Source organism: Lachnellula hyalina, assembly GCF_007821495.1.
Source record: "Lachnellula hyalina strain CBS 185.66 chromosome Unknown contig00183, whole genome shotgun sequence".
NCBI classification, from domain to species: domain Eukaryota; kingdom Fungi; phylum Ascomycota; class Leotiomycetes; order Helotiales; family Lachnaceae; genus Lachnellula; species Lachnellula hyalina.
This window is the reverse complement of record NW_022157297.1, coordinates 1-59,428: the sequence shown is the minus strand read 5'-3', so window position 1 is coordinate 59,428 and position 59,428 is coordinate 1. Positions and strand designations below refer to the sequence as shown.

At 47.9% G+C, this 59,428-nt stretch overlaps 22 protein-coding genes across 22 annotated transcripts; 12 read left to right on the top strand and 10 right to left on the bottom strand.

The window, feature by feature from the left end:
- Nucleotides 1–1,035: 1,035 nt before the first annotated feature.
- Sp4 (Transcription factor) lies at nucleotides 1,036–2,292 on the top strand (the record flags this gene model as incomplete). Its single annotated transcript, XM_031152316.1, has 2 exons — nucleotides 1,036–1,955; nucleotides 2,010–2,292. 2 exons carry the CDS (start codon nucleotides 1,036–1,038, stop codon nucleotides 2,290–2,292), a joined length of 1,203 nt encoding a protein of 400 aa, XP_031002189.1.
- Nucleotides 2,293–7,290: 4,998 nt separating this feature from the next.
- LHYA1_G007386 (putative phospholipase) lies at nucleotides 7,291–10,513 on the bottom strand (the record flags this gene model as incomplete). The annotated part of the gene is made up of 2 exons (XM_031152315.1): nucleotides 7,291–8,160; nucleotides 8,303–10,513. The coding sequence occupies 2 exons, from the start codon at nucleotides 10,511–10,513 to the stop codon at nucleotides 7,291–7,293; spliced, it is 3,081 nt and encodes a 1,026-aa protein (XP_031002188.1).
- A 684-nt stretch (nucleotides 10,514–11,197) lies between these two features.
- On the bottom strand, nucleotides 11,198–13,055 carry LHYA1_G007385 (uncharacterized protein; the record flags this gene model as incomplete). The annotated part of the gene is made up of 3 exons (XM_031152314.1): nucleotides 11,198–11,998; nucleotides 12,048–12,873; nucleotides 12,922–13,055. 3 exons carry the CDS (start codon nucleotides 13,053–13,055, stop codon nucleotides 11,198–11,200), a joined length of 1,761 nt encoding a protein of 586 aa, XP_031002191.1.
- A 1,900-nt stretch (nucleotides 13,056–14,955) lies between these two features.
- PHHY_0 (Phenol hydroxylase) lies at nucleotides 14,956–17,008 on the top strand (the record flags this gene model as incomplete). Its single annotated transcript, XM_031152313.1, has 3 exons — nucleotides 14,956–15,642; nucleotides 15,700–15,993; nucleotides 16,040–17,008. 3 exons carry the CDS (start codon nucleotides 14,956–14,958, stop codon nucleotides 17,006–17,008), a joined length of 1,950 nt encoding a protein of 649 aa, XP_031002190.1.
- Nucleotides 17,009–17,638: 630 nt separating this feature from the next.
- ulp1 (Ubiquitin-like-specific protease) lies at nucleotides 17,639–19,205 on the top strand (the record flags this gene model as incomplete). The annotated part of the gene is made up of 2 exons (XM_031152312.1): nucleotides 17,639–17,729; nucleotides 17,770–19,205. 2 exons carry the CDS (start codon nucleotides 17,639–17,641, stop codon nucleotides 19,203–19,205), a joined length of 1,527 nt encoding a protein of 508 aa, XP_031002193.1.
- A 546-nt stretch (nucleotides 19,206–19,751) lies between these two features.
- Nucleotides 19,752–23,026, top strand: bun107 (UBP9-binding protein; the record flags this gene model as incomplete). Its single annotated transcript, XM_031152311.1, has 6 exons — nucleotides 19,752–19,864; nucleotides 19,935–21,264; nucleotides 21,314–21,524; nucleotides 21,600–22,525; nucleotides 22,577–22,810; nucleotides 22,859–23,026. 6 exons carry the CDS (start codon nucleotides 19,752–19,754, stop codon nucleotides 23,024–23,026), a joined length of 2,982 nt encoding a protein of 993 aa, XP_031002192.1.
- Nucleotides 23,027–23,364: 338 nt separating this feature from the next.
- On the bottom strand, nucleotides 23,365–24,261 carry PET8 (putative mitochondrial carrier protein; the record flags this gene model as incomplete). The annotated part of the gene is made up of 1 exon (XM_031152310.1): nucleotides 23,365–24,261. The coding sequence occupies one exon, from the start codon at nucleotides 24,259–24,261 to the stop codon at nucleotides 23,365–23,367; it is 897 nt and encodes a 298-aa protein (XP_031002195.1).
- Nucleotides 24,262–24,624: 363 nt separating this feature from the next.
- On the top strand, nucleotides 24,625–24,982 carry LHYA1_G007380 (uncharacterized protein; the record flags this gene model as incomplete). Its single annotated transcript, XM_031152309.1, has 2 exons — nucleotides 24,625–24,671; nucleotides 24,715–24,982. 2 exons carry the CDS (start codon nucleotides 24,625–24,627, stop codon nucleotides 24,980–24,982), a joined length of 315 nt encoding a protein of 104 aa, XP_031002194.1.
- A 58-nt stretch (nucleotides 24,983–25,040) lies between these two features.
- LHYA1_G007379 (putative tRNA(Ile)-lysidine synthase) lies at nucleotides 25,041–26,445 on the top strand (the record flags this gene model as incomplete). Its single annotated transcript, XM_031152308.1, has 2 exons — nucleotides 25,041–26,333; nucleotides 26,392–26,445. The coding sequence occupies 2 exons, from the start codon at nucleotides 25,041–25,043 to the stop codon at nucleotides 26,443–26,445; spliced, it is 1,347 nt and encodes a 448-aa protein (XP_031002187.1).
- Nucleotides 26,446–26,970: 525 nt separating this feature from the next.
- Nucleotides 26,971–29,780, bottom strand: SAL1 (Calcium-binding mitochondrial carrier; the record flags this gene model as incomplete). The annotated part of the gene is made up of 10 exons (XM_031152307.1): nucleotides 26,971–27,487; nucleotides 27,540–27,575; nucleotides 27,629–27,794; nucleotides 27,841–27,997; nucleotides 28,043–28,113; nucleotides 28,198–28,679; nucleotides 28,968–29,104; nucleotides 29,196–29,377; nucleotides 29,503–29,583; nucleotides 29,651–29,780. 10 exons carry the CDS (start codon nucleotides 29,778–29,780, stop codon nucleotides 26,971–26,973), a joined length of 1,959 nt encoding a protein of 652 aa, XP_031002200.1.
- Nucleotides 29,781–30,373: 593 nt separating this feature from the next.
- SSN8 (RNA polymerase II holoenzyme cyclin-like subunit) lies at nucleotides 30,374–31,406 on the top strand (the record flags this gene model as incomplete). Its single annotated transcript, XM_031152306.1, has 3 exons — nucleotides 30,374–30,533; nucleotides 30,593–30,802; nucleotides 30,853–31,406. The coding sequence occupies 3 exons, from the start codon at nucleotides 30,374–30,376 to the stop codon at nucleotides 31,404–31,406; spliced, it is 924 nt and encodes a 307-aa protein (XP_031002180.1).
- Nucleotides 31,407–34,634: 3,228 nt separating this feature from the next.
- On the top strand, nucleotides 34,635–35,180 carry LHYA1_G007376 (Uncharacterized protein; the record flags this gene model as incomplete). Its single annotated transcript, XM_031152305.1, has 1 exon — nucleotides 34,635–35,180. One exon carries the CDS (start codon nucleotides 34,635–34,637, stop codon nucleotides 35,178–35,180), a length of 546 nt encoding a protein of 181 aa, XP_031002181.1.
- A 1,398-nt stretch (nucleotides 35,181–36,578) lies between these two features.
- On the top strand, nucleotides 36,579–37,093 carry LHYA1_G007375 (uncharacterized protein; the record flags this gene model as incomplete). The annotated part of the gene is made up of 3 exons (XM_031152304.1): nucleotides 36,579–36,690; nucleotides 36,770–37,007; nucleotides 37,063–37,093. The coding sequence occupies 3 exons, from the start codon at nucleotides 36,579–36,581 to the stop codon at nucleotides 37,091–37,093; spliced, it is 381 nt and encodes a 126-aa protein (XP_031002182.1).
- Nucleotides 37,094–37,294: 201 nt separating this feature from the next.
- syn8A (Syntaxin-8A) lies at nucleotides 37,295–38,204 on the bottom strand (the record flags this gene model as incomplete). Its single annotated transcript, XM_031152303.1, has 2 exons — nucleotides 37,295–37,949; nucleotides 38,008–38,204. 2 exons carry the CDS (start codon nucleotides 38,202–38,204, stop codon nucleotides 37,295–37,297), a joined length of 852 nt encoding a protein of 283 aa, XP_031002199.1.
- A 682-nt stretch (nucleotides 38,205–38,886) lies between these two features.
- Nucleotides 38,887–40,257, top strand: traf6-b (TNF receptor-associated factor 6-B; the record flags this gene model as incomplete). The annotated part of the gene is made up of 1 exon (XM_031152302.1): nucleotides 38,887–40,257. One exon carries the CDS (start codon nucleotides 38,887–38,889, stop codon nucleotides 40,255–40,257), a length of 1,371 nt encoding a protein of 456 aa, XP_031002183.1.
- A 1,508-nt stretch (nucleotides 40,258–41,765) lies between these two features.
- gel2 (1,3-beta-glucanosyltransferase) lies at nucleotides 41,766–43,499 on the bottom strand (the record flags this gene model as incomplete). The annotated part of the gene is made up of 5 exons (XM_031152301.1): nucleotides 41,766–42,680; nucleotides 42,733–42,948; nucleotides 42,999–43,072; nucleotides 43,124–43,349; nucleotides 43,485–43,499. The coding sequence occupies 5 exons, from the start codon at nucleotides 43,497–43,499 to the stop codon at nucleotides 41,766–41,768; spliced, it is 1,446 nt and encodes a 481-aa protein (XP_031002184.1).
- A 645-nt stretch (nucleotides 43,500–44,144) lies between these two features.
- LHYA1_G007371 (putative ATP-citrate synthase subunit) lies at nucleotides 44,145–46,060 on the bottom strand (the record flags this gene model as incomplete). The annotated part of the gene is made up of 2 exons (XM_031152300.1): nucleotides 44,145–45,170; nucleotides 45,620–46,060. The coding sequence occupies 2 exons, from the start codon at nucleotides 46,058–46,060 to the stop codon at nucleotides 44,145–44,147; spliced, it is 1,467 nt and encodes a 488-aa protein (XP_031002185.1).
- A 1,030-nt stretch (nucleotides 46,061–47,090) lies between these two features.
- Nucleotides 47,091–49,149, top strand: B14D6.310 (putative ATP-citrate synthase subunit; the record flags this gene model as incomplete). The annotated part of the gene is made up of 2 exons (XM_031152299.1): nucleotides 47,091–47,564; nucleotides 47,617–49,149. Coding segments are annotated over 2 exons (2,007 nt in total), but the record flags the coding sequence as incomplete, so codon positions are not given.
- A 359-nt stretch (nucleotides 49,150–49,508) lies between these two features.
- cdm1 (DNA polymerase delta subunit) lies at nucleotides 49,509–50,199 on the bottom strand (the record flags this gene model as incomplete). The annotated part of the gene is made up of 2 exons (XM_031152298.1): nucleotides 49,509–49,685; nucleotides 49,756–50,199. The coding sequence occupies 2 exons, from the start codon at nucleotides 50,197–50,199 to the stop codon at nucleotides 49,509–49,511; spliced, it is 621 nt and encodes a 206-aa protein (XP_031002198.1).
- A 2,957-nt stretch (nucleotides 50,200–53,156) lies between these two features.
- Nucleotides 53,157–53,735, bottom strand: LHYA1_G007368 (uncharacterized protein; the record flags this gene model as incomplete). The annotated part of the gene is made up of 2 exons (XM_031152297.1): nucleotides 53,157–53,385; nucleotides 53,440–53,735. The coding sequence occupies 2 exons, from the start codon at nucleotides 53,733–53,735 to the stop codon at nucleotides 53,157–53,159; spliced, it is 525 nt and encodes a 174-aa protein (XP_031002197.1).
- A 941-nt stretch (nucleotides 53,736–54,676) lies between these two features.
- On the bottom strand, nucleotides 54,677–55,526 carry elc1 (Elongin-C; the record flags this gene model as incomplete). The annotated part of the gene is made up of 4 exons (XM_031152296.1): nucleotides 54,677–54,812; nucleotides 54,843–54,978; nucleotides 55,039–55,317; nucleotides 55,394–55,526. 4 exons carry the CDS (start codon nucleotides 55,524–55,526, stop codon nucleotides 54,677–54,679), a joined length of 684 nt encoding a protein of 227 aa, XP_031002179.1.
- Nucleotides 55,527–56,911: 1,385 nt separating this feature from the next.
- On the top strand, nucleotides 56,912–58,086 carry AUR1 (Inositol phosphorylceramide synthase; the record flags this gene model as incomplete). The annotated part of the gene is made up of 3 exons (XM_031152295.1): nucleotides 56,912–56,951; nucleotides 57,008–57,255; nucleotides 57,304–58,086. The coding sequence occupies 3 exons, from the start codon at nucleotides 56,912–56,914 to the stop codon at nucleotides 58,084–58,086; spliced, it is 1,071 nt and encodes a 356-aa protein (XP_031002196.1).
- Between the last annotated feature and the right edge of the window lie 1,342 nt (nucleotides 58,087–59,428).

Sequence of the window (59,428 nt, the reverse complement as noted above, 5' to 3'; positions counted from 1 at the left end):
GTCCCCGTCCCCCCGTTCCCTGTCTCTCTCTCTCTCTCTCTCTCCCTCTCTCTCAGACCATCTTCACCCCACCCCACCTCTCCGCCACTGTTTATAGTCCTATCGCTCCCTGTCATCTCCCCCCTGTAATTTACGTGTGTACGCCCCAGCGTCAGACCCTCTGGTAAGAAGCTCCGTACCTTTGCATCGGATTCCCACCAACTTGCACCCTCCTGCAGCCCACAGCGGTCACTTGAACCTGGTGGCCGGGGTGGCTGGCATTGTGTGCACTACCTAGTAAGAAACTACCACTTCCTCTCATCTTCCTTCATCTGGTTAGTATCGCAACTGGACCACTGCCGTCGACCCTTGGAAACAGCAGGATTGTCATTGCCTTTCTTATTATCATTAACCCTGGTAGGCGTGTTTTCATCTTGTTCAAGACCCAGCTTTCCCTCAAATCTGCCTTGTCATCCTGTTTGAGAGTGCGAGATTCTATTCCTAATATTCTTCCTGCAAACCTCCCATCTATTCATCCATCCGCTCTGGCACTCACTCAGTCCGCACTCCATCCCGAGTATTTGACTTGTTACTTCGTACTTCGTACTCCGTACCTATTTACTGCGTGTTGGATCGTTACCGGGATTACTTCCTCCTCGACCGCCTAGATCCAGGGGCTCTTTGACGTGCCCACTGTACCACTAACAGCTGCTCTGTTGTTCAACGTACCAATCAAGTAGTGTATTCGTACTTCCTTCCCAGGAGCAGATTCGCACATCCATCGTATCTCTCGGTTCAATCACTCGACTGGCCCAGTCTAGCCCCCCTCCCAACAGCTAGTCATCTCATCACCTCCTTCACGTAGGCTACATATTCTCCTCTGTTCCGTCCAGCCTCGAGATGGAGGTGACCCCGCAATCCAACCGCTCACCAAGCTCGCCTTTCCAATATAATTCAACACCACAACCACTCTACGAATACCCTTCCCCTGCTCAAAGTGACTCAACATACAAACCAACGGAGTCTCTCCAGGGTTTAGGACTATATTCATGTACAATGTCTGGAGCATCTGTTGTTGAAACTTCACCTGTGGTCCCGTCATCCACAGCCACCAACACCTGGCCAACAACCACATTACAACATCGTAATGAACCTAGATCCTCTCAACCGACCCCTAACGCCTTATCTGCAGAGTATGATCCTTTTGCTCCATTCCATCCTGCAGTATCAGCTGCGTACAGTCATGATATATATTCGACTCAGAACGTTGAACCAACAGCCCTTCCTGCTTCACCAGCACCTTCTGGTAACACATCCCAACGCTCATCTTTTTCTTCGACACCAGCTTCTGAAGTCTTCACTCAAGCTGGATCTATCCACTCTTACACCCCACGTATCAAAATGGAGGATCATTCAGATTACGTGAATGCCAGCGAGTCTATGATTATGAACTCGCCGCAAATTAGTCACCTTGTTACTTCTACTAGTCCATACCCGGGAAGTCTCGACGCAACTTTCTACCAAGACCAACATTCCCCTATGGGTTGGCCAAAAATCGAATACTCCGGGCCTCAGGATCTTCCATCTATCTCATCTTTGCCGATTCCACCATACGACAGGCGCTCTGAGAGCCGAGAACGTTCTGGCTCTGGATCTCAAGGCCCACGACGGGGTCCCAATACCATCGCAAGAACGAGACAGCCACGGAAACTCACAACCAAGGAAGATGCAAACTTTCAATGCCATGTGAAAGGTTGTGGGAAGTTATTTGGCCGAAGCTACAATTTCAAAGCTCATATGGAAACCCATGATGCGACTCGCGAGTACCCATTTCCATGTCCGTTGAAAGATTGCAACAAGAAGTTCGTCCGGAAGACAGACTTACAGAGACACCACCAAAGTGTTCACATGAAACAGCGAAATCATCGATGCGATTACTGCAGCAGGTATTTCGCAAGGAAAGATACGCTCAGAAGGTCCGTTAAAAATTCCCTACCTACACAGAAGAATGTTTACTGACATTTTCACAGACACATGGAGGATGGCTGTTCAAAGCGCTTCGACATTGAAACAGTTGATTTCAGGCCTCAAAGTTACAATGGGGACCAAGGGGCTGCGAGGATTACTTCTCGCGCTTCTGAAATGCCGTCAAGACAGGCGTCGTACAGCTCCTCGCATTACTCTTCCCCTCCAGGAAGCTCTACAAGTCTCGGTCCATATGACAGTTCCCTCACGTCAGCATCAGGCTCCTACCTAGAGAGGCATGAATATATGGGCGGTGGTGACAGTCAAGAAGCAGTTTGGTCAAATTGATTGGGAAAGCGAAGCTTGGCGCCTGCGGGGCGTTACTTCTACAGAGTCTGGCAGACTAGCAGTTTGCAGAATCTCAAGCAGTCAGCACTTGTTTGTTGATGCTTTGCAGGATATTTAATGGCGTTGGGGGCGGCTGATTGTCATCATATCTTCCAGGCATCTCGCAGAAGGGCCCCGAACATAGCAGATTTCTCGAGCATTTATTCCGGTACTAAACAAAGGGTTATGAGGTCAGGGCATGGCTTGGGTAGGAATTTGCATTGCTTTTGGTTGGGCACAGTAGAATACCCCTTTTTTATGACAGGACATGTATAGTAGGTAGGATATATTATCTTTGAGGCATGGAGTCTGGTTGCTTGAACCTTGAAAGGGAAGCATGACACAGGACAGGGAACAGCAATCCTCAGTGATTTAGCTATGAATAGGGATATACGCATGAATGGTCAAGAGATGACGAGAATATTGAGGGCAAAAATACCAACTTGTGCTACTCAGCAGAAACCGAAAGGAGTCTTCATGGAAAGTCAATTTTCATACTTGTCTTGTTACAAAGTTACAAAGCCCATTTCACGAACTCGCCAATGAGAAATTTGCCTTTGGCGTGTGTTGTCTGAAGGCTTGCATGGGTCTCAACAACGTTCACTGAAGCTAGTAATTTGCAGTGCGTGTGGGTAGCAGTGGCATTGGCAGTAGGTATGTAGTGGCATTTATGGAGAGCTCACTTTAGTCTTCAAATGTTGGCGGGTATGCTACGCTACACTACTGTTAAAATTTGCTACGGGAACAATCAAGTAGCAAAGTACGGTATTGATTCCGTACAGAACAAATCTCCAAATCAGTAGTTTGCGGGCGGGTGTGTGTTCTGAACTTCTGCTGCCCTGGGCTTCTCAGCTAGCCAGGATGCAGCCTGCCTGAAGAAGCTTGAAGCTTGGAAGCTCTCCCTGCTAGCGCAGTACTTGTTGATGCGAATTCTCGAGTGCTTCGTACTCATTGGTTCTTATACGCAGCAGGATCGTTATCCCTGCTGACCCCAATCAGGCGTCTTTGCCGGCGAACGAATGAACGGTGCTGTAGAACGCGCTTCTTGAGCGGTTAAATGGTCCCTGCCTCTTCTTCACGTACGGAGACAGGGCTGGCTGGGGTCCCTCATGGCAGGCAAGGATGCATGCACGTCCGCAGCGCAGCGCACGCAGTCTGTTCTCAGTGTTCTGTGAGTGGAGTTTGCTCGGCTCTTGGTCAAGCCGGACTGAGGAAGTGTCAGTCTGATCTAGGTAATTTTCCCCGTTAGACTCTACTGAGCGAGAAGGTTGGTAATGAGTGACAAATATCCGAGATCGGACTAGTAATGCAACAGCAGACAAGTAAAAGTGAAACATATATATAATAAGTAAATTTACCTTGCGTGGTAGTGTCAGATGACTAGCAGCAACAGTACAGTAGCGTCAATTACAAAGAATCTGAGTAAGGTGTTCCAAGAATAAAAAAACATGCACCTGCATTGTATTGCAATTTGGGAGATAAAAACATAGAGTCTCGCAAAATGGTCACAAGCAGCGATGGATGATTTCTCCTCACCGCAGCACTTTCTCTGGACTAAGAGGGTGGTCCGAAGGTTCACCACCATAACTTGCGATCTTGAGATGGTTATTAGCATTTCGTGATACCGGTACACAGCCGTAGAAGTAGAGCTTTTTGATAGTAACTGCTCGCCGTTCCGGAAGCGCCTCAACCAGTAAATATAGGCTTCAGCGCACCCGACGAGGTACGAAGTATCCTGGTCGTGATGATAATCCCCATCCATGCTAGGGATACCATCCGAGCTAACCCATAATCGATTCCCGATCTCAGTGAGGCTCAGATGATGTTCCAAACTCACTGCATCATCGAATTATATTTCATCGTTCCACCGCTGTCCGTCTGACTGTATTAATATTACATGTAAATATATTACCAACATTACCAATTCTCAGCCTCAATATTACGAAGATAGGTGCAGGCTGATTCAGGTCACGTAGGCCCTAGTTTAAACTAACATTATCTACCTTAGGTTAGGTAGGTATGTGTCTGGGAAGGCAATCGCGGTGAAGCATGAACAGAAGAAGGAGTGTTACAAACTACTATAATTATTAGCCCCAATACATTTTTTACCCTCCAAGCAAGTTTCCGCACTCAGCCGCCTCCCTACTCCTACACCTACACCTACTCCAATGCATACCATATCAAGTATCCAGTACGCACTTGACGCGGCAGGAGCAGAAGCCCACGGCGGTGCATTTCTATCCTTCGTGGGCTGAGGCTGTGGCCTTCGATGAGCATTCCATCCATCCTTCAATTCGAATTCTTTGAAGATGGATCGACCTTCGATCGCAATGATCAGCTGCTGTATCGTGTACGCGCCCTGAAACGGAGTATACATGACAGTATACGGCCTACTCTTCTGCCACGTTTAACTCAGCCCTATGCCCCACGTAAGATCCCTTGCGATAAAGTTTACACACAAAGCACAGTAGTACTGTAGGTCTAGAGCACAAAAACCTCATCCTACCACTCACAGCGGTGATAGAGCCGCCAGGTTCAGCCCTCCCGGGACTTCAAAAGCCACCAAAGAATCGCGGCAAGCCTCCTCTTTACTCGTTAGTCGCGAGCGCTTGATTCTCATTCCGGGCTCTACTCTTTCGCGCCGACAGAAGTCGAAGCTCCCCTGTGTGTTGTTATTCGTTCCCTCTTGAGAGCTCCAAGGTGGGTAGATACACACCATTTCTTCAATCTTGGCCACTCAAAATCCCTTGCTCTGTTGTCGCTGTCTTCAACCGGGCTCCCATACCGAGTCAATTCCCTACTGTACAGTGTAGTGTTTTGTCCTCGGTTCCTGCGCCGCTGGCTTGCAGCTTCATATGACGCGGGAGGGTGAGAACCCTACCAAAAGACCATGGCCATGTGTTCTGCAAGTCTGCGACTCTTACCATCCTTTATATTCTCCGGCTCGTCCGGTTAGGTCTAACGGTCGTCCTATTTCGACCACGGCGCGTAACGATCCTTGGGAATACACCAACATTCTGGCAGTGACGAAAGTCTCTTCATTTTTGGGTCTGAGGTCCTACGCCGACCGACTGATGGTTGTCTCTTGCCCCATTACTGCCACATGTCCTTCACACCAACAAGCTTTCACTCGCTTTCTAGTAATGGAGTTCTGATAAGACTTCTTCTCGAGCTTCCTGCCAGGATGACTGCTGGACGTTCGTTTCCGCCACCAACAACCATATCCAACCACGTCAAACTATTATCCATGCTCTCTGCTGGTGCTCTTTTCGAATCATATCTGTCCTCACAAACCTTGATATGCTTTTTCCCGTACTGCTCCCGGCACCACTTTCTGCAGATCGATTTTTCTTGTTCGCTTTGATCACCTCCCCCTGTTTGTTGCCCGCTGCAGGACTCGGCGAGCAAATTCTATTCTCAGCTTCTAGAATTTAACCGTGAAACAGTTGGTTATTCTCGCGCATGATGTGTGACCGTCGAGTCCGGGGGACCTCGGGGACCTCGTCGAAGGGTGACGATCATAGCGACTGTGCTGCGTGTTCGCCATGTGTCTTGCCTAGGATTCTGGCAGGGATCCTGAAGAACAACCCCTCACAATGGGCGATCAGAAGACCCTCGATTGCAAGGCCCAGTCATCGTCCTGAAATCTGGTACCTTTTACGTTACATCCCGTAGCAGGCGAATTGAATTGGGGGCAAAGCGAAGTCCCCAAAGCTTTTTCAAAGCCAAAGACCTTGACTGAGAGGCAGGCGAATATGAGGGAAACATAACGCATGTAAGCCTCTGAATACGAAAGAGCTACAACACTTGTGAAGAAAAAATAAGTCCATGTCACTACTATGATTCAACCTCAACTTTCGTTCCAACCACTATGTATCTGGTAGGATTACTCCGGGATCTCAAGTCTCCTGCATTGGAATAAGCAAGAGGCTAGCACTACTGATCGGCAGTTGGTAGACTATGTTGCTACACAAACAAGTATTAGCCTCCCGGTTTTTGGTTATCGGTGAAGCTGCAAGACCGGTTGTTGCCCGAAAAGCTGAGTTTGTTCCACACGTGGTATTCCGAACGGTGGAGCTAAGAGCTATGAGAACTCAACCAACTCAGCGATGGAGCAATGAGGATGTCAACAACAGTACCTGCGGCGAGCCCGGGTGACAATTCCTCCCGAAATTAGGAAGTCTTATTGCGTTCTGCTCTTGCACTTGGTATCTGCTCTCGGAACATCAGCCAAGTACCGTCAAATCTCTTGCTATTTTGAGGTTATTGTACCGCCACTTGGGTAGGTCCAATTAGGCAGACTCTAGCTTTGTTCCCGCAGAATATGAAAAGGCAAGGCTTTTCACGGTCCCGAGGAGTGCCAGATTTTAAGAGGTGATGTACCCATCTTTCTTTGGCTATTGTACTGTACATATATTTAACTTGAGTGTAATTAAGTGTAGGTAGAAATAGGTAGGGAAATACACGTACAGTAAGTAGTCTGACTGGCTGGTCGTGCTGCATTGCATGAATGCATCTCGGGGGTAGGAAGGAGGAGCGTGTTATACGTACTCTTTATATGAATAGGCGGCGTATTCCTACATGCTTTCATGACGCCTCCCAGGAACATAGGGATATACGTGACATCGCATCTGGCGAATACAGGATTATGCTACATTCACCATATAATCAGGTGGATCGAGAGGGGAAAGAAAGGTTACAGTATTGTACCACCCAAAGAACCAGGAAAAGGAAACTTTTCTTGTTCTTGTATGATATTGAATTATTAATCTGTTCATGTTTCCCTTCTTCATTCTTTAGGTACTGTATGGGTATCATAGATCTATCTATTCCCGAACCTTTACGCCCGCTTTAAACTGCTTGCACGAAGTACAATCTAACCATTTCGCCAATAAATACCATACATATATCTTTGTCCTGCACCATCTTTCAGCTTTCATCTAAGTCTATGATCCTTCATTATGCTTTATGGCCAACCTTCGTAGCCCTCATATTGGGAAGAGTCGAGCTTCTACCTGGCTCTCTTCCAACTTCCGTAACGATCATCCTCACAAAACCAGGACTGATCCAATAACTGCTATGCGCCCCAAGCATATTGATGTACTGAATCTCGAGAGGTCCGCCACCAGAGCTAAGACACCAATCCACTTGGCCATTGTCATTCAAGAGACAAAACTTCTTCTCTGCGATCTCCTCGCGTGTGAAATCATGGACCTCTAGCTCCAACTGAGACGGAAGACGAGCAATGTTTCCAGGCCTTGAGACTTCACCAACACAGGTGTCCGCCGATGCAGAAACACCAGGAATCATTGACCTCATAGCATGGCCAATGCTCTCGAAGAAGCCGGTTGTTGCACTCGGAACCTGGGCATTCCTTAGGCTGGAGGCGTACTGTGCGTCAACAGTGGCATTGAGGCGGTAGGCAATAGGATCATTGTAGTGCATGATATTGTAGACATTGTCGACTGCCATACAGCCAAAAGTGCCAGATTCCCCGGTAATTTTCTTATCCAGTTCGTCTCGGTGCTCAGCATCGGGTTTACCTTGACCTCTGCGTGGTAATAACTTGGCTTTCTCCAGGTAAAAGAAAAATCCGGCCGGACTCCCTGCACAGAACAGGTTTGTGGTATTGAAATCGAAATGCTTCACGTCGATTCTCCTGCTATGGACGTCAACCTTCGGGACTGAGGTTGGCTGCTTGCTTAGGATCTCGACTGCCATAACACTCCCGAGCGAATGAGCAATGATATGCACTCGGCCTCCCCGTTGGAAGTCTGGATTATTCTTGCACCATAATCGATAAACTCGATTGGCTTCAGATATGACAGCCTGTCCCAACGAATTAGTACCGCAAAAATTCAAGTGCTGGGGGAAAGCCAAGGTGCCTAGAAGCTGTCTCGAGAGCCGGCATATGGGCTCTAGAAACAGCTCCCATAGGTGGAAATGGCTTTTTGTATGAGAATAAGCCTACCTGTATCATCTTTGATTTGTGACGCGACAAGTAGTATGGGATATCTAGCATCACGTCGGATATAAGAGTTCGAACTGCTGGGATAGTAGGCTGTGTGATGTCGTTCAGAGAGAAATCAGATTGGTGGCGGTCTTCACCGTCATCTTTGACAGGATCTTCCCCTTCAAAAGAAAGGTTGGACCGCCAATTGACTGGCAGTACCATGATTCCACCTAGACTTTTGCGGAGTACGTTCTTGACAGCATCATTGCCACGCTCAGCTGTAACACTTCGGCGGAATGCATTCATAGCATGAGTGAAGTGAAAGCTCTCCATGCGTTCTGAAAGCTTCTGGCCTATTCCATGAACGACAAGACAGAGATCAGTGACTTTGGGTTGCTTCTCTTGTGATCGACATGCTGGGCAAAAGTTCGAACTCGCAGCATCTGCATCACCGGCAACTGGAGCATTTTCTTCTACCTTCGTCACTGCGTCTGTCTTCTTGGAAGGATGAATCTTCTCCCAGCTCTTCCAGTCGAATCCACGGACGACATGGATCCCGACGGTTGCCCCCTTCATTATCTTTTGCAATGGTTTTCGACCATAATAAGCAGAAGGCTGGAGATTTGGCTTGAGGATGAAAGCATTCTGTGCATCCTTGTATATGACTTGGGCATTACTGTACTTCTTGGCTAGCACTTTCGACTCTGACGACTTCTCGCCAGGGACAATTGAGCCTTCAGCAGCAGCTTCTCCATGAAAACATATCGCAGCACAGTAAGGATTAGTTGAAAGGTGAGGATACATGGATTTGCGCGAACTAGTTCTCGCATCGGTTTCTTTTGGCCATAAGCGATGAGCAATCTTTTCCTCCCCAGCGGCTCCAACTTCCATCGCGCTCCTAAGCTCATCGTTCCATGTTTCAGACCAGCACCCAAGCTCCCTATAACCCGACTCGAGCTGGTTGGCAACAGCCGGCTCAACTGGTAACATTGTGTTCTTATAGAACCATGTGCCACGAGTTACGCTTGCTTCGTCGTGGACAGGAGACCAATATATAGGCTGCATATGTAAAGCAGGCAGTTTGACGAGATGAAGACGAGATATGCCCACGGGAACATCTGCATGTTTTTTGGTGTTTTTGTGCGCTTTGCAATCGTGAACATGCATATCTTCCGTTTCTCCATAAGCAGGCCCATCAGTATCGAGTAAGTCGCTTGGATACTTGCCAGCGGACTCTGCAACTGGCATTTGACTCTCCGCATCGTCGTGGTTAGAAAATCGCAACGGCTGTCTTTGGGGGCTTGATCTACGGGAAGGCAACTTCACAAACGGTTTCCCTGATATACCGACATCATCTTCTCCATCGAGGGAGCCTGGAGGCAAATATAACTTCGGTGTCATGGAAGAAGATTCTGAGCCGTGAGGATCTGAATGGTCACGGCCATGCTCAATCTTCAGATGCTTCTCGAAATCTTCATGGCCTTTTAAAGGTTCATATTTGCGAAACGCTCGATGTCCAGATGTTTGTGACTCACTTGAAGCCTTCAGGTGCTCCTTGGGTAAGCGCTCATCTGCACCATCACCTTGGGATAGCCTTGCGTGCTTTTTATTCGCGCCATATTTATCTTTATTGACAATGTCACCTATAGACTTGTCGCTTTGCTCTCGGTCTTCATCAACTTCCGAATGCGGATTTGTCCCGTCCGGTGAACCCTTTACGGCATCAGAGTCTCCGAAGGCCCCCCTTGACAATACTGTTGACCCGTATGATTTGGTTATGCTCTGTGAACCTCGTACAGCTTTTGAGGCTGGCTCCTGCTCCGATCCCGTCGAGGCATGTGGATGTTTTCTGCTCTTTGGATCTTGTACAGACTGTGAAGCTTTCTGCGGCGTGGAACCCTTTGAGGATTGCGGATCTATAACGTATTGTGAAGCTTGTCCGGTAGATGTGTTTTCTCTTAATTTCAACAACTTGCCATCTGTTGAATCATTGAGCTTCTTCTGATGTTTATTGTCCTTCCCTGACGCAAAACCTCGCCATGCCTCTTCGAGAGAATCATTGTCGTATGCCGAGAAGGGCCGGAGAGGGTGCTTGACCGATTTGGATTCGGACCCATTTGGAGTCGGTACGACAGAGAGCGGATCGTCGATAGGAAGTGGCGAGCTGTAGAAAAACTGTGCCTCGAGCTCTGGACAATCATCATGGCCCTTGGAGCCGGAGGAGGACATCTTTCGAGAGAGGCGGCATGTCGGTCCGTAGGTATGAGCAGACTGAGACATGACCAACTGCAACGGTCAGGACGTGTTAGCTGCTTAGGTATCCCATGAACCTACTGTATGGCGGGTGAATTGACACGAAGATAGCGGAGTAGAATGCAGACAAACACAGCTCTGCCCAGCAGAGGCGGTTGCATGAACAGAAACAGAAGGATGGAGTAAGATCGGATGAAATCAGAAGGATGAGATGTAGATGTAGATGTGTGTATCTGATTTGTATTTTACACAAGGTCTGCTGACATGACAAGACAAAAGATACCGTGGGTAGGGTCCGGTACGGTACGTCGTACGCGAACAGAGAGAAAGTAATACGCGTAGTATCGGTATGCAGGTCAATAGGAAACGTTGCCTTTGCCTCTCAGAGGCCTTAAAGGCAACAGCGGCGGTGCAGAAATTACCAAATGACGTAGTTGCCTACTGTAAGGGCAATAAATAAATAGCACATGCCAGCCCCACCGGATCACCATACCATGGAAATTTAGCACGTGGGAGAAAGAAGGCAACTACCTCTACTTATTTTAGGGGGCTTTTACTTGGGAATATCGTCGCCTTTGTAATGCGGGTCTATCACTCCTCTCTCGTCTCACGAGTGTCAAGCTCTGAATTCTATTTTATTTTATTTCCCACATAAGTAGCCTAGGAGTCCTCGACGTAGTAATCAGGGACAAGCTTCATTCCGCCATAGGGGTCATCGAAGGACTTGTCTGTTGCAACTGATCGAGTGGTGGCGCTGAGAGCACTGGCGGTGGAAGAGCGATTGTCCTTCGCCTGCTCCTGAAATCCCCTGTACCTCTCGCTAGTCGAGTTGTCGGTTGACATCGATCCATCGATCGCTTTACTGCCCCCGTATTGTTGACTAGTAGTCTTGTCGTTTTCTTTTCGGTCGGTTTCTCTTCGGTGGGCAACACGCATAGACTGACTGGCTTGGGCTCGAACGTGCTGGAGTCTAAGCAAAATGGGCTCTGTCGCACCAAGGAGTTCGAGAATCTGCTCGATATCAAAAATGAGCTTCAGAATGACAGTATCTGCGTTGCAAAATGTGCGAATCGCCATTAGATTTGAGACCTGCTTCCAGTTGTAGAGCATCGCGTTGATCCGAATTTCGTCTCCGGCTCTTTCACCGTGAAAGCGGAAATTGTGCTGATTAGCTACAACTAGCTCTCGTTGTGTAGCTTGATCATACATGAACTCGATGACTCGATGACGGCCCTTGCTTCTCCATGCATCGCTGACTTTCTTGATAGATTCGACGGCCATACGACCTTGACGGAATTGACTCATCAGAAAATTGTTGGCCGTATGCACCAGACTGAGCTCAAGTTCCATGTCGACTCTTGCCTGTTCGGGTGGACCGAGAGATCTGGCTAGGATCGAGAGCTTTGGGTGCTTGTCATGACTGGAGCGAGGGTTCTTAGTAGATAGATCCGCTTTTTCGGCCTGTAGTTGCATCAGATAAAAACTCCATTGATGGATAGGCCTTACTTACGAATTCTTCAAGCTTGTGTTTAAGCTTCCCCATCATGCCGGTCTTCTTTTGGGGTGAGCCGGTGGACTCGTCCTTTCTTGATGAGCCTTTCTTGACCCTGAATTTCACATCCTCCAACTCTGCTGGGGACCGACCGAGCCACCCGTTTTCACCAAACATCTTCTTCATAGGAGATCGAGATCGTTTTGGGGGTGAGCTCTCAGGGCTTTCTGGGTAGGTTCCTTCTGCCTCACCTTTCTCGAACACCTCATCTAGGGTCTTCGTCGGCGAATTGGTTAGATAGCGACCATTCACAGAAGCGGAGACAACTTTGCAATGAGTTTGTACTTGCAGCCGAGATAGAGAGCGAGCTGGGCGTTCTGTATCGTAGTCCCGAGAAGTTTGGTACGACACAGCACTAGATCCATAGTCCTGGATATATGGATTGTTATTTTGCTCTGCGGTAGGAAGGCGGCGATTAGGGAAGGCGAAACCGTCGCCAACACCCTGGTAAGATTGGAAGGTTGGGCTTGAGCTGGGATCACGGTGCTCCGCGAACCGAAGTGGAGGAATATTCGGAGAAGACTCACTCCTATATCGAAGGGTATGTAGTATTGGCTTTTCGAACGGTGTATCAGGAGCCTCGGATGTTTGCGTAATCGGTACAGCATTTCCCTCTGAATACGACTTCTTTGCATGCCCAAGCCGGGAACTTGGAAGAGGTATCGGTGAGCTGCCGTGTTTTTGGACGAAGTCTGTGATTTTGGTTTGATGCTGGACGTTGATATACGGTGTGTCAGGTTCGAACTGGTAGGGGTTTATAGGGCGCGCGACACTTTCAAATTTGCTATTGATTGTCAGCTGGTTTGGCACCATCAACGATTTAAGTACTTACGCATCATTGGATGATATACCACTCATTACTACAAATTGAGCGTCCGGATTCACCGAATTCATAACCACAAACCCTTTTTTCGGAGGCTGTGCGGTCTTCAAATCAGCAACACTGATCGGCAAAAAGTCGCCCATGATCGCGGAAGAAGGATTAGAAAGATATCAGGCCCCGATGCTAGAGACAGTGGACCGTGTTGATGCTATGGAAGAGTCAACGGGGCTCAAAGTACCAGAAGGGCGTTTTTTCTTGTGCTCTGAAGATGTTGACAATGCAATGTCTTCAGCAAAGGCAAGAGGCTCGATGGCTTCGTGAGGATAAACGATGCCGAAAGTGTCAGGGTTGCCCATCAACGATTTTTGCAGAGGAAATGTTCGGACGTTCGGCTGAGCAATGCTTGCCTCTTTGTTGATGCTGTTGTCTGGCTAAGGCCGATATTGAGGATGACTTCGAATGGCTTGAATCTTGTTCGATTGTTTGTGGAGATACAACGGTCCGATGGGCAAAAGATGCGAAAGCTATGTAAAGCCCTCGTGGTGAACTATTGAAGGGGAGAGTTTGGGACACGCTAGGGTTCCTATTGTTATCAATACTATTGTTGAGCAAGATATTGTGCGATTGTCTGGTGGGCAACGGTGAAGCGCGGTCAAAACCCAAACGCCAAATATGTTTCGCCGTTATTGACAGCCTTCTATTTAAACACACTCTATGATTTAATTTGAAGATAATCTGGAGATAATTTCCTACACATCTCAACCCTCGCTACTTATTCCAGCCTTGCCGAAATTGTCATCTGGGGTGTATGTTGTTGTACGCATTTCCATAGCTTAATAAAGTGTAGACTAGACCATTCTTTGCTTTTGGATGTAATAGGTAGTTCTTAATCTTTTAGCAGTACTGAACACATAGAGTTCTCTTGCAAGTGTAGCCAAATAGTCTCTTTCAGACCGCCCAACAAGCTCGCGCCCACTCGGCTTGAGCGGTACCGTATAATAAATGCAAGATGAGATTCAATATGGAGACATCTTCTCATATCCCAGTAGAAAGATGCGAGGCTGCTTCCACTCGGAAGGATCTTTGTGACAAGCTGCGCCTATGCCTAATCTATGTACGAGCGCGGATTACACTACAGTGACTACACTAAGGGGTCAAAGACTTGTGAATAGCACAATGTCAAGAACAGCCCCAAAGAAAAACATAAAATAGAGGTACAGACTGCCGCTGAATAAGTAACCTATATCTGTGGAAGAAGTTTTCACAGGAGATATCATGTATCAGACTTTATATATATATATATTTTTTTTTTTTCACTAGAATAAGGCAGAGGAATGTATCAAACTCCAAATCAATCAGAGGGGCCGGTACCTCGAAGTACAGTTCGTAGGTACGTACTCTATGTATGTATGAGAAGGAAAACAAAGGGTGGCCATACTTGTATTGACGCCTAGAAAGTGTGATTCTGCAAAAATGCGGATGGTTTTCATGGCAGTTGACTTGTCCTTGCCTTGTCGTCGTCAATTGCAAAGTGAAAGTTGTGAATTACGAATTGGGTTAGTCTTCCCCGCCCCTGCTCCACAAAATGCGCAGGGTATGATCTTCATAGCTACCGCATTTCTTAGCCGGGTCTTCGAATGTGGAACTTTCCCCGCAAATATGTCAACGCCAGACGCACTTGACCGTCTCGACGACTCCCGTAAAGCTCATCCGTTCTTCAAACGAGATGATTTTGGACTACTCTGACCCTACAAGTGTGTGCACAGCACTGCCATTTATCCACATACACACGGGAGAGCCCAATAACTTAGGATAAAGTTTGACCCGGAGTAAAATGCCGTCGTCGTCGTGGGTCAGCTAGCCTTCCTTCATTATGTCAACCTTTTGCTCTTAAGTCCCTACAGCCCGGTATAATTTCTCATTTTCTCCTTATTATTGCTCTACTCTTGTTCGATAGATACCATAGTTCTTTCACATTTGTTAACTTTGGCAAATCCATTTTTTCTTTGCAAACCCCCACCTAGTGTTGTAGGTTTGACCATCATGGATCCGAACGTAACCCCTAACGAGACAGTCCATAACGACGTCTCTAACAAATACGACGTTGTAATCATCGGTGCTGGTCCAGTCGGGTTACTGCTCTCGACTTGTCTGGCACGATGGGGCTACAAAATCAAGCATATCGACAATCGCCCTGAGCCCACAAAAACTGGCCGTGCGGATGGAATCCAGCCGCGATCTTTAGATCTTCTGCGGAATATGGGTCTAAAACCAGCTATAATGGCCCACGAGCCAGCAAAAGTCTACGAGGTTGCCTTTTGGGACCCAAGCTCGACGGAATCAGGAATCCACAGAACAGGGACATGGGCTAGTTGCCCGAGCTTCATTGATGCTAGATATCCTTTCACAACCCTTTTACACCAAGGATTGATTGAGCGTGTATTCATATCAGACCTGGAGAAGAATGGCGTCAGTGTCCAAAGACCATGGACGATCAAAGGCTTCAAGACCGACGGGAATGCAGATCCCGAGTTTCCAGTGGAGGTAGATTTGGAGCACGTTGACGGGAAAGGGAAGGAAACCGTGAGAGCGCGATACCTGTTCAGTGGCGAAGGTGCACGATCATTCGTGCGCGACCAATTGAAGATCGGAATCAAGCATAAGGATCCAATCGCGCATGTCTGGGGTGTGATGGATGGCGTCGTCAAGACGGATTTTCCAGATATCAAAGTAGGTACTGCCTGAATCTTTGCACAGCAAGTAAGCCTAACCAATATCATTTTGCAGATGAAATGTACGATTCATTCAAAGCACGGCTCAATCATGGTTATTCCACGAGAGAACGATATGGTTCGTCTCTATATTCAGATCGCCTCGTCAACAGACAAAAACTGGGATCCACGGCAGACTAAAACCGAACAAGAGGTGCAGAACTCTGCCAAACGAATCCTTGAGCCATACAGCATTGAGTGGGAACGAGTTGAATGGTTTTCTGTGTACCCCATAGGACAGGGAATCGCCGAAAAATACACACTTGACCATCGCGTTTTTATGGGAGGAGATGCTTGCCATACACACAGCGTAAGTAGCTGTCCCAGAGCAGATGAGATCATGCTAATAGTTGCAGCCAAAAGCTGGTCAGGGCATGAATACCGCCTTCTTGGATGCACTGAATCTTGCTTGGAAAATCCATCATGTCCAAGCAGGCTTTGCTGATAGATCTCTTCTTGAATCCTACGAATCCGAAAGAAAACTCATTGCCGAGAATCTGCTAAATTTTGATGCCAAGTATGCGGCCCTGTTCTCGCAACGAGCCCCAGCCGCAAAGGATGTTGCAGCAGCATCTCAGCAGAGTGATAAGACCGAAGACAATGGAGGAGAAGAAAACCAGTTCATCAAGACTTTCAAAGAGTCTTGCGAGTTTACTAGCGGCTATGGCGTAGCATACGACCCAAACCTTCTGAACTGGTCCCCTTCTCATCCCGCACAGTCGAACCTCATCAACCCCAGGGGTCACAAACTCCGCACAGGGCGCATTCTCATAAACTCCAATGTTACCCGCGTTGTTGATGCCAACGTTGTGCACTTGGAACAAGAAATCCCCGTCAATGGCTCTTTCCGGATATACATATTTGCAGGAAGGCCCTTATCATCTGGGAAGGCACTTCAAGACTTTGTGGAAAATCTCAAGAAGAAGTCATCATTCTTCAGCTCGTATTTACGTCCTGACATTGACTCCGTGTCTCATCATGAGCGTCACAATCCCCACAGCTATTTCTTCACGTTCTGCACAATTTTCAATTCTAAAAGGAGCGATATTGAGATTTCAAGAGATGTGCCTCCTATCTTGGCTAGGTATAGGGACCACATCTACGCGGACGATATCTGGGATCAGAGAGTGCCTGATGCTACGGCCGCAGCGCACGTGAAGATGGGTCTAAATGAGGAAACAGGTGGTGTTATCGTTGTGAGACCGGACGGATATGTTGGCATTGTCACAAGTTTGGTTGAAGGGAGTGGGCCAGTGAACGCATTGAATGAGTATTTTGGATCATTTTGCACGAAGAAGCTAGGTGAGAGTACGGCACATTTATAAGTAGGCGTTGATTTGAGCTTTGTGGTGGCATATAGACATGAACGTATTATATCTCAAAACTGAAATGATAGTGAGGTATGACTTGCAGATTATGGAGTGATTGAGCAGTAGTGAGTGATTAAGTGAATGATTAAGTGAGTACGGAGTATAGTAAGTGAATACAGGATGTACGGACAAGCATAATGCATCAACATGCAGAAAAGGCGGGGGGCGAGGCAGGGATACCACTAGGCTCGATTGGAATAAGGGTTTCCCGGCCCCTTCCAAACCAAATATCTCAGCCTCCGTTCGTCGTGTCGGTCTTGAGACATGCATTCTTCCCTTTCGCAACCAGCAAATTCACCCTCGATACATTCCAGACACTTCCCAAGCACCAATGCCCGAATCAACCCGAACCTTCAATCGCTCCACCCATATCTCGAAATGAGTAGGCTCAAACGAAAAGCAACTGAGCAACTCATCCCGTGCTACTCTGTTGTCCACAAGGTAATTCATCGCCGTCGCATTGCATCGCGTTTGAGGCACTTGCAAGTAATGGCAGACTGACTTTTAGATTAGCCTCTACTTCCACGTTTACCTCCACCTGCTTTTCCACCGCCCCAGCCTGTCATGGGCGCAATATTCAGCACGATGGCCCAGGCCGTCACCGGCGTTATGAGGTGGTGCTCCGAGTTTTATCCTATAACTACATATACCGATATGACACAAACATCGGAAGACGGTAAGTTCTCAAAGCCGACGGCCTTCTTGTGCTTATGCAGTAGTAGTTGTCGCGAATACCCTCACACAAGCGGCAAGGCCAAGACCCGATGGATCGACTGCCCTTAAACGTTCAAAACACAGGCATCGACGAGAGGAGAGGGGACCGCGGTCCAAGTCGACTGATGCTATACTTAGAAATAATGGATGTGGGACCCTGGATATTTCCGGGTGCAACAGCGAGGGTGAGGCTACCCAAAGAATCAATGACTTTTGGGAGCCCCCCGATTTTGGCGCTTCTGGAGATCACAACACGACCAGCTCACGGAGCGCTCGCAAATCAGCAAAGAAGCGCGACGGCGATCGCAAGCCTACATATCAAAGGCAAGATAACGCCACGGACTCGCTCTTGACTCCAGAGCGATCATCATCGCCTCAGTCTGAACAATCTGCAGTCGCTGTTCGGAAACCGACAGTTTATCGAATGCCAACGACACCTGATTCTTTACCAAGGGACGATTCTCTCACGCCAAATGACATGAACGAGTCAGCGGAATTGACAGAGCGCCTGAGCAGGTTGCTTGACTTAGATGGAGATCAAAAAGAGGGCAACTTGTTGGTTCCTTCAGGGCTTGTGCGCGAGAAGCGGCTGAACATGGCTAAGGAGCGAAAGGTCAGGGAAAGGAAAGAAGTGCTCCGTGCTGCTAGAGAGCTTCGTTTACATCGTCGCCAGCCAAGAAAAGCCTTGGTACAACCTCTGGAGTTTGAGTGGGACGACGTGGTCAATCAAACCATATTTTCAACTGACCCGCAACGCATTATTACAACATCCATTGGTGGGACTGAGTTGAGACTGAAGGATTTCGCAACATTACTGGGCAAGCGTGCCTGGCTGAATGATGAGATCATAAACACGTATATTGAATGGGTGGTAGATGCGGCAAATAGGGCAGCCATTGCCCAGGCGAAGGAGTTCGAGGAGCCTACAAGCACGGTTCCGAAATTCATCGCACACAACAGCTTTTTTTATGAAAACCTCATCAAGAAAGGGCCCAGCAGCACTCAGGGTCTCATGAGACGAAAGAAAGCCCCGGGCACGTCCTTGCTGGAGGTTGACTCCGTTTTCGTTCCAATATGCAAGGGTTCTCATTGGACGGTCGGAGTTGTACGCCCAATTGCGAAGACGATTGAGTATCTTGACAGTATGGGCGGAAGTCCACACTCGTTCATCAAGCTCATGCGAGAGTGGCTCAAATTTCAGCTTGGGGAGAAATATGTTGAAGCTGAGTGGAACACGCCAAGGACGGCATGCGCACACCAGAGCAACGGTTATGACTGTGGGGTTTTTGTCTGTACGAATGCGTTCTGTGTTGCTCTCGGCTTAGACACGTCATGTTACGATGAGTGTGACATGCTACAACAGCGCAGAATTATTGCCGCGGTGTTGATCAACAGGGGGTTTCTTGGGGACTTTGAATGGAATGGCAAAGGCTTATAAAATGTTTCAATACTAGGCGTTCGGAATGGCAGCGAAAGATACCCAATCTGTTTATATACTTCAGGAGTCATGGTAGGTTACCTGGTCTGGCAGGGCGTCACACGGGGAGAAATACAATAGAGACGGAGGCTTAATAGTAGTAATGCAATTACTTGAAGTATGATCGCAACGTGGTAACCTTTTATAGCTGACTTTTCGTATATAAGAAACCATACAGTGAAGTACCTACCAAGCAAGATCCGGCCCCAGCATGAGTACCCATGCGATGTCAACCTCGGCTCGACCTGCCACTCGCATGTTGGTGTCCCGCCTGATGCAATGCGGCACGACTTACCTACCTTCCTTTGAACATGGAACCACACCCCACACCACAGTACCTACCTTGCTTAACTCGACTCCCCAACGTATTTCCAAGTCGCGCCGGTCTTACTATCACATACGTATTTGTGTACATACAGGCATTGGTCGTGCGACAACCATATGCTTGCAGCCAAACTGATGTGCATGTGCATACTTGCTCTATCTCGGCGATAAGTCGTCGTCGCCATGGTCAAGAAGGCAAAACAGAGGGTCTCCTATGTGCTTCCCCTCGCCAACTCGCCTGGCGGGCATCGTCTTGGGGTCAACGGCCTTGCCGTAGACAGTCACCAGTCCATTCTGTAAGTGGACTTCGATGATGCTCGATCATCATTTATAGCTTAAAGGCCTCCGAAGCTGACCAATTTGCAGCTATTCTGGTGGCCGGGATGGAGCAATATGCGCATGGAACCTCAACCTCAACCTCAACCTCGAGAGCTCGCCTGATGCGGAGAATCCATTTGAGTCCGCGGAAGATCCGCCAGAGCCGACGTCAAACTCCAAGGCATCTACGACCTTTCGCGCCCAAACACAGGCGCATACACACTGGGTGAATGACATAGTGCTTGCGCAAAACAATACGGCTTTGGTATCGGCGTCGTCGGACTTGACTGTGAAAGTCTGGCATCCCTTTTCGGACGACTTGGAGGCACCACAAACTATTGGGCAGCATGCGGACTACGTGAAGTGTCTGGCGACACCCAATTCCCAGGCAGACTGGGTCGCATCTGGCGGACTCGATCGCAAAATATGCCTCTGGGATCTTAGTGGAGCAGGGAAGAAACTCGAGATAGAGGTTGGAGATGAGGAGAAGAGTGAGAAGGGCTCTGTCTACGCGTTGAGTGCTAGCCGAAGCATACTTGCAAGTGGGGGCCCTGAATCTATTGTACGATTATGGGATCCAAGGTCCGGGAAGAGGGTCACCAAATTCGTCGGCCATACGGACAACATCAGGGATATTCTAATCAATGAAACTGGCGACACAATCATGACTGCCAGCTCAGACCAGACAGTGAAAGTCTGGAGCGTTACCGCTGGTCGGTGCATGCATACTCTGACAATGCATAATGATAGTGTTTGGTCTCTCTATTCAGATGACCCACAGCTTGGTATTTTTTATAGTGGCGACAGGTCAGGGCTTGTTGTGAAGACTGATGTTCGTGGGACGCTCGGTGAGATGGATGACGGTCTTTCTTTGGCTGTTGCTCAAGAGCACGATGGTGTCAACAAAGTAATTGCTCACGGGGACTATATATGGACTGCAACTTCTAGCTCTTCCATAAATCGATGGTCAAACGTGGATACGGGCGCGGATATTCAGTTACCAGAAGCTTACAGGCGCCAGCGTGCCTCAAGTGTAGCGTCACGTCCAAAGCAGCTCTCACCACCTACAACTAATGGCCATCCAAAAAAGGAGATACCAGCGCAGTCAGTCTTGAAGATTTCACATACTGCAAGTTTTCCTTCAGCTGCAGCAAGGGATCCGGATACGGCGACCACAATTTCCGCGCTGAGCGCAGCTCGGAAAGGGTCCGAGATAATTGTTGACCCAGATATAGGATTTGTTGTGCCAATTCTTTCTCTGCCTGAAGAGACAATCGAAGGTCAACATGGCTTGGTCAAACATAAGTTACTTAATGATAGGCGGAGGGCCTTGACATTGGATACCGCTGGAGATGTGCTGTTATGGGATTTGTTACGAGTAGGTCATAGTTTGGAAAAATTTCAGACCTGATGCTAATGCGAAGAAGTGCATTCCTATTCAGTCTTTTGGAAAAAGACATCTCGAAGATGTGGAGCCTGAGGTAAACACTATGGAAGCAGTTGCGCCTTGGTGCTCAATAGATACTCGAACGGGCCGTCTGGCTGTGGTCTTGGAGGAATACAACTGCTTCGATGCGGAAATGTACGCTGATGAGCTCGAGCTGGAAGAGCCGGTTGAATTTCGAGACGACCAAAGAAGTAGGTCAAAGACGCCGAGAATGTTTAGAAATGTAGCTTGATTTGAACAAGGGGCACTCGCTAACCATTGCATAGTCAACCTTGGGAAATGGGTCCTAAGATACATATTCGCAAATCTCATTGATGAAGCAATCAAAAGAGACGAGGATTATCGTAAGGAGCTTAACGAGAACGTAAAGAAAGGTGTTCAACGTGCAAATGCACCAACATCCATTCAACTACCTCCGTCCACCCAAGAAGCTTGGGTGGAAGGCACGCCGCCTACACTGACACCTCGAGCAAATGGCAATTCCTATCCTATGACCCCGGGTATGGGGATTGGTGTTGCAACACCCTCAGCTATGAATCATTTGCCTGGCGTTCCTGAGGATGGTGCTCCCCTTGATAAACGAGCTTCTCACGCAAGCCGTGTCTCTGGTGACAAGGATGGCGATTATTTCTCAAGTACACTGATTGCGTCCGAGACGGCTGCAAAGTCAGCAGCTACACCGGGTGAAGGACAAGATGAGAAACCACCTAAATCGCCCTCTGATGTCGACAAAGAGAACAATGGTGGTAAGGACACCAACACTCTCTTCGGGAAGAAATTTCGCATGGGGATGTCTTTTGGCAGCAAGAAGCTTGGACGGTCACCATCCACAAATATAGAGAAGCCTGTAGTAGTAGATGAGAAGGTGGAAGATGGCTCGGACTTATCCGAAAATGGCGAAAAGGAGAAAGAAGTCGATGATAGTTTCTTTGGTGTAGTCCAGACGATTAGAAACGAATACGACAAGGCCTTATTGGAGAATCCAGACCGGTTGGTTGAGAGCGGTATCACGCCTAGCCTGCCAAACGAGACGCCTGTACTAAAACACCCGCCTATGACTACGGTCATCGTTCAAGAGGAGACCTCTGGTGGCAGTGCGGACTTGTACAGAGGGACCGTTGCAACGGTTGGTGAAGATGCAAGTCTGATAGAGCAGCGAGCGCCTATGTGGGTTGGAGATCTACTTTTAAGGGTAAGACTGCATTCATGAATGGCTGAAGGCAATGAAATAACACAACCATAGAACAAAATCCCGTTTAAGGAACCGGTGAAGGTTTCGTTTATCCTTCAGCCTTGGCAAGACCTGCTGCCCAGTATTGCTGGACCAGATGGGAACGCCCGCTTGAATGCGAACAGAATGCTCCGGGTCAAGAAGATTCTTGCATACGTTGCAGAACGCATTGAAGCAGCCCCAGAGACACCAGATCCCGATGCCTTGAAGCCAGAGGAATATCTAGAGCTTTATTGTTATGACCAGGTTAGCTCTTCCTCTTTGAATCTTTTCCACACTCTAATATCAAGATAGAAATTGCCAATCACCATGAGTCTTGCAACTCTGCGTGCCCACGTCTGGAAGGGAGGTGCGGATGTAATGCTGTACTACAAAAGCAATGGTAGGAAGCAAATTTCTCAAGTGACGCCCCCGGAGCCTTCCACAGAAAGTCCTCCAGACGCACAGGCTGCACCACCATGAACATTACTTTATATTACGATGGTTTGGCTTCGGGTCGACATCTGGGTAAATATACCTTGTTACATAGCTTCGAATTATAATACTTTTTTGAAATCAAAAGTTCTATAAATACTAGTCTTGATTTGACGTATTGTTCCAAGTGCTGTGGATTACGCTGACGGACACTTCTGGATTTCACCAAGTACCAGACCAAGGAACTGATAGTCTGAGCTATTATTACTTATTGGAAACTATGTTTAGTCAAGTAATTTACAAGTTATGCTCGACAACGCAAGATCCACCTATGTCATCGAGTAATATACAGATTGGGAGTCGGATTGGAGACCCTGTGACTACCGTTAAAAGCGATTCTCGTTACTCTTATCAATGTTGGAACGTCTTTCTGTGAGTGCGTTTGATACTGCCTGGTAAGACCCCAAAAATATGGCTCCCCCAGCACTAATCCACAGAATCCGGGGCAAGATTCCCGAAAAAAGGGCTCCTGGTCCACTGGTCCTCAATATCTCCCTCAGCAAAGGGATTACAGCAGTCTTCTCCTTAGCCAACATCATTCTCGTCTTGAGAACATCCAGCGGAGTCGTAAACCCAGCCGCAATGGCTCCGGCAACGCTACCAAAAAGCCCACTCTCCAAAGCACCAATCTCATCTTTGCCTGATTTCCGCCGCCTATACTCCTTCATGGACTCCCACAACGGAAACTGTATCACCGTGAACGGCACCTCCCTCATAATTGTAACAGACCACCCCCTATACATTTCCATCCATACCCCCGAGACACCAATTCCCCTATGCTGTGATAGTATGGCCCTCAAAGCCAACAGTGAGGAAGCATGCTGATTCGCCTGCGCCCTCTGCTTCACCACTTCCGTCGGAACCCTCACGGCGCACGCAGCCACCTCGCCCAAGCTCGCGGCAAGCATATGCTCAAGAGGAGCCTCCCATTCCCTCATAAACCCTCCATCGGTAATCTGGTTTGCCTGCCGCCGCGCTGCCAGGAAGCTCTTGGAGTATTCGTAGGTGCAGAAGAAGAGCGCCGCGCCGGGCGCAGACCCGATTATGGCACTGCCGACGCCACGGTAGATCCCTGAGAATCCGCCTGAGGCGAGGAAGCCGGAGGAGGATTGGAGGCGCGTTTTGAGAGTATCGAGAGGGTAGAGGGAGAGGTCGACGGTGGTTCCTGCGAGGGCTCCGGATAGGAGGGCGGTGGTGAAGGCGGGACTGGATTGGGAGGACATTATGCGTGTATGTATGCCTTGAATGGCAGGTTATGAAGAGTAATTGGTATTCGATGTCCCTTTTTGATCAAGGTAGAGTCAGCGGCCGAGGCCGGTGTGAGCTGTGGAAAGTCATGGTTGGTTGTATGAGGTACTGAAAAGGCAGAACCCGTTTGTCTCCATAAATATTTTATTCTGGGGACTGGACTGGTGGGACGCGTCTCAATATTTACAGTACACAACCATCACCATCACCATTTCTCAATTTAAAGCTTAGTCTCGATTCAAGAATGGAATGGGTACCCCTAATCGTATTCTGAATACTTTTGCATCCCCATCTCGTCCAATTTCTATTGCGGAATTTGTGACTGCTGTATCCAAAATATGGAGGCCGTCCGAAAGCTACAGTGCCAACCAGTCGGCGACTTTCGGTACGTATCTTCCATGATAGAAGTCAAGAAATCTACATTTCAGAACTGACCTGGTGCTATCAGGTCTTGCCATCAGCGGTGGGGTTGATTCCATGGCATTGGCTACTCTTTGCTCTCAGATGCATTCTAGCTTTTCTAACACCACAAACTCTCTAAACCTCGAGAACGAGAAGCATGTCTCTTCGCTAGATATTCTACGCCAAGTAACCTTTAGAGCATTCGTAGTAGATCATGGAGTTAGAGCCGGCAGTGCAGCTGAGGCTCAAGCTGTCGCCAAGGTCCTGGAGGAACAAGGTATTGATGAGATTTGATTTATGAAGGAAGAGAGACTAATGCTTCTTCCTAGGTCTCAAAACCAGCATCTTGAAAATGAAGTGGCCCACTTCTGACAAGCCTGCGGAAATGCCTAATTTTGAGTCTTTGGCCAGGAAATACCGTTACCAAGTCTTAGGCAGAGCGTGTCGAGATCATGGAATCAACTCGCTGTTCTTTGCCCACCATGGAGATGATCAGGCAGAGACTGTGATGATGAGATTGACCAGTGGCCATAAGAGACCTGGACTTTTGGGAATGAAATCTGATTCCGAAATCCCGGAATGTCATGGTATACATGGCGTTCACGAGAGTGGTGGAATAGCCCCTAAGTCTTGGAGGGGAAGAAAGGCGCCCGTGCAATACAAATCACACCAACCATTGCCAAACGTGAAGCTAATACCTCAGCCTATCCCCGAAACTGGTGGTATTAAAATCTATAGACCCTTTCTAGATTTTGGGAAAGAGCGTTTGATCGCTACTTGTCAGGCTGGGGGAATAGAGTGGTTCGAAGACCATACAAACATGGATCCCACGCTCACGTCAAGGAATGCAATCAGGCATCTTTACAAGTCGCATACTATGCCTGCTGCCCTGACAAAGTCTGCCCTTGTCAAGCTGTCGAGCAGATGCCGGGAATTGGCCAATACACAGCTTGAGATGACGGAGTGGTGTCTTTCGCAGTGCAGCATCAAACGGTTCGACACCCGCAGCGGTGTTCTGACCGTGCAGTTCAACGATATGAACGATTCTACCATACCCGTTCTAACTGACAAGAAGCTGGTGGCAGCGAATGTCTTGAGGCGGATCATCATGCTAGTCACGCCCCAGGAACATGTCCAGACGTCCGTCGTGTACCGTACCCTGAAGCGGGTATTTCCCGAACTCTGGCTTTCTGAAGAGCTGCATTTTGAACCACCCAAGTTCACCGTAGCAGGGGTTCAATTCGAGCGTCTTACCGATGGCGCAAAGTGTGAATGGTTCATCTCGCGACAGCCTCACAGTACTAGCACATCCATGCCAGTCATCAGCTTTCCCCACCGCAAAGAATCTTCTTGGTCAGAATGGACACTCTATGATGGACGATACTGGATTCGTATACAGAATCACTGCAAGGTGCCTCTCTTCATCCGTCCCTATCGCAAAGAGGATCACAACATGTTCAAGCAGTCGCTTCCTATGAAAATGTGGAACCCCTTGCACAAGCTGCTGAAGCATATTGCGCCTGTGGATTCAAGGTACACTCTCCCTGCAATTTTCGGTCCAGGAGATGATGGCGAGGCAATAGTCCTGGCACTTCCTACGCTGAACATCGGCCCGCACAAAATCGAGAATATGGTGAAGTGGGAGGTAAGATACAAGAAACTGTATACCGCTGGGCTGTCATTACCAAGTCAGCTTTTATCAGGAAGAGGTAGTCACTGTTCATGAGGCTGGAGCTACGATTATGTACATCTTGTAGCAGCCCTTAATTCTATATAATCTGATGATGTGTTCTTCATGTAGGATAGATTCTCAAGTTTAGCTGTAAAGAAAGAGTGCCATGGGTTACATAAGACGGGAAATCAATTGAATAAATCTTAGCCTAAACTCTGGCAATAGGAAGCTGTCCAGAAATCACATAATGTTACCAGTCGAATATGCTTAGGTCGCATCTTTAAATCTGTATTGGTTTCGATGGTACTGTCATTAATGTGCTTCAGCCTCTCGGTACTACTGCATGATAATTCATCCTTTGCAAGGCCCTCTCGCATCTTCCGTATGCCTATGATAGGGCCGTCGGGTATCCTGCAAACGCCAATGATTCCTCCAAAAATGCTAGTAAACGCCGGGCCAATGCAACAGCCTTCTTATGCTAGAACGGTCAAAATAATGTACCGGAAGCAATAGAACCCGAAGGCCAGGAAGTACCATTTCCCATTTCGAGGCTTGGGAATAGAATGCGCGTGTTTCTGATTGTCATTTCCTTCTCGTCGAGCGGATATCTTCACTCCTCGAGTTGTAAAATGTGCTTCGATTTCTCATAGACCACGTAAGTAATGCTGACTGCTGGCACTACTTTTAACAGGTTTGGTGTGATGCCCTTGAACAACCCTTGAACACCTTCGTTCTTAACGGTCTTTTGTGCGACGTCCCAGATTCCTTCGTAGGTCGGAGGATGTAATACGGTTCCTTGAGCTTGTAGTCGCGTCCGTAGGAGATTTATTGGGTAGACAACACTTGCTCCAAGTGATCCCGAGAGCGCGCCAATGCAGCCGGTCGCAAATGACCCTGGGGCAGAATCTGTCTGGCTATAGCCCATGCGTAACTTTCGGGCTGCTATCGACGATTTCAAATATTCAAAGGTGCCTAGGTCGATCGCAGAGTACGGGAACATCCCAACAAGACCCATGGTCAAGCCACGGTAGGCGGATCGTATGCCGCCTTGCTTGTACATCTTTTTAGCCGTCGCTATGATCAGTGCATTGCCATGAAGACCCCCTTTTACAGTTTCGCATTGCATTCTAGTGGTCGGTAAGCGTCCGCATGATGATAGAAATGAAGGGATGTGCTTACCGAAACTTTAGAGTGTCTATCGGATACACACAGAGCCTATCGTTCAAAGTCAATGATGGCAAATATGAACTAGAGGTATGGCTGCTCACTGGGACACCATTCCACCAACTCCTCCCGCGACAAACTGAGAGTAGGGGTTTATCTTTTTTGGATCGCCGTGACCTTCGAGTTGTGCCAAAGCTCTCTTTGTGGCTTCGTAAGAGCCGAATTTAATCGCCGACTCGGGCATAACTTTGACCACATTCAACCCATTTCCTAGGTATATTAGTGGGCACTCAGAGCTTGCTTCGAGTCTATTTACCGGCGAACAAACTACGCATCCCACCGGCCTTCCATAGCTCCTTAGTAGCATCAACCAAAGGTCTGCCAATATGTTTCGCTGCAGTTGCAGCATTGCCTTTCTTCACTGCATCGACAGTTTCTTTCGCAGGAGTACTGATGTTGGCGATTAGGTAGACCTAGGGCAAGTCAGTGACGTACTAATGCCTCGCATATGTGCATACTTTTAACCTGTCGAGAGGTGCTGTGCAAGTTCGAGAGATTGCGCCTGCGATCCCACCTGCGAGGAAGTATCCTGGAGAGCAATTATGTTAGTATGAGATCCATACATATGCAAAGTCTGGTGCCAAGAAAATATAAAGTAGAGAATTGTATTAACCGGGATCGGGCGTGATTTCTTGCAGGAAGGACTTCTTGTTCCTGGCGATGAGGACTTGAGCTAGTCCGGACAGCTCCTGCTGCTGGATAGTTGAATTCGTGCTCGGTGTTCCGTTTGGCTGCGGTAGAGCCTCCAGTCCACTCTTCAGAGTTGTTTCAGCAAGGCGAGCTCTATTTGGGTCCAACATGGTTCCGTCGATGGATGCGCCAGTTGCTGCGTCTTGAACAGTTGCGATGCCCAGGTCTTCTGGGGATGGGGAGGGACGACTTCGCTTGCTGGGCAGTGTTGCTGTGATTTCAAAAAGACTCCCGATGAGGGCTGAAATTATAAACGAAAATCGTGTTCTACCTAGACCCTCTAATGTTTCTTCGCTGACGTTGCTGTCGCCTTCAGAATTCAGTGTAATCGTCGACGAATAGTACGATAAGACCGCCTTCAATTCAGGCGTCTCGGTGTGTGTAGGAAGAAATAACAGGAAGTGCCTGTCAAAATCAGAATGTCAGTCAGTGAATTAATTATGACTTCAAGTCGCACTTTGGCGTCCTTAGTTTGGTATAAGGGCAGCGCGACGAGTTCTAGAGTTCGCAGGCAAGCCTAACTCGAAACCGAAAGACCAAAGAAAAGAACAGAAGAGAAAGCCTAGTAATGGTATTAATGGTAACAGCAGCACATGTTCCGCGTGTATTAGCACACAGATCAAGTTAGAGTTACGCCGCAAGCTTATAATTAAGAGCTTTTCGAGGGGCGCCGAGATCCAAGTTTTAAACGACCAGAATCTCTCACTCGGAGTGAGCAATACTGTGCGGCGGTACTTTTCCCGGCCCTCTCGAGAAGTTGTCTTAATATCTCCACTGGAGCGAAACTTTGTACTATCATATGTGCCAATAGGGTAAAGCGCAGACTCCACCTGGGGAAAATTGGTTTACCTCCATTCCGAAAATGATATATAGCCCTAGGTAAAATTAGTGATTGATATAAGACACAAGGAATAAACTAACATCTTTGTTCTGATCAACCTCCGAGAAAAATTTGTTCAGCTTGGAGTTGGGCACAACCAAACCCGCTTTCTTGAACGCAGCCTTCAATTCGTCCTTATCAATCTTCCCGTTGTGGTCCTTGTCGATGGACTCGAAGAGGGAAAGTAGCTCTCTCTCGGTGTTGACGACAAATGTGCGGAATTCTATACAGAAGTCATGTCAGCCAAAGTCCAGCAAACGTTGTTGGTAACGCCCTATCATATTGACAACTTTGAGGAGGGGAAGAAGGAACAGAGCGAAAAGCGCAAAGAATAGGCTCCAAACATACCTTCGTATTGTATGACCTGGTCTCCATTCTTGTCCATGGCCTTGACGATATCCTTGAGTATATCATCCGCGTTTTTGAGTGCTATATACCGACCGGTTAGTTAGCATTTCCAGACTGAAGAGAAAACTCAAGTCGCTAGCTTGCTCACGGTGGTCGATTCGAGAAAGCCCCTTTCTCAAGCCAGTGAGGTCCAGTTCTCCTTTCTTCTGCGGATCTAACTTCTGCCATAATTGCTGGATGCGCGCGTCCCGAGAGTCCTGAGACTCCGGGATCTCCATGCTGACCCTTTATTCCAACTTCCTATCATCTGAAGCTCATCGCATGAAGGGCCAGGGCCAAAGCCAATTGACAGAGCAGATGCAATCTACAGTGACCGAGAAAGCGAAGTGGGTATCATGAATGTATAGGTGCGGGCGGGCATACGTTGTGTTTGTGTATAGCCGCAATCTTGCGTCCGAGTAGATCTAGAAAACAAGCACTGAGACTGAGCCAAGATCGTCACTATAGCGTGTTTCTAGCATCATAGGGGTCGCTGTAGTATACTGATAAGGACCTCCAGAAGCCAATTTTGTGGTGATAGTCGGCTCGGATTAACTCAAGCACCTGCTTGTCCTTTCACGCCCCCGTGATTGCAAATCATTATATACAGTATTATGGCTTCTCTCTTCTTACTTTGCTCTTGATCTTCTCAAGTTGTGCTCCTATTCCTGCCTTCCTTCGCTGTTTCTTTGCAATGTTACAATACGAATAACTGGAAAACTCGACCTTCATGTCTCTTTCGTCACGTCGAAACTCTAGATGACACTCGGTCAACCGTGCTACCCCCTCAACACCAATTTATATGGCTTAATCGACAAGTGTATATCCTACCATGGCTGCCAATTACTGGGAGTCGACGCAGCGGCGACATTGGCAGTCCACCCGCGAGCAGCTAGATGTTCTGCGGAAGAAACTGGAAGATGAGGATCAGAATCTAGTGCAGATGTACCCTCTTGCCCAGTTGAGACATCTCAGCATATATTTTAACCAGCGTAAGTGCTATAGGAGGCTTCACCTGTGAATGGATGGGACTAATCATTCTATGCTACAGAAATTGGTCGGCTCGCAAAGCGTCTTGGTGTACGACAACAAGCTATGGCAACAGCACAATTATACATTCGCCGATTCTATTCAAAGGTCGAGATCAGACGGACAAATCCATACTTAGTTATTGCAACAGCAGTATACCTGGCATGCAAGATGGAAGAATGCCCTCATCACATCAGGCTTGTCGTGAGCGAGGGCAGAACATTATGGCCAGGTACTACCTATCCCTAGTCTCCTACAACCCAGGCTGACTCTAGCTGTTAGACTTCTTCAGCAGCGATACTTCGAAACTGGGCGAATGCGAATTCTTCCTTATATCCGAAATGAGCTCCCAGATGATAGTACATCATCCCTACAGGAGCTTAACCGCACTTCAAGGAACATTCTCTCTTACTCAAGAGGAGTCTGTTCTTGCTTGGTCTATCATAAATGACCAATGCATGACCGACCTGCCTCTCCTATACGCGCCTCACATTATTGCAATTATGGCGATTCTACTTGCTTTGGTGCCTCGGCCAAACCAGACTGGGGCTCAGTCTGCAAACAACTCGGCCGGTAATATCGCAAGTGCGGCACATGCTGCGTTGAGCTCATTCAGCCAGCCCAAAGCCGGAGCTCCAGAAAAGCAAGGCGGTGGAGCGCGTACAAAACTACAAAGGTTGGCAAACTGGCTTGCGGAAAGCAACATCGATATTGAGGCTATTGTTGATTGCACTCAAGAACTCATTTCATTCTACGAAGTGTATGAGCAGTACAACGAGAAGCTCACAAGGGAGCAGATCAATCGCTTTGTTAAAGCTCGAGGATTGGATAAATGAATTGGAAATCAATTAGATATACATAATTTAGACATCCTACCTGACCATTTTTAAGTGAAATCTGCATCCCTCCCTCACATGCATCCAGACAGCAAAAAACTTGAAGAGGAAGCATTATAGAAGAGCAATTATAGATGCAAATGATATCGGCAAGTTAGTTGGCTTGTATATCTTCAACAAGCAAGAGACGAAAGCGTGACAATACAGATTTCCTAGTTATTTACTATTGGACTCATCTTCGCTCTGCGCCTATTCCATTACAACTACAGCCATACGAGATCCTTCCCACATCTAATATTCCTAGGAGTCACTTTTGTAGAGTTGTTCGCCGCAACCTCATAGATAGATATAGGCTACATATTTTAAAATAAAGGAGTTTAAGCAAATACAAACGCAATAAATTACAAATTTCTCAGGGTCTAACTATAGCAATCAGTTCATATTAATCTTTCTTAGCACTGCCTTCGTCTACGGCTGGAAATTCACTTCTACTCAACTCTTCCAACAATATTTCCCTCTATTCTCCCCTTTCTAGCCACCCAAGGTATTCCATTCCTCACCTCCCTCGCCAAATCCTTCTACCATGTCTCTCCTCTCTCCTCTAACCGGCGAATGCGTGTCTCGAGATAGGGGGTGAAATAATACAGCCTGACAACCATTTGCTTGCGTGCTTCAATAGAATCTCAACCAAACCCGTCTTTGCACTTTAGCCAACGACTCTGCAATTGGACCTTCTTCCTTGCCAACGATATCTTGGATCTGATGAAGCAAGAATTTGGATTTATATGAAGGTTGTCAAGTCCACGAAGGGTGTTTTGACCTTCCCACGGTGAAGTATTTATAAACTCGGCGTCTAGGAGTAGACACTGTCATAGTAGCCGCTTGTTTGTTTCGATCCAGTGCGTTCCCCCGGGTTGATATTCAACTCTTAATCATGATATACCAATAATCTTTCTGCAAGAGATATGGGTTTATACTATTTGATGTTACAAGAATCTTGAACTGGACTTGCCGTAGCAGGCAAGGAGCGTTTTGATAAGTAGGGAATGCACCGCCCGATAGTAGAACTTATCTATTGATCTGGGTTTTCTATTAGGAGCATGATGCAAACATACCTTATAGAGGTTGTCGTCTAGAAGTCGAAGCACGCTACGAGTATTCCATCGATGCCCGCCTATCAATATCACCTCGAGGTGAAAAATCTTATGGTAAGAAGTAGCTCTAGTAGATACATGGCTGCAACACGAAGAAGATTGCGGACCCGCAAATATTTGATAGAAACATTGAAACGCTCTTGGTATACACACACAACAAAGTACCTCAGCAGGGCTTCACTACGGAGGTAAGTTGGTCATATAGCCAGGGGTTGGCACTACCAAAAAGCTACTCATATAAAAGGCTCGGGAGCGACTCTTAAGGGGAAATCCAAACGCAGTGATAAAGTTTAATTCAATGATTGCTTCAACGATGTTACAAACATAATAGGTAGTACAGTGAGGTTGCCATAAGCTTCAAGTCTAGCCGACGACCCCAGACAGTCAGCACCTTGAGCTCCGTGCCCGAATCGAGGAAGAATTCGGTAAGATGGATCAGGATCCTCCGCCCCCAGAAACCGATGTTTGATGCTGTATACCAAATTGTGGCAGGGCAGGCCACTGAGGCCAGCAATGCGAAAATTCGCCAAGCATATGTATCAATAGATCTCTCATTTTCATCTGGAAAGTTCAGTTGAACCTCCAAAGGCATCTTCAGTAGCAAAGCGGGGTCACACCTGGCGGTGAGGTGGTGGCACGTCAAACACAGACCATCGTGGGGAACTGGTGTGGTGGCAGGTGCAGCTTATGGTCTTCTGGAACAGAGGCCTGCAGTCTGCAGGCAAAGGAGACAGCGGACAGGCCGAACGTCCGCGCGCGACAGGCTGTGTTGTCCTCCTGTGGGGACTGAGACTCAAGGGGGGTGCATGCAGCTCAAATGAACAACTGGACAGGAACAATGCAATGTGCAATTTTTAGATACTCCTGCCGTTGATGATAGGCTGGCAACACTTACAGTCCCATCCTCTCTGCAGGGCAATAATACAACAATATGATTGCGGTTTGCGTGGCTGGCGCAAGAAACAGAGCGGGCTGGACTGGACTGGACTAGAAGTGGACTGGAGGAGCACCAAGCGTGCCGCGGCCTGCAAGTGGGGTAGTGTTTGGGATAGGATAGGGCGGTTGGGCGGGAACAGAAGGGGAAGCTTACAGTGCCATCATGCGGTAGTCTCTTGGAGTGCTGACGCCGCGCCGGCTGCTGTAACGCAACGCGATAATTGGGATGCATCGCATCTCTGTTCAACTCAACCAAGCGAAACAGCCGCCGATCACCCTGGCTGCAGCTGCTTTGTTCCAGATATCATCGAGAGGGAGGGCCAGAATCCCCGATATAGAACGGAAATACAATTTTGAAGTCCAGGTAGGCTCGTAGGTATAGTACTGTAGGGGGCTCAGCTGCAGTACCACAAGAACGTAGACGATTGTACTCCTCAGACTGTGTGCGAAGTATGCTTTCAGAGCGACAATAACAATTGAAGCCCTGACTCGCTTCACCGCCCCCGAACAAGACCAGGCCGGGACCAGCGGAACGCTGCATCATGTTTACCTACTCTACTGTACGGAGTATATCTGAGCAGATAAGAGGATCTAGAGAAAACCCTTTAGATGAACTCCAGTATAGAGGCAGCGGAGTGAATCGGAAAGTTTCGACTTCACTTCAACTCTTGGATGCACCGAATGCGGAACTCGTTGGGGACTTTGCAGTCCATCGGCAGGAATGCAAGTAGACAAGTAGTACAGCCACAATGATTATAATTGGCTCATCTAAACTGACTCTAGACTGTTTTAGGAAAGGCCATTTCGCCACTCGCCTCTAACTCGTTACTTTCACTCACCCCATGGCTTCACACCAGGTTCTCTCACTCTCGCTCTCATCCTTCCAACCCCCTCCTCGTTCTTCCCTAAAGCTCTTCTTATCATCAACCACCCACCCACCCACCTCTCTTCATCGCATCCAACATACAACACAACATAATACAATCTTATACAGTCCAATAATCGTCTCAGCTCTTCACCTTCGTAGCATCGCCACGTAAGATCCTTCCTCGAGATCCTTTGTTTTCACTCGGCCCACAATTACCCAACACAACAACAGCCACCTGCCTCACCGACAAACCCAGATTCATGAGCAGCCATGTCATCTTTCTACCATTATAACCATCAACAACATGCTGCGAATGCGCAGTCGGCCTCGTCCCACCACAGCGGCCGTGGGCGCCGAGCACCACGCTTAGCTGCCCACAAACCCTTTCGCAACGTTAGGAAAGAAGAAGAGGCTGCTGTGGTGACGAATTTCCGACAGCGCTTTGAGTCGATGCGCTCCTTTGATCTGGATGACGATATGGAGTTCTGTCCGAATCTTCTCACCGAGACCGACATGGTTTCGATCTCCTCCTCGTCCGATCGTTCGTCGCTTTCCAGCGGTTCCCCTGAGTCCAGTCCGCAATCGCACCAAGTAACGCCGGACTCTCACTTTTCTCTCAACTCCAATTCGAACCCATACATTTCCTCTTATCAAAGTCAACCGACACCTCTCAAGCTGCATCAACCATCAGCGACACGGGTTCGTAATGCTATCCCCATCGTCAACCCCAGTACTCGGGGCATAAACTTGTCGAGTCCCCCTCAATCGGTGTCGCCCGCCAGGATGCAAAGCCAGACAATGGGACGTCGTTGGTAGACTTGCCCGCTCCTGATCTCATCGATCAGTAGTGCTTGCCTTTCATCTGCCCTTAATTGTTCTCTGCATTCTCGTCAAATCACATCCTGGGCGGGCACCCCTGCTCGGCATCGATACTCCTTGGTTACGGCACATTTCTCCTCATCGAATTCTTTGTATAAATTCTACACATCGCCCTTCACCTAAATTCTTTGAGCCTGCGAACGGCGCGACACAACAATATCGATACCTTTGTACGAGTGTTTCCATCCCTTGATGATGGTTTGATTTCGAGCGCGCATTGCATATATTGGCGACGGTGTTTAGGTTGGTATTGCTTATAGGTGGTACACGAAACGGCGTCTTTACATGGTCTACGAAAAAAAAGATATACTACCAAAGTTACATAGAATGATTTCCTTTTTCAGCAGAGGGCTCTCTGCAGGTGTTTATTCGGGTATCTACAAGGATTGGCAAGATTCCCCTTGGTTATTGAACAGTTGGGTAGGCGGCCTGGTGTTGGTGTGGACAAATGTTGCGCGCTTTTGTATGATGATGATGAGCGCTTCTGTCCTTGGTGTTGGTCATAGGTGCTTTCAGCGGGGTGATTTGGCAATAGGTGCATTTGCGTTTGATCATATCTAGGACGGGCTTATTTATGAGATACATGTCTTTAAGACTTGGGGCGGGGTATTGGGCTTCAATATTTGGTCATCCCTTTCCTTTTGGCAAAGAGGCATATATATTTGGGATAGGTTTAAGGATTTAAATGGGAATCTTCTTGTTCATTATACAGGACGGTAATAGCTGTCAATTCTACTGTACTTCATTCACATATACCCAATGTTGAACTTCGAGTCAGAGTCCACAATATCTCGAGCAGTCCTTTCTGTGCAAGTGACCTCCCAACTTTGGTGTCTCACCACCATCATGAGATTCGGCCCTACAGTATCGTGACAACAACATGCCCTCAAGTGAGGCGATAGATAAGTACCCAGCAGCTGACTCTCTGCATTAGGTATGTAGGTAGGTACCCTCTGAAAACGGATGATTTGTTTCAAAGCCCCCTCATTCGCGGTTTCCCACTCCCACTACTCGGTACTCATTCCACTTATTCGATGACGTATGTGAGAGTTCGCTCGAGGCATATCCGAGGTTCTTGTACTCTCCCACTGTACCTGAACAAAATATTGGACTACAGAGTTTAGATGAATAATAGTGACAATTAAGCGCATTTCAAGTTCTCGGTAGTTGGTCAATCGTCATCGTCCTTTCGGAATATCCCCTCAATTGACTACTTCTACAACTTTACACTTCTCAATCCCTTGATATCTCCTACCTTTGACATCTCCACATGTAAGTCGCAATTGAGGTAGAAGAAAGAGGAGAAAACTGATATGCATAGAAGTAAGAAGAAACATGTCCTTCATCTACCGCACTTCGAGGTTCGCTGCCGCTCGGCCAGTGTTTACCAGTCCCTCGCGGGCATTCACGAGTTCGAGTATGAAGGCCTTGAAGGAGAGTGACCGCCGTATGTCTCCCTCCCTTCTTCCCATAGTACCTACCTATCTCCCCAATTGGATTGAACGAACGCGCAGGCAAATAGCCAGACAGGAGAAGAGAGAGGCTGATGTACAAGAGGGGATATATAGACAATCCAGACGCCGCCGAAGCCAATGAGAAACACAAGCAAGACCAGTTGCAGAAGCAGAAGGACGGGAAGGGGCACTGGAAGCCAGAGCTTGCGAGTGATAGCGAGGAAGCTATTACTGCGGACCGTCATGAGGGACATGGCTCCATTGAGGAGATGCAGAAGAAGACTGCAGACCATGCAGAGAAGAAGCATAAGTAGGTGGGGTTCCTGGTGTTGAGTTTCTTCTGGTAGTGCTGATTGTACAAATAGGCACGGTACAAGTCAAGATCCGGGGCTATGAGATTGAGGATTGGGAGAGCGGACAGGGAGAGCAGGCAGAGCTGTATAGTAGCAGGATGAAATGACATCAAATACACAGAATCGCTCCTAGCTGCAGATCTGTGACCCGTCCATAATCATAGTTATCAATATTTACAAATCCAGCTCCGTGTCCCAAAACACCAGTAATGCAGCAATATTATAACAGTGTCTAGCGCTCAAACTATTTAAGTATGATGATAAGCAAAACAAGGATGATGATCAAGATCAAAATAATCGTCAACTGCATATTATCTTTCGCTTTCCTCGCAACAGTCCCCAGGTTTTTCCTCGCCTTATTCAACGTCGTTGTATGTCTTTCCACATGCCCATCCGCCTCATCCAGCATCTGCACATGCTCGTCCAACTCATCTCCTATTTGAATACTCAGCTCCCTCTGCCTCCCTATCGACTCCCCTAACCGATCCAGCGCCTCGTCCTGATCAGCCAGGACTTGTGAGTGATAGGTATGGATTTGCTGGTTATCGAGATGTGATTGATCGGGAGGTCCAGATGTAGGATCGTCCCGGTAGGGGAAGAGGGCATTTCGAGCCTCGTCTTCGTCTTGGATGATTGGTGCGTCTGAGAAGCGGACTGATTTGGGGGAGTTGGTTGCGGCTGCGCTATCTGTACCGCGGAGAGATTTCTTGAGAAAGGAGGAAGAGGACGTAATTCGAGGTCGTTCGGAGGCTCGTGTGAAGTCGCTGGAAAGAGAGGGGTTGTTGGGTTGGGACATTGTTGAGGCGGTGGTATCTGTTGGAGTGCCGCGGAACTGGGATGCTAAATCATTATACTGTATTTGTAGTTTGTGTTCCGTTTCTTGCATAGTGAGAGATGCTCTGGATTCTTCATTAGTTTCCTTGATCGCAAGCAACACCCGGAGTCGAAGCTGCTTACGACGTCTCTCCTGCTTCTTCTAATCGTATCCGTTCGTTTGTGACGCTCTCCAATCCTTCCCGCAATGAATCTAGAGATCTGGATATATGGCCATCTTGAGATGTCGGTTCTAGGTTTAATGAAATGGCCCGCTGTCTTTCCAATAAGGAGAGCTTGATGTGATCCGCCAACAGGAAGTACTGATTGGGATTTGCCATGGCTGAGTGTATAGGAAGTAAGTAGTAGGCTACGAAGATCAGACCAGGCAAAGGAAACCGAGGGAAATGGTCGTCGTAGTGGCGGAAGAAGGTAGGAGGAGGATTTGCTGGTTACCAGTAGTAATTGTTTGAACTCCGTATACAAATGTAGTTCTTGCAGTGGTAGAGTATGAACCTGGACTGGAACTATAAGCGTTTAGTGTCAACTTTCGGATGGTCAAACGTCAGCGGCCTGACTGCCCTGCCTTCACGGTTCACCATGAATAGGCCAATCAACGGAGGCGCTGGGCTCTACGGAGAACGATACGGACCATATATGAAAGGTGGACTCGGCTGCCTCTCTTCTTACAGTACCATTATTACCTATCACCTTGACAATGCGCCTCTTCTTTTTCACTTAGACTTCCTTCCTGTGTAACAAAACATGCGGCCTTTTTGTAAGACTTCCTAGTCTGTGATTCTGAGACCTCTCATAGACTTTTATCCTCTCACCTTTTCACCAAGACACGCCCTTCCTCCGTTTCTCCGAACAACACTTCACGTGTGAGACTACAAGTAACTAGTCAACATATCCTCGATTCCAGCTTGCATCTTTGCTAAGTTTAGTAGCAATACATCAGCCTGAAGTCAAATCGGTGTTTGAAGGGAAGGAAAGGGGCCCTCTCCAGAACACATGAGCAACATGCCTCCTGCAGGGCATCGCCCTTTAGACCCCTCACTACCTCCCTCTACTGAGGTCGACAACGATGACCGTGCCCCGTATACACCAGGCAGTAGCTCAAGTCTTTCATCGTCAAGTCTATACAAACATCTCCGGACGCCGTCAACATCCAGTCTCAACATTCGTCACCCAGTTGACTTAAGAGCCATTACCTACGATGGAGCTGTCGATGAGAATCTTGTGTGCCCTATCTGTCGGTGCCCGCTGGTCGATCCTGTTCTGACCGAATGCGATCACATCTTCTGTCGCGCATGTATCACCGACGCCTTGTCCAACACTAAACTATGTCCAATCGACCGCTCACCGTTGGACAGTGATGGGGTTAGCCGAGCCCCCAAAATGGTCCACAACCAACTGGATTCTCTAAAAGCCAAGTGTCCCTGCTGTGCCTCTTCATTCGCTCGGTCGATGCTTGAAAATCATGTGGAGAAATATTGCCCGGAGGCTAATGTGAAGTGTCCTGGCATCTACTCTGAGAAATATTGCAAAGAAGTTGTGAAGAGACGGATGTCTGGTCGAGGTTGTCTGCACTATCCTGTGGAATGTCCAGACTGTAAAGAGACGCTTCTACTTGTAGAGATGGAAGAGCACCGGGAAGCTTCTTGCAACGAAAAGTTGAAGGCTTGCGAGCACTGTGGTGTCAACATTCTCCGGTGCAAGGAGTCCGAACACCATGAAGAGTGTCCAGACGTCATTCGACCTTGCAACTGGGCGGAATATGGTTGCCAGCACGAAGCAAAGAGAACTGATCTACATCTACACGCAGATGAATGCAGTTTTAAGTTAGTAGGTCCGATGGCAGACACCTTGAAGAAAGAAATCAAGCTTCTTCGGTCAGATATGCGCAGTCTGGCGGAGACCAACCATCTCCAGGAGCGCCGCATCAAGTTTCTAGAGAGTGCGCAGAGAGCTTCAGACAGGCCTATGGAGCTGATGGATTTATCTCTCGCCAACCTCCCCGAGTCAGCAAATACAGAGCCCCTAGATTCTGGGCACGAGTACCTCCTCTCGTTGCTGGAATCACAGCAGAGCCGTCTCAGCCAGCTCTCCAATGAGTTGACTGATTTTCAAGGGAAGAACACAATGATGCTCCTGAACGAAACTATACCCATAAAGAACGAACTTTCAGAATTGAGGAGCACGCAACAAGTTACCTGCATGCATGTTCGCTGGCTAATGAGGTTCCGAATGCAAGAGAACCAGAGGCGCTTTGGGGGTTCGCCTGGGCCTGGACCGAGTGGTAGTCCTGATGGTGGGGGATCGAGCAGTGACCTGCCCTTTTCGCGGAGACTGAGCGACTCTGCGCCACGGGACATTATCACTAAGCTTTGATGCATTTTGGCTTTCTTTCATTCGGTGTCTCAACTTGGGAGGCGTTGTGTATATTGGGATTTGCATTATGTGTGTTGTTTTGATGGGGCGCAAATAAGAATGGGATTAAGAGGGAGTTTTAGGGGGCGGTATTACACCAGCTGGATACCTTCAGAGGCATGGCGGGTTCTGGTTATGAGGCATGAAACGTAGAAGGAATTGACAACCATAAATATGCTCTTTCCCCTAAGTCGAGTGATTCAATATTAATGCTACGTGAAGTGTAAAGTTCGCCCAGCAAGTGTCTTTTTATTTGACACATCACCAGCATTATCCACTTTGGGGAATGAATCACGGCAATAACAATTTATAGCTGCCATCTTTGTATCAGACAGAGATCAACACAGCCTCAAGTTCACCCAAGAAAGATTCACGCCAGTCTTTAAAACTAATATAGCAATACACCCTGTAGTTTTAATGATCATTCATTCCTCGAATCTCAAGCAACCCATTCATTCACACCCCCTAAACTCTCACAGCAATACAATCACAACCCTGCCCCTTTTTCCACATCAATCATCAACAACACCCACCACCCTTCAAACCGCCCAAAATATAAATAAATAAACAAGTATAACCTCCTCCACCTCCACCTACACCTCCACGACCCACAAACAAACAACCAGATATAAACCCAACCCATCCATTCCTAGAAACAAAACACACCATCTCTTCCCCTTCTAGCCCCAATGTGCATATTCTGGGACCGATCCTACCCCGCATGCGGCCACAGCAAAGCAACAGAGATAGTCCTATATTGCGCCGAGTACAGATACAGAAGGGTGTGTCCGGGCGGTGATGAAGTGAGGGTTCTTGTGAAGAGGGGAAGGTGTCCTGGCTGTCAACAGCAGGATATAGAAAGCAGGGTTTGAGATGAGAGGGTGCTTGGACGAGATAGATAGATAGATAGATAGATAGGTATTCTAGAGACAATAAAGATTACAGTTGAAGAAACAATGTTGGCGGGAATTGTATGTAGATGGTTGCCATTAGACGAGTTGTGTAGTTAGTTGTCTTGATGTGCTCAAGCCGAGGGAGAGAATTTTACTTCGCGATAATTAGGGAGGGATACCTTCTGGGCTATTACTGGCATTTGCTGTCAACTTGGAATATGTGGAACGTGTTGAACCTGGTCATCCTTCGGGGCTTTCCTGTCAATGGTAGAACAAGACAGACACTAGGTAGAGGGAAAGGGGCTCGTTTATGAAGAAAGTCGGGGAACCAAATGGGAGCTCACAACACTGAGTCAAGTTGTCAGTGCACACTATAATTCAAAAATTTCTGGCTTAACTAATCTATGGTATTCAAAGGCCCCAGGCCCCTCTTCAACCAACCAGTGATTGCAGATTGGCGATAAATGCTCCATAATTACTTTTCGTGAAACTCCAGGGAACTCCCTCCATAAACACATAGCTCGTCGATGGCGTAATAACATTTATACACAAGAAGCGAAGTGTGTTCAAGTATAATCATAGCAACACAACAGCCAGAAGACCAACAGCCAGAAGAGCGCCCAGGCTTGCCTGGAGAGTCGAAGCACCACTCTTCTTGCTTGTTGTAGCAGCTGGGGCGGAGCTAGTGGTTGAGCTAGTTGGGGTCGATGCGCTTTGCGTTTGTCCGCTTGGGGTGTTGCTCTCATCGTCTTTCAGTGGCGTGATTGCCAGGTTTGAAATAGCTTGACCGTTGCTCCCCTGCACCTGCGGGGTAACTTTGGTATCAGACACAGTAACGATCTTTCCAACAGGAGCATTACTGATGCCATTGTTGATTAGGTCCTCTGCTCCATCAGGAAGGGACGGGATCGTGAAGTTGGTTGCGAAACCTTTGTTGGTGATCAGCGAAGAGGAGCACTGAGGCGGTGATACTGTGGTATTCTGCGCAGCCTCGCTTTGAAGAGTGGTTACATTAAGGGTGTTGTATTGCTTCTGCAAGGCGTCATAATCCGAGAGGAGTTTGGCTGAGCCATCTGCGTTGATTGTGACGAGACCAAAGTTCGAATCCTCTTGGGAGAATTCGTAGACCAGTCCTCCGGATAGTACAGGGGCTACAAGAGGACCATATAGAGCCGGGACTTCTGTAAAGACACGAGGGGAAGGTTTGTTGCAGCCGTATTCTGAGAAGAAGACCGGAACGGTTGTTTTGCTGAAGTCCGACACGAGAACATCGTAGCCTGATGTTGTAAATGAGGAGTCACCACACCACGAGTAGCTGTTAAGGGCGAATAGATCAACACGAGAAGGATCTGACGCATCGCTACCCGTGGTACACTGAAGATAATTCCAAGTATCAAGTAAGATCTCACGAACATCGGCGGCGGAATATCCAACAGGGATGCTTCGGGTCGAGTGCTTAGCAATGTAGTTTTTGAGATCTCGCGTCACGGCCTAGATATGTCAGCACTTTGTGCTTGATCCATTCAAGCATCGCAGCACTCACTCTCATGTATGGAGGATTTGGTCCACTTGTTGGCAAATCATTGATGACTTCATTACCAGAGAAGAATAGCAGGGTGTTGGGATAGCTCTTGAAAGCTTCCACCACAGCGAATGTACGGTTGAGGTAAGAAGAAGTGTAGCTGCCACTAGGGTTGCTTCTGTCAATACTTTCCCCTGACAACGGAGAGTTGACATCGAGTAGCATGTAGATGCCGACCTATTGATTGTCAGACCTAGCCAACATGGAGGCTTTAGGGATCAACAAACCGCATTGAAGATGGAAGCACACAAGTCGTGGTTGAGATCCGGGGATACATTGTAGACCCGAATAGCATTGACCCCTAAAACTATCAGCCCCAGTTCACAGTATGCGCCGCATCCTCAGTACGAACCTAATTGCTGCATCAGAGCAGCATCCCTTAGACAGACGGTCCCATTGCTGAGTGGATCAACGCCAGAAGAAGGGTCATATCCAGATTGTCCTCCAGGCTGATATGCGACGCCAACTATTTGGAAACGATTGCCGGTGACTGAATTGACGAAGTCGGCGCCCTTGATTTCAAGAGTTTGCACTGCGAGTGCGGTGCTGGCGCAAAGCGCGAGGAGCGCGACTTGGATCTGGCGAGAAGGATCGTATCAGTAAGAAGTCAACAGAAATAGAAACAACGTGAAGAGCATCGAGGAGTATTTATATTTCTCTCCAAGATTATTGCAATGTGACGACACCGCGGGGTTCCAAACTTCCAAACGTACCACCTTGTTAAACATTTTGTCCAATCGATCCGTGCTTTGCAGATCGTCTCCGAGATGATGTAGGATCGTTATTTAATTAAGACGAGCGAGCGTAGAGACAGAGACTATGGTAACGAGAGAATAAGTCTAGTCTGGACTTAACGAGAGTAATCGGTTCTCTGCATGCCGGAACAGAGGTCGTGATGATTACTGTAAGGAAAGTGGGAAGGAAGTGGAAGTGGAAGTTGTGGTGGTTTGGGAATCCTCGGGGATTCCTAATCTTGATTGTAGCTCCACGACATGAATACGGAGTAAGATGGGCCTGTTTCCGAATCAGGGATGGTGCTTGCGGGGAGCTCCACCTTAGTCTTAGTGCAATGTTTGAATGTCTGAGAATGTGAAACAATTAATGCTTATTGCAACGTGAGCTGTGATTAAGTACTGTACGGGATCCATCACATTGGCCCAAAGTAAAAAGTCGCTTTTCTACTTTGCACATCCACTGCCGAGAGGCTCAACCCGGAGATTACTACTACACAACTGCAAGCGATGTGAGTCCATCAAAGACTATTATGACTTTCTATTTGCTAAAATCTTAAGAACGAATTTAGACGCCACAAATTTCTACAAACACATATGCCAGGAAGCTTCGAATGCTAATTTATGCATTATCTCATCTGCTTAACCTCTGAACTCCTCCACCTTGCTGTGCGCCAAGCGACCAGGAATGAGTGCGAGAGGCACGATACCGCTGACGTGCATTTCTGGGCCGTACACATGCATGTCCAGGTTCAATTCTTGACCTACCGACTTGATGTTCTTTAATCCTTCTTGGTAGTTGGGTCCAGCACGTCTAACCCAGATTTGGACCTTGTGCTCGATCAGTTGGCTGCTGAACTCCTTGAGAGCTCGGATGACACCCTTGAAAGTTGAGGCGACATTGGTGAAGTTGGCAATACCACCACCGATGAATAGAACCTTGCCCTCAGGGGTGATCGGCGCGCGGAGCATAAGATCAATAACGGTGCGAGCGTAGTGGAAGGTCTGGGTCTCTGTTGGAGCTCCAGAGTATTCACCGTAGTTGGCAAGCTCGTCAGCGAAACCACTGCTGGCAATGGCGTCTGCATAGACAACGGAGGCACCACCACCAGCGACAAGGGTCCAAACTCTTCCGTTGGGGTTGAGGACCGTCAGCTTGAGTGATGCACCAGTCTTTGCGTCCATCTCGGCAATGTACGCTTCCTCCTTGCTCATTTCACGACCGAATGGGGCTGGGAATTCCATAGGTGGGCCAGCATCAATGTTGACCTTGCCATCAGCGGCCTTTACAGCGGCCTGGCCAAGGGCGGCAGGCGAACGTGCGACAGCCCATTTGACACCACACTCGAACTCAGCAGTTTGGTCAAGCTTAGCAGCCAGATCCAAGAAGTGGACGGCAGCAGATGTAGCATCAGCGTTGGGGATGACAACCAAGGGGTTAATCTCGAGATATGTGAATTGGGAATCAACGTAAACAGCGTAGAGTCTGGTAATGAAGTCAACGAGGACGTTGTGTACACCTTTGGGAACCTTCTTGAGGAGAGTGGCTGCGATTTTGTCGTTTGAAGGGTATTCGGAAAGATCAACTGGGATCAGGAGCTTCTCAGCTTTGGCATCGACATCACCGACATCAACACCTCCCTCGTGTGTGAACAGAATCCAGTCACCCTAAAGAAAATTGTTGGTCAGTGCATGGTTTCAACAAAATCGTCTAACAGCCTTGAGCAAAGGCTTGAGTCAAGGAAGAGAAACAGAAGAGGCGTAATGACTCCATAGCGCATAGGCAAATGCAGGTACAAGATTTGATGAGTTGGATTTCGGGTTGATGGAATGGAGATGTGGGCTGGGCACTAAATCGTTCCCTAGCTTCCGTTCGCCCGCAGCAGAATAATTGTACCGAAGATGCGGATCCGACCGGAGCAACAATAAAAGGTTGTAGATGCCCACTTGCACAAGACATATTTTTATTTCCAATCGCAATTCCCATGACCTTTCATCCACTTGGATGCTACAGCTGGGGAAAGGTATTTTTGAACAGTATTCTCTTGCATGCAAAAACTCCCAAGGTTTTACCCATGCTTTCCATCATTCGACTGGACTTTTGGTTTTGAACGTACCTCTCTTTGAGAATTGATATTGATGTAGTACTCGGTTCCATCGGGATGTGGTACGAAAGGCTCAACCAAGAATTGACGCAGTACACCGACGACGGTCTCTACTTGTTGTGGTTTTCCGGCACGGGCAGCAACCCAAGCCTTTGCTTCCGGCCAAGTCTTGTTCAAAGCAAGCAGACCGCTTTTGCCTCGTCGCTTGATCAGTTGATCAGGCTTTGCAACGAACTTGGCACCGGGAGTGAGAAGCCATGGGTACAGAGTTTCGGCTTGGTCGAGAATTGCTGAGACCTCGGCGTCTTGGGGGAAGTAGAGAGAGGCGAGCTTTGCAGGCGCGTTATGTGTGCTGGACTTTGGGAGAGGAGAGGGCTTGATGACGGGCGCTCTTGTGAGGTGGTAGTTGATGATTGCCTTTCCGTCGGCTTCGGTGATTGATTTTGCGGCCATTGTGAAGGATTTGAGGTAAGTTTACTGTTCGATTACTCAAGTCAGTCCCGGGCCTCAAGTACTGGTTTCCTGCCGACAAAAGACTACTGGAAAGGTTGCAGAAACAGTTCAAGTGAGCTGGTATCTTGTAGGAGCAAGGCCCACACAGACAATCCTTCTCCGGCCCACGGGGCTTCTGGTAATCTGGAAGACGGGGGATCTCAGGTAAACTCCTAGGCTTGCTTCCAGACAATTGACCAGTGCAGACAGTGGTGCAATGGGGAAACGGCTGCTTAGAAGGGCAGGAGCACAAGTCAGGAAGCGGAACATACATACCAGAAAGGGACCCTTCCTTATCAAGAAGAGCAGGTGAATTGAATGGGGGAAATGTTTGCAGTGCGACGGACGAGTGAGGACTGATGCGGGTATGTGAAGGGGAGATGATGGATTGATTGTTCGTGATTATGAAGGGCAGAAGCTGACGACGCGATGCGATATTGTTTTACCACAAAAGTACGGATACCGAACGAAGCTTCTCACCACCTTGGCACCTCCACCCCAAAAATTGTTGGGGGTCTTCGGCTTTCTGCGCTAGGGCTTAACTAATTCTGCGCCCAGCAAATAACAAAAGTACCGCGGTGGTTAAAAGTAAGGATCGCCTGTCACCGCCGCTTTTCTCCCCGAGCGCTCAACATACCATACCTTACCGTACACAGGCAAAACTTGTTGACGGCCCGGGGTATTGACTTTAATTGTTCAACAATCAGCTAGCCGTCCTTCCTCCTTCGACACCTCTTCTGTTATTCTCCAATTCATCCGGATAACTCTATCTCTGTCCCCAATTGTCCTCTTCTCTTCTGGCACATCACACTTCAGCTGCACTGCCTCGCATCGCATTTCCATCCTGTTTAACGATTGTCCTGTTACGCGAAAAAAAGCAAAGGTACGACAATCTCTACCCAGCTTACGGAGTGCACTAATCCTGTCTCCGCGGCTTGCAAAACCTATCTCCAAACCAGTTTCCTTGCTAACGCTCATCTCTCTTCAAGATCTCCCTCTCATTATCTTCACGATGCCTTCTACCACCACAAATGGCACAATCCCAGCTCCTGGCAACTCGGCCAACGACAACATCCGCCGTTTCGCTGCACCCAGCCGGCCTCTGAGCCCTCGTGCTGAACACACCCTCTTCCACGATAAGACGAGATGTTTTGTCTACGGTCTCCAGCCCCGAGCTGTCCAGGGCATGCTTGACTTCGACTTCATCTGTAAGCGCAAGACGCCTTCAGTTGCAGGCATCATATACACATTCGGCGGTCAATTCGTCAGCAAGATGTACTGGGGAACCAGCGAGACTCTGCTGCCAGTCTACCAAGATGTGAACAAGGCAATGGCAAAGCACAGTGATGTAGACACAGTGGTGAATTTTGCATCATCTCGAAGTGTGTACACCTCGACTATGGAGCTTATGGAATATCCTCAAATCAAATCAATTGCCATTATTGCTGAGGGTGTGCCGGAAAGAGTAAGTCTAGAAATCAAGATTGAGCTAGTTATGGTTCTAACCACCAATACAGCGTGCCCGTGAGATTCTCCACGTAGCCAAGAAGAAGGGCATCACCATTATTGGCCCTGCCACCGTCGGTGGAATTAAGCCTGGATCCTTCAAAATTGGTAACACTGGTGGTATGATGGACAACATCGTAGCCTCAAAGCTGTACCGCAAAGGATCAGTAGGATATGTCTCCAAGTCCGGTGGTATGTCCAACGAGTTGAACAACATTGTTGCGAACACCACGGATGGTGTCTATGAGGGTGTAGCCATTGGTGGTGACAGATACCCAGGCACAACTTTCATTGACCATCTCCTGAGATATGAAGCCGACCCCGAATGCAAAATCTTGCTCCTTTTGGGAGAGGTTGGAGGTGTTGAGGAATACCGAGTCATTGAGGCTGTAAAGGCAGGAATCATTAAAAAGCCGATCGTTGCATGGGCAATTGGGACTTGTGCAAGTATGTTCAAGACTGAAGTTCAATTTGGACATGCTGGTTCATTCGCCAACTCGCAGCTCGAGACCGCCGCCGTGAAGAACAAGTCCATGAAAGAGGCTGGGTTCTTCGTCCCAGACACTTTCGAGGACCTACCACAGCTTGTGAGCCAAGTCTACCAAAAGCTCGTCAAAGATGGTACCATTGTCCCACAACCAGAGCCCGTTGTACCAAAGATCCCCATTGATTACGCGTGGGCTCAAGAACTTGGACTCATCCGTAAACCCGCCGCCTTCATCTCAACCATCTCCGATGACCGTGGACAGGAGCTGTTGTACGCTGGTATGCCAATTTCAGATGTTTTCAGAGAGGACATTGGTATTGGAGGTGTTATGTCGCTTCTCTGGTTCCGTCGTCGTCTCCCAGACTATGCTAGCAAGTTTCTTGAGATGGTGCTCATGTTGACTGCCGATCACGGTCCAGCCGTCTCCGGTGCGATGAACACGATTATTACTACAAGAGCAGGAAAGGATTTGATCAGTGCGCTTGTCAGTGGTCTCTTAACCATCGGATCAAGATTCGGCGGTGCTCTTGATGGTGCTGCTGAGGAGTTCTCCAAGGCCTTCGACAAGGGTCTCAGCCCACGTGATTTCGTCGACACCATGCGCAAGCAGAACAAGCTCATCCCAGGTATTGGCCACAAGGTTAAGTCCCGCAACAACCCTGATCTTCGTGTCGAGCTTGTGAAGGAGTTTGTCAAGAAGCGTTTCCCTAGCTGCAAGATGCTCGACTATGCTCTTGCTGTCGAGTCGGTCACCACTTCGAAGAAGGACAACTTGATCTTGAACGTCGATGGTGCCGTGGCCGTTTGCTTCGTTGATCTGATGCGCAACTGCGGCGCGTTCACGCCAGAGGAGGCTGAAGACTACATGCAAATGGGTGTATTGAACGGTCTGTTCGTCTTGGGTCGCAGCATTGGTTTGATTGCCCATTACCTTGATCAAAAGAGACTGCGTACTGGCCTTTACAGACATCCTTGGGATGATATTACCTACCTCTTGCCAACCCTGTCATCTGGTGCTGCTCCAGGCAGCGTAGGTCGTGTTGAGGTGCAAATGTAGATTGTTTTCTAGCCGAAATTTTGGGGTTGCTTCTTTGCATGTAGAACAAGAATTGCTTTAGCAAATATGAGTTTTAATGGGAAATGAATCTGCGATGTTCATGACATGTATTTGCATTGTGTGTACCACACCATGAGTGCTATGCCGAATCGCCCCCTCAAAGTAACCAACATCTGTAGCTCTGTAGTTTACAGTCGTTGTAGAGTTGTAGAAGCCAAGTCAACTAAACGCCATAGTCCACCAAACCACTCACCCCCGAGCAACTCCATCCTATCCAGCATATCGTACATGTAATTCCCGCTGTCTCCACCATGCTTAATAACCCTCATAACTCATCCCATCATCTATTCATTCACTCCTCACGCATCCCCAACCACAAACTTGCTACTCATCAACTCATCCACATACGCCCTCTCAGCCCCCGTATTCCCCCTCTCCCCCTCCTTGATCAACACAGCTAGAACCTCAATCGGCGGATTCAAGCCCAACTTATTCGCCCGCACCCAGCGCTTCATACGTGCGATTCCTATAGCTGGCTACAAAATAAACAAACAACGCATTAGCCTGCTGCTAAGAACAGATGGAGATGGAAAGAGGCAGACTTACACCATACTGACTACTCATATCCCACAACCTCAAGACCTTCTCCTCAACCCCCAACTCCCCCTGATGTACCCTCGGCGCCCTCCGCTCCGCCTCCCTCTCCTTCCAATACCGACGTACCTGCGCATCGCTCACCTTGCGCGCCTCTTCTTCCTCTGCGCTTGGTCCTCTGTTCTTCACACGCTGCGATTCCGCGTTTGTTTGTGAAGCAATTGCTGCTGAGGATGTGACGTGTCCTACATCTATATCGCCACTTACATCTCCAGCTATATCTTCATCTTGGTCTTCGTTTTTAATGTCGACGTTCTTGGACAGGGGAGAGGCGGGGAGTTTGTTGGTCTTCTTGGAGGTGGGTTTCGAGGATTTCGTAGGCCCGAAAGAGAGGGTTTTCTGAGAGCCTCGCGCGGCGGGGCCGCTGGAGGTGCGAGAGCGGCGTGTTACTGGCATTTTGTATCAATTGGTTTGTGTGCTGGGTTATCGTTCTTTTGGTATGGAATTTGTGGTGTTGAGGTTTGGTATCGATGACGATGTTTTTGCGCTATAGAACAGTAACCAGAGGCAACCAACCGGTGAAGCGAGGCGAGGGGATACATACCTTAGATAGCCTCGTCTTCTTTAATTCACTTTCTTGGAGTATATTGATAGAGACTTCCACGGAATCATGAATTTATGATGTTATGGTTGCTGGTAATCATACGCGGGTGCTTTGATTGAGAGGGTATTCCAAGGTGGTATATTATAACTTATTGACTTGTAGTGATTGTACTCAGTTGGTTCTTCAGAAGTCAACAAATCCCCCTTTCGCTCGCTCTTTCCGGTAACTTTTATCTGCTTTCGATGTCCTGTTTTTCATCTAATCATTATGAACCGCACCTGTACTAGCTTGGGTCATCCTCACTGAGGATCATAAAGAAGAAAGGGAAGACTAGAGGGATAAATGTGGAAGCCTTGGTTGTGTCACATCTGTCAGGAGATCCGGAGTTTGAGGCCGAATTTTATTACCTCATGTAGTAGGTTTATATAGAAATGAGAGGACATATCTTTTTCAATATGTTGGCAGAAATCGACAAGTCTGGCCCCTCGATAATGTCGAAACAGACTTTTGCAAAAGCCGAGCAAGTACTCCAACTAAATCAGTTTTTATTTAGTCTACCTATTTACCTCTACGCTGAAATACTATCACAATATCCAACTTTATACATGCTGCTTAAGAGCATCTGCAATTATACCAGTCATCTGTAACACCTTCTCGTCTTCTAAACGTCTCCCGACGCACTGCAGAGTTACGGGCGTACCATGATAAAACTCCGGATCATAATCAGCCTGCAAAGCGGCATCTTTCTCATTCAAAGGTGTCCATGATGTTCTCGCTGGATCCAGATCCTTATCAGTAAAGGTTACGGGAAATGTGCAAACCGGATAATCTACAGAAAGTTTGTTAGATAATCCCAGTTCATATAAAAAAGGCGGAGAAACACTTACCGAGAATATTCCACACTCCCGTGAAGTTTACACTGAACACCTTCTGCGTAAACCCCAATCTCGGTGCCGTCCAAGGTGATGAGGGCAGAATAATTCCATCCATAACCTGCCCATCCTCAGCCGTTGCGTTCCACCTATCCATATAAGCCTTTTGGAACGCATTCCTACGCGTAATCATCTCCCTCAATCTCGTGGGCCCCAGGTTACCCTCTCCTTTCTTATACGTCACTTCATACGCCTTCATAGACCCAAAAACCGGCTCCTCGTGTTGCTCTGTCAGGCTCAGGATTGCTGCACCCCCGAGCGTATGGAAAGAAGAGTTCATTTCGTGCGCCATTTCGGGGTGATTTGTGGGTGCCCATTCGAAAACTACGTGTCCGGCGGCTTCCAGTGCCTTTTTGGCCATGGCAAGGCCACGAGAAATAGGTGGGTGTACGCTCCATTCACCATCGTTATCAGAGATGATCCCAAAACGGAGTTTTCGTTCTTTAGGCGTGATAGTCTCGCCTCTCCAGGGAATAGCCAGACATTTAGGATCCAGATTCCAGGGAGAAATTTCTGTTGAGAGAACGGCTTTGCAGTAGAGCTTGATGGCTTCCAAGGATCTAGACATTGGGCCGTTGTTGGAAAATATAAAGTCCTGCCCCGTAATCCCGGATTTCGTCCCGTATACTGGGAATCTTCCAAATCTTTACTCCTGTCAGATATGTTTTTGATTCGATCTTAAAGAACTCACGTAGGCTTCAAACCATAAAGTCCATTGAAAGCACTTGGAATTCGGATGCTTCCCCCTATGTCTGTCCCCACACCCAAGGGACTACCCCTCATCGCAAGTAATACACCCTCACCCCCAGAGCTTCCTCCAGGGCTCGTCCCACTATGGTAAGCCCCCCTCGTCTCCCCCCAAACATTGTTAATGGTTTCCATCATCATCATGGCGGTCGGGACGTTAGTCTTGACGTAGAACACAGCTCCCAATTTGGCAAGGATGGAGACAAGCACGGTCTCCTCAGATGTGGCTTCGTTGGCGTAGCATGCCATGCCGAGGGATGAAGGGTGGGGAGGGGTGACCATACAGTCTTTGAGGGAAATTGGTAGGCCATGGAGAGGACCTATCACCTGACCGGTCGTTGCAAGATGGTCATCCAGAAATTGGGCGCGGGCGAGGGCCTCTGGGATTAGGATTTCTGTTAGGCAGTTTGTCTGTTCTTTGTGTTAGCATATGCCGACTTGTCTGAATTTGGGGCAGTCCTGAACAGACCAGTTGCTGCGCAACAATAGCAGCCTTGCTAAAAGCCTTTGTGACTTCTAGGGAGGTCCATGTCTTTGATTTAATTTTGACGAGTATTTCTTCAGCGTTGCTCTCAATGATCTCTAGTTCCCCAGCTGTGAAGTGGCCCGAGGTTTTGGGGATTGTTGTCAAATTTTGAGGTAGATTAGAGAGGGATTCTTGCGGTAGAAGATATTCCTTTGGAATTGCAGCTTCTCGGCGTTTAAGGGCTTTTTCTGCGATATCTTTATAGTGTTGTCCCATTATGACGCTGTTACACAGAAACAACCCAAAACGAGAAAGAACGGACGTGGATATGAATAAAAATGAAGTCTAGAAGAACGGCATCCAGGGTAAGAAATATGTTAACTCGGATACACTCACCAGTAGCTCCACTCCACTGCCCCTCCATGATAATGACACCTGGAGTAAGTGGGGGTTGCCCGCCCTCTTGGCAATGATAAGCAAACCTAAAAACTCATGATTTAAAAAAAACCCGGGTATTGATAATATGTTCTTTCATTCTGCAAGTTATAGCAAGTGCTAGGCCATTTCTTCATACCTCGATTACTAACTAACTTAGGATTGTACCGAGGCAACCCGCTCTCCTCTCGAAGTAATAATATTCAAGATGCTCTGTTCAATTCCCTACTCATATCAACCCTCGCGCCTTCCTCAATGCCAGATACTCCTTCAACGACCTCGCATATCCCATATCCCTCTTTCGTGTGATGCCGGCAGCGTCAGTGTTCGCATTCAGAACCCCAACGTTTGATATCAAAAGATTGACATCCGTGTCACTGGCCGCGGCTCCTCCAGCGGCCAAGGCTATCTGCTGGCCCGCACTTTCGCAGGCATGAGTTGTTATTTTATTTGTGACACTACGGTATCCATTAGCATATTTCTATTTCAGATGCCCAATTTTCGATGCTTACAATGCAATGTTTCCTGCTGAACCAGTTCCTCCGCCGAGATTGGCTTTACTGGCAGTATTATTGGCCTGCGCTGTAGTCGTACAAGACGAGATAGCTGATTTGTCTGCCGCGGAGAGGGTTGAGGCTGTAGACCCTCCTGTCCCAAGTTTTGCTATGGCAGCCATAGCATCGGCTGGGATAGTGAGCGTGGATTGAGAAGTAGCGCCGGCTAGTACTGTTGCGATGTTCGTTGTGCTCAGGACCGAGGCCTGTGCTGTTGCAAGAAGAAGGAGAGAGGCAGCGGCGTAGAAATACATGATGGGGTATATTGCAAGAAAATGTTATACAAAACGAACCAGCGTAAAGAGTGTGATGAGAATGTATAAAAGACAGTGATTGACCAGAGAAGACAAGAAGACCAGAGAGAGGTACTCAACTTATTATAAATGGGTAACGCATGAGAACATCAGATGGCGCTTGCGGCTACAGATGCTCGACCAAGAACCGTTTCAGCATTTGATACGTCCGAAGCGAGGGGTAAATATGTCAAACCAAGTGGGCCGCCTGATCTTCACAATGGTGCGGACAAGCGACCCCGGAGACACGACTTATCCTGTACTCAAATACTTGGCATGGCTTCGAAGTTTGAGCAGATTTCAGAATGTGGTCTGCGTCAAATTATCGCACCAAAGAGAGGCAATCACGACGAATAGAATCTTGGCATATAGTATAATTTCTTGACTTAACTATTTGGGCCTAGCCAGAGGCCCACGGTTGGGTATTTAGACTTGCCATTCATTGAAAGTTCTGATAGACTTTTCACTCTTGTGTCTAACTAGGCAGTGGATGGAGTATGCACGCCAACTACTGTGCTGCCAACAAGAACTTTCAAGAGTACAACAGTAAGTGCGGCAAAGCCGTGCAGCACTCGAAGGATATCATTGCTGAGATTTGCTCCACAAAGCAAGAACGCAAATAATTGCGAAGGACAAGATGTTTCCCTTGGAATAAAGCCACAATCTTTGATAAAGTAGATGTAGACTAAATAAGCGGGTAGTGTAGTTTTTCTACCATCATCTATAGACGTTCGACCCATGGATGAGTGAAGAAGAACGCATATGCTCAAATGGGGATCGTAGTGACATAAAAAGTAGCACTCGTTATTGTCGACTTTCAACATCACGTTAGGACTGATACAATGAAAGTCTAGCGCCGCTAATTGTCAATCGCGAGGGGTTGGTTTGTTAGAAAAGACAGCTCACTTCCGAGACCGGGGTATGAGGTACTGAGATTCGTCTTTCATTATGCTGTAATTGTGCCCAAACTCCGTGTCATATCCATATCTTTTCGTGTACCTCCCAAACGCCATACAATTTACATCATATCGTTTCACGCTAGAATAATATGTTAGCACTAGTACATACTTTAGAGGGAGGCGAAGCTCACTGTCTAGGAAATCTGCCGCCATTAACAACTCCAAGCACAGCTCAGGTGGAATCTCCATGTCTGGCACATCTTCGCGGTTTCGGTTCCTGTAGTTGTAATAGAAGTATTCGGCAACTTTCTCAAGGACAATTCCGCTGTTGAGAAACGAGTCAGTTCAACGTGCCGTATGCATACTGTAGTGGCTTCCTTGGTTTAGCTTGGGCAGGATATCAGGCCTCAGATCAAGTGTATAGGCATCATCCAGCGTCACTACTTTGCTTTGGGGCGAAAGAGGTTCTGTCCGCAAGTTCTTGTTGATATAATCATCGACTGTGACAGCTTCCACCCTTGCTTGGCCATTTTGCATATATTGTCTCCGGTGTTCGCATTTACGAATGTTCGAGGTGAGATGGAAACGTACGTACTTGATCTCTGCGAGCTGACATCGCCCGGTGGTTGATTCAAGAAACCCACCTGTGTTTTCGCAGTGTAAGTGATCTATCCTGGATAGAGGGTTTTGAGGCGGGAGAGAAAGGAAGGAAGTACACACTGTTGGGATCCAGCATTCTCTTGATGGCTCCGCTTATACACGCAGCTTCTCGCAAGACAACGAACTCAAAGCCATCGCTGGAGATGAGCGTGACATACTTGCTAGGTGCTTGGTTTTGGCTGGAGCTCGCCATGGTTGGCAGCTCTGGAGGTAGAGCGGATGCGGTACCTTCAAGATGGTACGGAACACGCGACACTGTGCAGGACGTGACGCCAAGCATTTCGATTTTTTTGGTCTGGCCTTAGCTTGGCTACCTTGGTACCGTACCTGATTTGGTAGATTCCATTGCGACCCAGTTGCAGACAGTAAAAGATCTGTGCAAATAACAATAGCCGTACAGAGAGGGGATGAATTCCATCAGCATCTTTTTTTTTGTTTTCCCCTTCAAGTATTGTTGTGATGAAGACTCACCATGTAGTGGGCTTAATACTGCAATGACAGACACGCGCATAAACACTAATGTTAAAGGTAATTTACCTACGGTATGTATAGTTAAATTTACGATGCACAAAGCGGATGCGGGTCGGGCTCGAGTAGGATCCGTGGAGCCGGGGCTGCGGTGAAAGTTTTATATACAGTATTATAGGCTCTGGCTCACCTACGGAGGTACCTCCTGCCCTGCGTACTGTTCAGACTCTTATGCCCATTTCATGTGTTCTATCACGATGTTCTATCACGATAAATAGAATGAGGCAAATATACAAACCCCCGTATGAATACCGATACTTTGGTTGAGTTTTATAGTCCTGGACTGGACTGGACGGCGTTGGACGGCGTTGGACGGCTTCTATGGTAACTTCTACTACAGTACAATAATTCGGATCTTGTTTTATCTTCAGACTTTTTAAAGACTTCAGCTCAGATTCAGCCTCGGCCACAAGCGGCGCATAAAGTTGTGCATCTGTTAGACTGTCGATGTCGGACTGTCGGATATAGAATTACCTGTAAATTCCAGGGATCTTCCAACATTACGGACGTAATTCCTGGGTAGTAGGTACGAATGTAGCTTTTCAGTGGAGCACACATCAGAGAGCGCGCTTGGGTCGGTCTCCAGGAGACAAGGAAAGTCCGATCTCAACCTTGCTCTCTTTACCGGTGCAGCAAGCAGTACGGAGATCTTGCCTTGTTTCCATTCTTCGCACCGTATTCTTCACTCCTCTCCTAACCTTCGTCGTCGGTGTCGTCTTCTTCTTCTTCTTCTTCTTCTTATTCCTCTTCCTCTGCTTCCTTCTCATCTTCCTCCTCCTCCTCCTCTCCCTCCCCCTATGGAACTCGCGCCTGGATCTTTTGCCGCTCCTGCCCTCTTTTCGCGTTGAGCATCCTTCAATCACCATGTTGCAGGATGTTCTTGGCGTCGTACCGCGCCTTTTCATTCATATCTACAAAACTCTACTCAATAGGTATGTGTGAAGCCATGTTCTAATTCCGCCACCAACCGGCCTCATCCATGCGCCGTATAGCTAAGGATGGCAACCTAGACACTCCTTATTTGGTCTGCTCAGACATATCCTGATTAACATGACCTTTATCCTGATCTGGATTACCACTTTCAAGAACGGTATGCATTTTGCCTGCAGTTTGACTTGGAACTTGGAGAGCTGAACTATTATCCAGCGTACCGCATAGATTCCTCGATTCGACCCCATATCCGAGTCAACTACCTCGAGCGAGCCGATCACCGAATATTCGATATCAACTTTACTGGCCTCTCAATACAATGCATATGTGCAGTTTTTGGCTATTCGTGGATGTATGCGCTTACGAGAAGACCAAAGCTTTCCATACTAGCCACGCTCCCCCCTTTCCTTCTCAACATTCTCTACGCGGCAACACACACTCTTTGTCAACCACTTGATGTTTTTGTAGGTGTCCAGCGTTGGCAGGGAAAAGGTCAAAACTAATTTTGTTAGGCGTGGCTCTCATATGGCGTGATCCACTTCATCTCTCCCTTCCTCGCAGCATTCTGGCTCTGGCTGTTTGCATCCCCCGGAGTTGTATCCATATTCGCATGGTGTTTTGGCATTCAGAACTGTCTGGGGATAATCACCCATCTATCTTTCCCCACTGCGGCTCCTTGGTACGGCGATCAATATGGATATCCTCTACCCCCAGGAAACTACAGCATGCCAGGTTCTGCGGCAGGCCTAGTCCGTGTTGATGCAGTCCTAGGAACTCACATTTATCAAAATGCGTTCAAGGCATCTCCTCTCGTGTTTGGCGCCTTTCCATCCCTACACGGAGCATTCAGCTGCTGCTGCTTTTTGTTTGTCGCCCGGTATTCTCGGAGGGGGCAATTTCTTCTTGGATTTTACGTATTATGGCAGTGGTTCTCTACGATGTATTTGCGGCATCATTGGCGTATCGATCTGCTAGGAGGGCTTTTGTATTCAGCATTTGTGTTTTCGATATTCTACAGGAGTTTAGTACGCATTGATAAAGCGTATGCTTTTGGAGTTTCAGGAGGGAATGGCTGGCAACGACTTTTTGAGGGAACGCGGTTGCAATACGCATTTGATACGCAGCCGGAGAAGGACTACGAACTTGTTATGGCTTCCGATTCAAGCACCGAGGGAGGGAGCGTCGATTCTAGTATCGAGCAGGGGCGGAGGGATGGAGACTTAGAAGCAGCTTGGGTGCAGGATAGTCTAGGGGGTGCAACGTGGACGACGAAAGATCTAACGCAAAACAGATAGTAGGGGGTACTTGGGCTGGACTTACCGTATTGGAAGTCTGAGTACAAGTAATATCGATGATTGCCATCCAATACCATGGATCCACCAATCCGTCCGGGAGCTCCGGAACACTTCATGAAATGATTTAATTATACCCAACGCCTTAGGCCGGATGCCGCCAACGATTCGAATAACATAATAATAGATGCTGAGTTAGAAAGTCTTAATAATCGAAGCAAATTCTGAATACCTTTCCAGAGCAGATTGTTTCCAATGTCATGTACTAGGTCCCGTTCGTAGCCCGGGCCTAGAAGCTCAAAGACCCTCTATTACTACACGTGATAATTGTCTTTTGGCATCTAGGTTTGTTGATCTTTGAATCTATCTTGGTCCACGTGTATACCAATTGCAATTGAAAGCGCAGTTCTTGCGGACCAAACCCACAAATCTGGACATACGGAATAACTGAACGATTATAAGAAGTAGGACAAGAAAAGAAAAACTTTGATTTAGAAGGGTTGAAAATATATATCTATGAATAGATGACATCTTGTAAACCCCTTTGCCTAGCCTCAGGCGCAACCCCAAATTCTGACCTTTTTATATCACGAGACTTCACCTCCTCGACACCCAACCAACCACGATGCGGCCTCTCCGTATCCCCTCTCGCTATCGTCTCGTATCCCACATATCCAGGAGAGCATATACGCCGTCTATCATCTCTCCATTCCACCGTACAGCCAAGCATGAGCATTCATCACCAGCCCCCTCAGACCTTCTCTCTACTAACGCTAAACCTGCATGGCGATGGCGCTCATTTACGAGAGCAGCCGGTCATCATGATGGAAGGATTGGTTTTGAAGACGCGCGGAGAGGGAGAGGAGAAGTGCTTGCCCAAGCGAGGGTGAAGAATGGAAGGGGACATGCAAACCGCATGTCTGGCCACTTCCCAGGAAATACTACAGGACGCGTCAATGAACCCATGCTAGCTATCCATATAAGACGATTCTCAGCATGCAATCAAGCCAGGCAGAATCACACGAGTGGCCTACCACACTCCCCGGTTTCCGAGGCAAGGAATCCGTCTTTTGAATCTCCAGCACCCCCGCCGATGACGGGTGAAGAGAAGGTCGACGTGGAAAAGGATATCAATTTCAAACAAGGAATACTCACCGGAAAACGCTGTCTCATTACCGGTGCCTCTCGCGGTATCGGCAAGGCGATCGCGAAGCGTTTTGCGGACGAGGGAGCGTGGTGCGTGCTTGTAGGACGGAAGGGGGAGACGTTGCTGGGTGTTATGAAGGAGCTGAAGGGATATGAGGCTGAGGCTGCGGCTCAAGAGAAAGACTTGGGTAAGAATCAT